The sequence below is a fragment of the Dermacentor andersoni genome, chromosome 1, assembly GCF_023375885.2.
Source record: "Dermacentor andersoni chromosome 1, qqDerAnde1_hic_scaffold, whole genome shotgun sequence".
Taxonomy (NCBI): domain Eukaryota; kingdom Metazoa; phylum Arthropoda; class Arachnida; order Ixodida; family Ixodidae; genus Dermacentor; species Dermacentor andersoni.
In genome coordinates, this window is record NC_092814.1 from 64978906 (window position 1) to 65035748 (window position 56843).

Genomic DNA, 56843 nt, shown 5'->3' on the forward strand with positions numbered 1-56843 from the left:
GTAATTTTTTTCTTTGAATCGAATTGAAGTAGACAAGTACCATTTTTTTTTTCGTCTTATAATCTAATGAAATGATCTTTTTACTACGAGTAGTTGACTACTAGTGACATAAATTATGATGAGGAGCGCCTTCGTCATCGGGCTAGTACCGGAATGTCGCTGGGGGGTCTCAAATCGTGTCATGCATTTACCTCAGTTTCTCGGTTACTAAAGCTCTGTTCGCGATTATATTGACGCCTTAGACGTTCTGGAGCATTGCTTTATCACTTTAACTTGACTTCATAGTAACCTTTAGTGTCCCTTTAAGTCCGCCAGCCGCTGTTCCTCCGCGAGGCTGCAAATAATTCGTACTTCAAACTTTTTCTGTTACCCAATTAAGGCGATAACCACAAAAATAAAATTATTAACGCGTAACTTTATACCTTTTCCCTCGCCTATTATAGGGGAATGGCGAAAGCCTAATTCTTTATTGAACTAAAATAACAGACTTGCTTCTCTGCACCCGCCGTGGTTGCTCAGTGGCTATGGTGTTGGGCTGCTGAGCACGAGGTCGCGGGATCGAATCCCGGCCACGGCGGCCGCATTTCGATGGGGGGCGAAATGCGAAAACACCCGTGTGCTTAGATTTAGGTGCACGTTAAAGAACCCCAGGTGGTCAAAATTTCCGGAGTCCTCCACTACGGCGTGCCTCATAATCAGAAAGTGGTTTTGGCACGTAAAACCCCAAATATTATTATTATTGCTTCTCTGCAACTATTTGTTGACAAGTTTAACTTCAGTTGGCGGCGAAGTTTCATGAGTAAAACGGCTTTAACAGTGAAATGAACTGCACCGCAGACTTTTGAAGAGTGAGATGCTCAGACTCCATACACTTTGTCCATGTCTGTTACACACCTCATTGCTTCCGCCGATGAAAAGACTCTTCAAGAACAGCAGGCGCTCTGGAGGTATCAAGTACGACGTCATTTTGAAAAGGCCGCATGACGACGATTTTGTTTGCTTCTGTGATTGGCTGGCGGAGTAAAACAACTCCGCGCGGTCCGTGTGCCTTGGTTGCCAACTGCTGCTTTTTTTATGTTGTATTCTACTAAAGTAATATTTATTTTACGCTTTCGGTTCATGTTCTTGGCACTGTTCTTCCTGCGCTTCATTCCTGCGCGAGTCCAGTTGACATGGTTCCTTGTTTGCCAAATAAAGGAGAGGGGTATTGCATCGGTGTAGCTGTAAAACACACCTTATTTCATTTCTCTTTTGTGGGTTTACACTTGTTTATGGCGAATGGTGGGTGTTATTCACATTTCTACTAGTAATGGTACCCCCCCCCTCATTTGCATAGAAAAGTGACCTTGGGTTGGGACCCCCCCCCCGAAAAAAAATCCTGGGTACGTGCCTGGACGGCGAATATCTTAGCAACTTTCGGTTTGCAGATGGTATCGTTCTATTCAGCAACACTGCAGACGAGTTATAGGAAATGACTGAAGACTTTAACAGAGTGTAAGAGTGGGGTTGAAGATTAATATGCAGAAGACAAAGATAATGATCAATAGCCAGACAAAGGAACAAGAGTTCAGGATCGCCAGTCAGCCTCTAGAGTCTGTGAAGGAGTACATTTACATAGGTCAATTAATCACAGGGAACCCTTATCCTGACAAGGAAATTCACAGAAGAATAAAAATAGGTTCGAGCGCAGACAGACAGACATTGTCAGCTCCTGACTCGAAGCTTACCATTATCATTGAAAAGGAAGGTGTACAATCAGTGCATTTTACCGGTGCTGACATATGGGGCAGAAACTTGGAGACTGACAAAGAAGCTTGATAACAAGTTAAGGACCGAGCAAAGAGCGATGGAACGAATAATGCTAGGCATAACGTTAAGAGACAGAAAGAGAGCGGTTTGGATCAGAGAGCAAACGGGTATAGCGGATATTCTAATTCACATTAAGAGAAAAAGAAATGGAGCTGGGCAGGTCATGCAATGCGCAGGTTAGATAACCGCTGGACCATAGGTTTACCGAATGGGTACCAAGAGAAGGGAAGCGCAGTCGAGGACAGCAGAAGACTATAGGTGGGGCGATGAAATTAGGGAATCCGCGGGCGCTAGTGGGAATCGGTTGGCGCAGGACAGGGGTATTAGAGATCGCAGGGAGAGGCCTTCGTCTTGCAGTGGACATAAGATAGGCTGATGATGATGGTGATATGGAAAATATGAGGCAAATAACTGTTGTTTTAACATGAAATGTTGAGCTACTAAGGATTGGTACGCAGGCTATCCAGCTCTTATGCACTGAGCTTTAAAGAAAGATAGATAATTATATGGGAATAAGACCAAGTACACGTTGTTTGAAGTCAATTCAATTCTCATTATTTAACAGAAAATAACCTGGCTGGACTCCTGGGCTAAAAGCTGCAAGAAAACAGCCTTGACGGGGCCCAGGAGACCATAACTAGATGGCGACATGTATGTATGTACAGTCCATTTGAGCAGCCGCCAGTATCTTTTTATTCCCTGACATCATGTTAATTAGTAAAGAGTAATTAGATACCTATTAAATGGGTGTTGTAATTGTCCCGATATCAATTAGGTACAGTAGTAGACCGTCGTAAGACAAGACAAAGTGAGATGTCTGCAGCAATGTACACATCGCGCGTTTATTTCTTTCCGGCGGAGAGACAGAGTCCACGAAGTATAAAACTATATCATATGATTAGCATCCGTGCGCACTAGTGCCCCTGCATATGCGTCCTGCAGGACATTGGCGCGCAGCGCGCACGGGATAGCAGCGCCATCAAACAGGCTCAGTGGGAAAGCAAGCTTGGACGAGCGACCAGGCTAACATCACGCGTGTTTTATCCTCGCCGCGCCAGTAGCTCCCGGAGATTATTACGTCTCACCAAGCTGTCCATAATATTGCTTCTAGATTAAGCTGTTCATAAGCCTAAGTTGAACAGCTTGCTTTGTTAATGAGACTGCTTTATGGCGCTACTAGCAGTCGCATTGTATTTCTCATGTTTCGCGAGATTTTTCCCCGAAAAAAAGAAACGAAAAAACGGAAAAAAGAAAAACGTGATGTGCATTTTGCTGGAAACATCTCATTTTGACGCTTTTACGATTCTCTACAACTCCCTAATTTACACACTCACAATTAGAACAGTAATTAAAGAGTGATCTATTTGCTTTTCATTAAATAATTGGATGTCTAAGACCAGAAAATTACTGGCTGTTTCTTAATGAGATACCGAACAACATATACTTGGTCTAATTCGCGTAGAATTTTCTGTCGTTTTTTAAAAGCTTAGTGTATGACAGCTGGGACACCGTGAATATGTTGCGGAGGATATCCGTACGCTGCCAAACTTTAGCGTGCAGTGAGGCGCGCCAACTTCATAAAGTGCAACTGCAGTGTGCATCCCCTCCTTCTTCAATCCCTCGCCTACATTTCTTGATGAACCCTACATGCTTTGATGATGCACAAGTGGTAGCAACACAGAGGTACGTAGTTCGATCCACTCACGTATAACAATTTCGTCGGCATTCTAGAAGCAACCTGCATATATGCACGCAATGCCGAATTTCCGGCCGTTGAAGCACTGACGCAAGAAAAAGGCTTCACACAGTACGCAGTCAGAAGCGTTAGAACATGCTACCTGAATAAACGCAAAACAAAACCATTGCAGCGAAAAGAAAATGTATATAACACATGCCCATTTGTGAGCGCGCAACTGGCGACGAACTGTCAAAAAGCAGCACTCTTTCCGCTTGAACGTTCAGGCGCAATATAACAAAAAGCAGCTCCAAAGCACCTGCCCACTGCATCCTGGGCCTGGGGTCGCGCGCACGCACCTGCAGGGAAGACAACATCCCTTCATTCTGGCTATAGTATTCTAGTACACTATAAATCAGGCCTCCGAAGGCGCTCGGCTCAAATTCGCGAGCGAGACATTTTTCTATGCGGAAGCAGCAGCAACAGCAGCAGCGGCAGCACCAAAGGGCGTTCAACAACAGTAAACTAACAGCAATTAAAAAGAAAAAAAAATTTACAAGGTCTAAACCTTGTTGAAAAAAAAAAAAACTTACAAGGTCCCACCGAGATTTGAACTCGGATCGCTGGATTCAAAGTCCACAGTGCTAACCATTACACCATGGGACCGAGGCGGGCCTGGGGTCGCGCGCACGCACCTGCAGGGAAGACAACATCCCTTCATTCTGGCTATAGTATTCTAGTACACTATAAATCAGGCCTCCGAAGGCGCTCGGCTCAAATTCGCGAGCGAGACATTTTTCTATGCGGAAGCAGCAGCAACAGCAGCAGCGGCAGCACCAAAGGGCGTTCAACAACAGTAAACTAACAGCAATTAAAAAAAAAAAAAAAACTTACAAGGTCTAAACCTTGTTGAAAAAAAAAAAAACTTACAAGGTCCCACCGAGATTTGAACTCGGATCGCTGGATTCAAAGTCCAGAGTGCTAACCATTACACCATGGGACCGAGGCGGGCCTGGGGTCGCGCGCACGCACCTGCAGGGAAGACAACATCCCTTCATTCTGGCTATAGTATTCTAGTACACTATAAATCAGGCCTCCGAAGGCGCTCGGCTCAAATTCGCGAGCGAGACATTTTTCTATGCGGAAGCAGCAGCAACAGCAGCAGCGGCAGCACCAAAGGGCGTTCAACAACAGTAAACTAACAGCAATTAAAAAGAAAAAAAATTTACAAGGTCTAAACCTTGTTGAAAAAAAAAAAAAACTTACAAGGTCCCACCGAGATTTGAACTCGGATCGCTGGATTCAAAGTCCAGAGTGCTAACCATTACACCATGGGACCGAGGCGAGCCTGGGGTCGCGCGCACGCACCTGCAGGGAAGACAACATCCTTTCATTCTGGCTATAGTATTCTAGTACACTATAAATCAGGCCTCCGAAGGCGCTCGGCTCAAATTCGCGAGCGAGACATTTTTCTATGCGGAAGCAGCAGCAACAGCAGCAGCGGCAGCACCAAAGGGCGTTCAACAACAGTAAACTAACAGCAATTAAAAAAAAAACTTACAAGGTCTAAACCTTGTTGAAAAAAAAACTTACAAGGTCCCACCGAGATTTGAACTCGGATCGCTGGATTCAAAGTCCAGAGTGCTAACCATTACACCATGGGACCGAGGCGGGATGCGATGTCTAAACATGCCACTACATGACTGAATTAACAACACGTTGTCCACATCTTTTTGGTTGTTTTTTTTTTATTCCTCAAACGCTCTTTTTTCTTTCTTTTATGGTTAATTACCTAGCTGTGGTAGAAAAATAAAATCCTCGTGCAAGCTTCGAATGCAGGACATTGTATACCGACCTCATAGATGGCGCCACGTCACGGGCAAGGTGCTCTATCACGGAGGGATACCGGTCGGATTCGTTACAGTTAGCCGTAGACTTGTTCTCTACTTCTGGCTCACTGAAATGTTGAGCATTGTAGAAGGCAATGTAATTACGCGCCTTATTTTGCTGTTTTTATCAATGTTGCTAACATGAGAATTTCATAAACAAAACTGACAGCTGCTGCGCAGAACGCTGGGCAGCAGAACCTGACTACGTATCGGTAGTTTCGGCCCTTTCGTCAATGTTCGGCACGAATGTCGTCCAGAGGCCAAGTGTGTGGGCGGCATCCGCTTGTTGCAAAGCTAGTCCATTAAAAATGCAACTTACACAAGTATGCTGAGCTCTAAGGAGTTCCTCGCATTCCAAGTACGCCGAGGTGTCCATCGTACTTTAGTCGAACGTCTGCTGCCACAACGCAACCAACTCGGAAAAGCAATTTTTTTGGCTACGATGTCCCCCGTGTGCTCCCTAGTTGACTTCCTTGTCCCTATTAGGCCGCTCAAAAAGGAGTTAGATAGGGCGATATGGAATAGTTTCAGCCGTTATTGAAGGCGTGCGTGGAGGAAGGAAAAGCAAAGAAAAAAAGGCGCGCTATGTTTGCGTCGACATCCTCTTCGCAATGCTTTATTTATTTGTTTATTTATTTCTTTATTTATTTTATCTGTTATTCCGTCGCCGACCAGGAAAGCCTCATTATAGCATACGTACCAGCGGTGCGATATGCGACTAATCCGTTTTCGAATATGGTTGAACTGTGATGAATCCCGTAAGGATACCATGCAAATGGCGAAACAGCAATACAAAAGGAAGTTAAATAAGACACTTGTTAGAAATACTCATACACATTCGATGGCTGCTTGACTATTCATTATGCGGGCGCGCGCAGTCATTCTTTGCTGCGCTTGATTTCATTGGAAAAGTAAATATTCAAAACGTATTGCCATATTCAAGTCAGGAATTTGTGTCCGCCGACGGCGTACATGTGTTACGAAATTTGTGCATGTCTCGGGTGCCACAAGCGTTTGCGTCAGCTCGGTGATACATGGTAATATAACAACATTCATATCCTGAATTTAACGTTTTGACAGTAAGGATTGATATCTTCTATGATACCATCAGATATAGTAACCTTTCAAATATTGTGCGAAAAGCCGCGGTAGCATGTGCACCTTAACAAGAACGTTTGTTGTTTGGTGTAAAAGCTTGTAATGTTACACGTTGTACTAATGTTTCCCGGCAAGCACGTGCTTGCCCTATCGGTGTGTATGTGTATGTACAGGGTGTCCCAGCTAACTTTAGACAGCTCTTAAAAATGTGCGAATGCCATGTAATTGGACAGAACCAAGGTAGTGTTGTTTGCCGGCGCTTGGAGATACACAGATTACTTTTTTCATTCCGCCTAATTGCATAATTAGACATAAATAATTAATCAACTTCTCAAATATTATAATTGGGTGAAAAGTGTCAATGAGAAAATTGTAGAGAAATATGAAAATACACCCGATACAGCTTTCTGTTGCTCAATACGTGCTACATAAAAGTTTTTCCGAGCGTGAGAGAAGCCCGCGAATACACGCAAAGTGCCTCGAGCGGCCAGTCGCGTGGCTATTTTCCCGCAAACCTAGAAGTGTATCAAAGGCTGAGCGTTGGAAATCAACGGAATACAGACTACTTCTTCTCTACACTGGGCCTGTAGTACTCATGCCTGTTCTGCCTCCTGAACTTTACATGAACTTTCTTTCGCTTCACTGTGCAGTCTACATTCTGGCAAGCCCTAGGCTGTGCCGGCAGCATACTGATTACTGATCAGGTTTCCTATAATGTTCACTGTGTATTACGTCTTACAAATGACGTACGCAAGCATGGACTACTGGACATGTTCAGCGCATTTCCTTTCGAAAATAATATGCAGTTCCTCAAGCGGCTTCTGAAGTGATGTGGTCAAGATTAATTCCTTCATGTGATTTCTGTTGCTTTCGCAGTTTTATAATGCTAATTCATATATTTTCTTTTTTTTTTTGCTCCCTTCTTTTTTTTTATTACATGCTGCACTCAAATGACCAAGCAGGGTGGGCAATAAGAATTTTTGTTCTGTTCTTCTCTGACTTCTGTTGTGCAATTGGAATTGCGAAATTTTTTTTGTCAGTGTATATATTTGTTCTTTGAACAGTATGCATATATGTGCTTTTTGGTCTTTATATGTATAAGGTGACAATAAATGTTTAATTGTATTTGGAAGTTGGTGTAGGGCCATCTTTTGTTTATTTAAAGCAGATTCACTACAGCAGAATGCATTCAAGCACTCGACCAATGTAAAATATGTAACGGTTGGCTGCTTGAATGTGTCCCGGCCGCTATCGTCGCTTTAATGTGTGTATACCGGGAATATCCGTTGGACGTTCCCCGGATATATATATATATAAGGTCTATTCGATTCAGCCAAGTTTCTCTGCACCTTCTGCACCTATTCACGGTGCACTGCACCTTGTCAGAGTTGTCGGACGATCCTACCGCTGTCAACCAGATGTAGGAGTCGTCGGACGATCTCGCCGCTGCCACCATTTGAAGGAGTTGACGGTCGTAGAGAGGAACTCGGTGAACAGGATTTATTTACATTATTTACATCTTAGACAAGACATACATCGACAGTCTAGCGTGACTCCCAAATGGAGCACGCAAGACGACGCATACAGCAAACAGCTTACGAGCACACAGCTCACGAGTACATTTCGAGCATGACAACGAGCACTCGGCTCACTACGACGAGCACGACAACGAGCACCCCCAGCAGCCGACAATCGCTGCTTATAAGCTCTCTGCTCGACGTCATAGTTCGACGTCATTCAAGATGACCCACCCTTTTGGAGGATGAGGGCTGTCGAACTGGAGGAGGATGAGGGCTTACATACACGTGCCGCACACACACACAGGTGTAAAGGTCCGGAGCCGACGTCAGAGGGGCTTCGTAGAACTCTCTTAACTCGCAACGGCGACGAGGCTAGAGGTTGGCGGCGGCATTCCAAGATGAGGTTACCACCGCTGGCGTAACTGGCTGGCAAACTTGCACTGCAGCTGGCCGTTCTTAACAACCTAGACCCTCGATTCCCCAAGGTGCAGCAGTGCACCCTGCACCCCCGTGCTCGATTGAACGGGGTGCAATGCAAGGTGCCGCCGCGGTGCACTGCACCCTTGAACCTTTTCAGCGGGTGGGTGCAGCCCGGCACCCCCTGCACTTTTTCGTTTGAGGTGCCGTGCACTTTTTTCTGAATCGAACAAACCTTCCTGTCGGCAATGCTATCATGCTGATAACGCGCGTGCCGTTCGTTACTGGAAAGTACCGGGCTCGCAGCGTTACAGAAAGGAAACGCATCAAGGCAGATGACGATTATCATTGTATGGCAGAAGGGGCACTCCAAAGGGTGTAAACTGTTCTTAGAGCGAACAATGCGGTCTTTTTTTTTTTAACTACTTGCTGCCTGAATAACAGTATGTATGACTTTTATCAGTCTTTTCATGCAGCTCGGAGTACCAACGAGTTTTTGTTCAAAACATATCTATGGTCATTTCTTGTAATTATCTTTAGGTTATGCGAGTGAACATAAACCGGTGTGAACCGATTTGAAACGTTATTTATTATATTTTACATTGGGGCAGAAGCGGAACTGAATCATTTTCGGTAAACCGAAACAAAAATTGGGACAAAGAAGTTCCGGTTTGGTGCTAAGATTTGAGCTCGTGCATAGTGCTAGGGTGGCTAGAAGGCTAGCCACCCTAATAGTGCGTCCCACTTGACTAAGGATGAGCAGCGACTATAAAGCATTGCCTTCGTTGCAACCATTGCTGCAACAGTACGTGGTGCCAACATTGGCACGATGGCTCCCTCAGAGTTACAAATGCACATCTCAAAGGCTGTGCTTTTGTCCATTCTTGGCGCTGAAAGCGATTGCAAGTGCTTAAATTACGTCATGGCCACCATATATTAAAGATTACTCGTCGCGGAGGCCTTAATTGTAGACCTCTTTGATTACCCGTCTCCATGCCCGTCACTGACAGTTCCGGACTGCCCGAGGCGGTGCTTTCAGCCAATGAGCGTTGTGTATGCAGCGTCTCGGGCAGTTATGGACTATACACTCTTAGGCAAAGTTACACCCTTTGGATTGCCCCTTCTGCGACACAACGACAATCGTCATCTGCCTTGAGGCGCTTCCTTTCTTGAAAACGCCGCGCCCGCTACTTTCCTGTCGGGAATGCTATCATGCTGATAACGCGCATGCCGTTCGTTACTGGAAAGTACCGGGCTCGCAGTGTTAAAGAAAGGAAACGCATCAAGGCAGATAACGATTATCGCTGTGTGGCAGAAGGGGCACTCCAAAGGGTGTAACCACGGTGATAGAAGTATTTCCCCGTTGGTGTAACTTTGGAGTGTACAATTCGAAGAGGTCCACTGTCGCAAATACAAAACTTTATCGTAATAATTATAAAATTAAACAACGCTTAATAAATATATAATGATCAAATATTTTTATAGTTTGTTCTGTTACTGTGAACTAGCCATAGCGCAATAAAACGATTGCTCCAAATTACTTGGATTACAAAAAAGCAGTTGGAAACCTGTTTCAAAATGGCAGCGCCGGCAGCGCGCATGTGTAATGTTGTTTCGATGGTTTCACATCCCATACCATTTCTATGAACAGGCCATTATGACCGTGTGACAAGCAATGATATTCGCACGTTTTGTAAGGTCGAAACTAGTGCAATCCACTCTTCAATTTAGGATCACAATGTCTTCCGCTGTCATCGCAGCGGAGAAACTAGCTTACGTTAATTATGACACCGAAAGCACCAGGCTACGTTTGTCGTTTAAGTATGCTTCAGAGGACCTCGCAGAACGACAGTATACATTAAACCGTAAATCCGCAGAGGAGCTTCGCGTGGTACTCAGTAGGATAGCGCTCAACATTGCCAACGCTGAAGAAGGAAAAAAGAAACGGAAAAAGAAGAAAGATGCTTACTGTCCTGAAGATACTTCGCAAACTGACTTGCGATCCGAGTTGTCAATTTCTTTGGAACACAATGGCTTGCCTGTGTCCGGAGATGTGGCAAACAGCGATGCCTGGAAAGATGGTTCCATACTGCAGGTAGTTAACGTTTTGCCCCATCATAGTTGGTTCCGGTCGACCGATCAATCTTAAAGCTTATTGTTATCTATTTTTTTCTTCTGGTACACTTGTAGAGTAATTGGTTGAAGTTGCTTTTAAGAAATTATCTTTGGTTTTATTTGGTAAATATACGGCGATATCTTGTGCTTCTAAACACGACGTTACACCAAAGCCCGAGTTTCCTAGCGTTCGAAATTTATATGTGGTAGATGTAGCGCTATCAGTTGAGTCAGCGCTTCCTTATTCTTTCATTTTGCAGATTGGTGAGCAACGGTACGTGATTGCGGTAAATGCACCCACTGTACGGAGCGTTCGTCTGCCTAAGTACTTCATGGTAGGCTTTCCAGCTTATGCGCGCATTGAACTGGAGAATTGCAGTCTGTGTGACTGGAAACTGACCTGGTATATGAGCGTCACGAAAGGGCAAAAGCTACCAAGCCATGAAGTGCGCAAAGTGAACAACATGCTGTTCTTGAAAACACATCATAGTGGTCCATTCCTAACGCCAGGTGCTTCGGACATTGGACGCCATGTGCTTCTGACACTGACACCTTGTGCAGGGCAGGGCATGCCAGTTGAAGTTATTTCATCCTCTGTTGTTGAGGCTGGCCCTGGTATATGTCCGTTCGAAGCGAGGCAGTCTTTTACACCTTTCTTCACTGCACCTGGAAGGTAAGTTTTTTACTGCTGCAAATAATTGCTTAATTTTGTTTGTAATCTGTATTCTTCTGTTCCTTCTATGTTTGCGTTTAGACTAGAAGAAAATGAACTTCGTATCCAAATAAACGACACGCAGACCGTCCTAATCTTGTGCTGGACAGTCTGTGACAGTTTCATTGTGCACTCTAATTCATAGAATGAAGAACTGCCAGCTTCTTGTGGCACTAGCTCTCAGTCAGGTGTATATCGTAAAACAAATATTTGTATCAGGAAAATATGCTTCACACTGTAAGAGTTGGGGTTGGGCATGTCAAAAGGGGTAGCTGCTCCATGCCTTCGTCCAACTCATCCACGCTAAGGACGTTGTTGAAGGGATGATTTGTTCTCATCAAGAATGAGGAGTACTGGGTTTATTTACAATATCTATATGAAGAGTGGAGAATGTTACATCTCATCAGTCTAGCATGACTGAATGCTTATTTATGACTGCATCATTTATCGTGAAAGATGTTACCTGCTAATGACCATTTAACACTTAGTCAGACCTAAGTAATATAAATGCATGGTGTGAGACTTGGTTAATGAAACTGTATATTAGTAAATGTAAGGCAATAAGAGTTACTCGCCATACTTCTCACGACACTCCATGTATTTATTCGCTTAATAATGTTCCCCTAACTCAGGTTTCCACTCACAAATACCTTGGTATTTATGTTCCTCAAAACCTTTCTTTGCAAACTCATGTTGATCGCATAACTAGTAATGCTAGTTGTACTCTTGGTTACATCAAACATAAATTTAGTCTAGCTCCCACCAACTTAAAACTCTTGCTTTATAAAACGCTAGTTAGGCCCATGCTTGAATATGCATCTGCTATTTGGGATCCTCTTGTCAGTTCACTTAGCCTCAACATAGAAGCCATTCAGAACCGTGCAGCACATTTTATTTTATCTAGCTACTCACGTACAGCAAGTGTCACTTCAATAAAATTCAATCTTGATTTGCCTAACCTGTCACTTCGTCACAAAATTTCACATCTCTGTCTATTTCATAAAATCCATCATTACAATCCCACTTCAAGCGACTCTCTTTTGTTACCACCATTGCACATTTCTTCCAGAAATGATCATCAGTTCAAGGTTGACATGCCATGTTGCCGCACTAACCTTCCTTTCAGTTCCTTCATTCCCACAACAAGCGGTGACTGGAACCACCTTCCCACTTCCGTTGTTTCAATCGCCAATGTCAACGAATTCAAAAAAGCCATTGTTAACAACATGTTGTAACCCTACTATGCTGCTAAAATGTATATATATATATTTTTATACCACCCACTCCTCTCTGTAATGCCTCTGCCTCCGCCTTGAGAGAAAATAAATGAAGTGAAGCACACCAAGGAGCCACAAACGTCCGCTTAAGTCCCCTCTGACCTCCCTAGATCTCTAGGTGAGGGAAATCTGCCGCCTCCTCCCCCCTTCATCCAATCGGAGCGCCCAAAGTCGTCGAAGGACCTGTGTTGAGGGCGAGCATTCACATAATCACTCCCACACCTTCTTTCACTGAACACACAGGACGGAGAAGAGCTTCGTAGACAGGAGTTGTCATGCTTGACTCAAGCTGGCACGTCTTGGTTCCTGGGATGACCCCACAGTTAGCTGGAACGTCTGTCAAACGACCGTGGCGGTTACCGAAATCCATGAGGGAATGCCTTAGAACACCCTTTTCCAGAAGTTTTCTTGCTCCCATTCATCCGTGAAGGCGACAGTGAACCAACAAATACTCGGTCTGCCAAACGTGTCTCGCCTTGCAGGGGCCTCATGTCTGTCCAAAGGTGATGCATTGTTAGCTTCACGAAGCTATTCGTTGCAGTGGGGCAGGAGAGGCTAGAAGGTTGCTACCCCGGCCAGCTGAGTGTAACAATGCTTGCAAAGGAGCAAATCACATTTAAAACTTCCTTCCTAGCTAAAGCTTCCTGTACTGTACAGCAGATATTGCATTATGATGCTGAAAGCATATTCTTAGCGTATTTCTTACAATTGTTTGTTTGCTTGCATATAGGTAACTAGCACTAGCGAGGAAGTGTTACGGCAGTTTCAGTACGCACCTAAATTATGTTGACGCCATCTGGTAGGGATGCCACGAAAATGAAAGGACATTTTGAACACTAACACGTGTCCGTTTCAACACTTGCTGTCTCTGACATGTCCACTTAAACTCTGTGTGTGTGTGTTTTGAGGAACATGTGTGTTTCTACGTTCCAGCATGCCGGTACCCAGTCTAGTCTAGCTAGACACTGGATGCATGTGCCTCATTATGAACAGTGAATGTCATATTTCTGTAAACTGTACCTGTTGATACATCTAAAGTGGTGCAAATTGATATATTATACATTGCTCCGAAACATGCCACAAATTTGTGAGTAGGAATTTTGTAAAACCCTTGTCAACATTGTAATAGTTTCATGTAAGGCTTAAACTCATTTATCAAAATTCGCCGCTTTCAATGCTCTGACAGATGCACAGAATTGTTCACACAATTGTGATATCTGTCTTTAGTACAGAGTTATTTTATTTTATTTTTTTTTAGTACAGAGTTATGTACAGTAAACTCTCAGTGGTACAAATGTCGGTTTAATGAATATTTCAGAATAACAAACTTTAGAAAATCCCCACCAGTTTTCCTAAGCATTCTATGCAAAAATCTTGTAGTTAAATGAAGTTCTGAATAGTGAATATTTCAGTTGAACGAACTTGATCAATGGACCCTGACAACACTTTGTTAGAAGACTATGTGCAGTGTGACTGAGCTCATTACCGGTGCTGAACTATCAGATCTGGAAATTCATTCCAGTGTTCATCCTGAAGAAGACGAACGCGATGAGGAGGATGCAATGGCAGAGGCAGATTCAAATAATTTAACTCTAGCCAAAGCTGTAGGATGCATTGGAAAGTTGTGAGACTTCGTGCCTCGGCAACAAGCTTTGCCAGACGAAGTGGACAAAAACATACTCTCTGGATAGCTTCGTTACTTCTTGCGCTTTAAGAGCACCAATGCAGATGAAAATTACAGATTTTCTTTTTTTTTTCAAAATTAGGTAGACAGCAACGTAACTGTTATGCACTTCGTATACCCCAGCAGCTGCGGAGCACCTGACCAAGGTGGCGGTCAGACCTGTGACGCAGCAGAGGGTGCTAAGAATCTCTGGGTCTGGACAGGCCACCAATGGAAACTAGCCCTGTCAAGCTTTAATTGCTGAACTCTGTCTAGTGAGGCTAGCTTAGCAGGACTCTTTGAGGAACTTTCAGACATTGTTTGGGATATCATCGGCCGTAGTGAGATTAGAAGAACTGGTGGGGCTTATACATTGCTGAATAACGGCCATGTCCTCTGCTATAGAGGTCTGCCAGATAAGAAGCAATATGGGGTAGGATTTCTAATCCACAAGGATATAGCGGGCAACATTGATGAATTCTACAGCATTAATGAGAGGGTAGCTGTAGTCGTAATCAAACTTAATAAGAGGTATAGATAAAAGGTAATACAAGCCTATGCTCCAACATCGAGTGACGATGATGAGGATGTAGATCAGTCTTATGAACATGTTGAATTAGCAGTGAGAAAAGTGCAAACTCAGTATACTGTAGTAATGGGCGACTTCAATGCATAAGTGGGGAAAAAGCAGGCTGGTGAACAAGCAATTGGCAACTACGGCGTCGATTCGAGGAAAGCTAGAGGAGAGACGCTGGTAGAATTCACAGAAAGGAATAAGCTTCGAATAATGAACACCTTTTTCAGGAAGCGTAGCAACAGAAAGTGGACCTGGAAAAGCCCTAATGGTGAAACAAGAAATGAAATTGACTTCATACATTCTGCTGATCCCAGCATAGTGCAGGATGTAAAAGTGATAGTTAGGGTAAAGTGCAGTGATCATAGGTTAGTGAGGGCTAGGATTCACCACAATTTGAAGAGAGAAAGAGTAAAATTGGTCAAGAAGAAACAGGTCAACCTAGAGGCAGTAAGAGTAAAAGCAGACAAATTCAGGATGGTACTTGCAAACAAATATGCAGCCTTAGAACAGAGAGATGAAGATGACATAGAGATAATAAATGCAACCGTGACTAGGCTGGCTTCAGAGGCAGCAATTTAAGTGGGAGGCAAGGCACCAAGGCAACCAGTAGGCAAGCTCTCCCAAGTAACAAAGGACCTAATAAAGAAACGACAAAGAATGAAAGTGTCCAACTCAAGAGATAAGATAGAATTCGTGGAACTGTCAAAACTTATCAAGGCGAAAATAAGTGATATACGAAACTAGAATGCGAGAAAGACTGAAGAAGCCGTAAAAAATGGACGCAGCGTGAAATGAGCGAGAAAGAAACTTGGTATATGACAAACCAGGATGTATCCAATGGAAGATAAGCAGGGTAATATCATCAGCAATCCCGAAGGTATAATAAAAGCAGCGGAAGAATTCTATACTGACCTGTATGTACCCAGAGGGCTCGGGAGTACTCTATTCGAAACAATAATGAACAGTATACAGAAACTCCTCCTATAACTAGAGATGAGGTCAGAAGGGCCTTGCAAGGCATGAAACAAAGAAAAACGGCAGGAGAGGATGGAATAACAGTCGATTTAATCAAAGATGGAGGAGACATAATGCTAGGAAAACTGGCGGCTCTCTGTACGAAGTGTCATCGACTGCAAGGGTCCCAGAAAACTGGAAGAATGCAAACATTATACTAATCCACAAAAATGGCGACGTTAAAGAACTGAAAAATTATAGGCCCATTAGCTTACTCCCAGTATTATATAAAATATTTACCAAAATAATCTCCAATAGAATAAGGGCAACACTGGACTTCATTCAACCGAGGGAACAGGCTGGCTTCAGGAAGGGATACTCTACAATGGATCACATCCATGTCATTAATCAGGTTATCGAGAAATCCACAGAGTACAGTAAGCCTCTCTATATGGCTTTCATAGATTACGAAAAGGCATTTGATTCAGTAGAGATACCAGCAGCCATAGAGGCATTGCGTAATCAAGGAGTACAGAACACTTACGTAAATACCTTGGAAAATATCTACAGAGGTTCTACAGCTACCTTGATTCTACACAAGAAAAGCAGGAAGATACCTATAAAGAAAGGGCAGACAGGGAGACACAATCTCTCCAATGCTATTCACTGCGTGCTAGGGAGAAGTATTCAAGCTATTAAACTGGGAAGGCTTACGAGTAAATATAGATGGCGAATATCTCAACAACCTTCGGTTTGCCAATGACATTGTTCTATTCAGCAACAATGCAGACGAGTTACAACAAATGATTGAGGACCTTAACCGAGAGAGTGTAAGAGTGGGGCTTAAGATCAATATGAAGAAGACAAAGATGAGGCTCAATTGCCTGGCAAGGGAACCAGAGTTCACGATTGCCAGTCAGCCTCTTGAGTCTAGGAAGGAGTACGCTTACCTAAGTCAATTACACACAGGGGACCCTGATCATGCGAAGGAAATTCACAGAATAAAAATGGGTTGGATCGCATACGGCAGACATTGCCAGCTCCTGACTGGAAGCTTACCATTATCCTTGAAAAGGAAGGTGTGCAATCAGTGCATTTTACCAGTGGTGACATATGGGGCAGAGACTTGGAGACTGACAAAGAAGCTTGAGAACAAGTTAAGGACTGCCCAAAGAGCGATGGAACGAAGATTGCTAGGCATAACGTTAAGGAGACAGAAAGAGAGCGGTTTGAATCACAGAGCAAACGGGTATAGCCAATATTCTAATTGACATCAAGAGAAAAAAATGGAGCTGGTCAGGTCATGTAATGCGCCGGTTAGATAACCGTTGGACCATTAGGGTGACGCAATGGGTACCAAGAGAAGGGAAGCGTGGTAAAGGACGGCAGAAGACTAGGTGGTGCGATGAAATTAGGAAATTTGCGGGTGCTAGTTGGAATCGGTTGGCGCAGGACAGGGGTAATTGGAGATCGCAGAGAGAGGCCTTCGTCCTGCAGTGGACATAAAACAAGCTGCTGCTGCTGCTGCTGATGATGATGATATATTGATCTACAGAACTCCATGAATTGCATTTCACACTTTTGACTCGAGTTAAGTGAATTATTTCCTTGCGTCCCTTGAAGTTCAGTCAAGTGTGAGTTCACTGTATTTGTAAACTTTATGCTTACGCTTTCTTAAGCTGACTTAAGGTAATTCTTGTAAAAAAATACGGGGCCCGAAATCAAAATTTTGCTTTCCAAAGTTGGTAAAATTCAGTTTTCTCTCTTAAATGCAACACATTTCATTGAAATTATATCACTGGTTGTTTAATCAGAGTATTTCTGTCTTTCACATGTTTCAACAGGAAAATTGAAGTTAACATTGATCTAAACTTTCTTTCAAGGTTAAGAACTATCTTTGCTGTGTTTGTTGAATTGACCAAATTGGAAATAGGAAAGTGAGCTTCAGCCTTGTAAGCATTCGCATTCCTAGAACTCTCTATGTGTGGCATACACTTTTCAAGATAGGCAGCATACAAGCAAAAAGTGTTGAGGCTGGTCCTTGGCCTGAGCCAGTGGTGACATAGACAATATAGCCAAATTTTGCTTTGTTGGAATCTCAGCGCTGACACCCGTTGTTGCAAATGGGTCGCAAGCCCCAAGGGTAGCGTTGGCCTGGCGGCCTGGGGCACAACTGGAAGCATCCGAAGGTCCCGGCGAAGCATGAGTCGACTAGTAACAGAACAACTTGTTTATTCTAGCATCGCAAAAGAGCGGGCGGTCAGGTCGACCGAAGTGGAGACGGGAGAGCACGTAACTCAACGGAAGAAATCGGAGCCTCTCCCTTGGCGTCCGGGGGCAGCTGCTCTTATACTCTCGGAGTTGAGGGCAAGAGGGAACGCCTCGATAGAGGCGCACGTGACGCAGGGCACGGACACGCTGAGAGACACGTTGAGACGAGTGTAGTGACGCATCCGCCGGGCCGGCGCCAGTCAGACCTCCTCGCTTCACACTTGGGGAGCTCCTCTCTCCGGCTGCCGCGCTTTGACAAGCGTGGGCACCAACATGCACACACACACACACACGCACACTTGAAGACACGTGGCATTGAAACATGCCTGGACGCGCTTGGCGGGGAGGCGTATCGGCGGCGCTGAACAGGCCAAAATGTCCGCCGCTTTGAACGAAGCCCCGGCGTCCGTTGCATCCGCGCCGGCTATACCGCGCGTCGTAGGCAAACGTAACAGACCGCCCCGCCGGGGGAAGGAGATCCCGATGGTCAGGGGACTGCATCCGCTGTCCGGAGGGATGTCGCTCGATGATGCTCATAACCGAAGTCGGGCGTCCTTCGGCGTTTCTTGAGCGCAGCGCACAGAGAAGGCCTCGTTCTCTCGTTCAGGTTCACGCAGGACACTGCAAAGTGACTTCGGGAGAGTTGACATTTTTGTTCTCGTTCCCGGCAAGCGTTAGAACTTCGCCGAAACTCAACCGCTCAGTCAGCAAGCACGAAACAACCCTCACCAAGTCCTGCCAGGCTCTTTCCCCTTTTATACCACTGCCTAGTTCCTTACAGTAGTATAGCAGCACTCAGAATGCGTCCACAAATTGGAAAATTGCACTAGAAAGCACATCATGACTTTGAAATACTAAACAAAAGCAATATGTTAAAAATCCTGCCTCAGGAAGAAAAACATCCGTAACAAACAACTTTGAGGCTGATTCCTACGTTAGGGGCTTCGACTTAAGCCATCGGCGTTACCGTTGAGACTCCCCTTTTTGTAACGCACCTCAAAGGAATGTTGTTGCAAAGCGAGGCTCCAGCGCAGGAGGGGGCCATTTGTGGAAGAGATGGTCTGCAGCCATTGGAGAGGGCAGTGATCCGTCTCGAAGCATGCGAAGCGGAGACCGCAGCGAGCGACCGTACACTAGCTCAGCTGGCGAAAACCCCGTAGCCGCATGCGGCGCGGTCCTTAATGCAAACATCACCCCAGGCAGACACAGCTCCCAGTCAGTTTGTTCAAACCACAATGCTCTCAACACGCGCTTCATGACGGAGTGGAGCTTCTCAACGGAATTCGACTGTGGGTGGTACACTGAGCTGTGTAACAGCTTTACCCCACACCTTTCGAGAAAAGTTGTCGTCAAAGCGCTAGTAAACACTGTGCCCTGATCTGATTGGATTTCCGCAGGAAAACCAACTCGCGCAAATATGGACAGTAGTGCATTGACTATCTCAACTGAGCTGAGTTCTTTAAGCGGCACTGCTTCAGGGAACTTTGTCGCTGGGCAGATCACAGTCAAAATGTGTCTGTACCCCGTGGTTGTTACCGGCAGAGGTCCCACTGTATCAATAACGAGCCGTCTAAAAGGCTCCGTAATGATAGGTACCAACTTCAACGGCGCCCTCGATTTGTCCCCTGGTTTGCCCACCCGCTGACAGGTGTCACATGTCCTCACAAAGTGGTCTGCGTCCCGAAAACACCCTGGCCAATAGTACTCTTGCAAGTGACGGTCCTTAGTTTTCTTAACTCCTAGGTGTCCGGACCACGAACCCCCATGCGACAAGCGCAACAGATCCTGACGGTAGCACTGAGGCACGATCAGCTGATCGAACTCCACTCCCCTGCGGTCTAGATACTTCCGGTACAGGACCCCACCTCTTTCCACAAAACGAGCATTTTTCTTGGCGATACCTTCCTTGACAATGCAGCGTATGTTTTCTAGGCTGCCATTCTTTTTTTGCTCGGCTATCAAAGCCGACCGGCTGACTTTTAGCAACCCATTAAGTCCGTCTGACGTAGGCGCGATGAGCAAATCTGCAGATAGCTCTTCTAACTTTCCCGTGTCGGGCATTTCCTCTCCAGTATCTGGTGCCTTCAACGCTACAGGCTCAATTTTATTCAGTTCGGAAGTGCTCTGAATATCAGCTTGCTGCGCCTCTGACCCTTTCTCATTGTTCGACAACGTCGGCCCCACAACTACCGCCTTTGCAGCGAGCTCCCGAACTTTCGATCTGGTTAAGGCCTGAACGCTAGCCTCACCAAACAAAAGCCCCTTCTCGCGCAGGAGGTGATCGGACCTGTTAGAAAATAGGTACGGGTAGTGGGGGGGCAGCATAGATGACACTGCCGCCTCCGTCTCAAGTGCTCCGAAAGGTCCTTCAATAAGCACTTTTGCTACGGGCAGACACACGCTATGAGCTTCCACGGCTTGCTTGATCCATGCGCACTCGCCCGTGAACATATCGGGTTCTACGTAAGAGGGGTGAACTACATCCATTGTAGCTGCGGAATCGCGAAGCACTCGGCACTCTTTCCCGTTCACGAGGTCTCGCATGTAAGGCTCGAGAAGCTTCATGTTCTCGTCAGTGCTGCATAATGACAAAAACACGACTTTTGTTTTTGTTTCTGGACACTGCGCCGAAAAGTGACCCGGCTTCTGGCACGTATAACAAACGCGCGCTTGCCTCGTCTCGAACCGCTTTCTGCGTTCGGCTTCGGTTGCCGCCGTCTCCTTACGTTCGGTCGGACTGCTTTCACTCGCATCCGAACTACGTGTGTCCCCCTTTGCTCTCATGGGCGTGAACTTCGGCCTCTCAAACTTGGAGCCAAATTCACCCTTTTGACCATCCTTAGCTCCGCGAGCCCGACGCGTCACAAACTCCTCAGCTAGCTCGGCGGCTTTAGCCACCGTACTAACGTCTGGCCTATCCAAGACCCAGTACCGCACGTTCTCAGGTAACCGACTATAAAACTGTTCCAGCCCGAAACACTGCAGAACTTTCTCGTGGTCACCAAACGCTTTCTCTTCTTTGAGCCACTCCTGCATGTTTGACATAAGCCTGTAGGCAAACTCTGTATATGACTCACTTCTGCCTTTCTCATTTTCCCGAAACTTCCGACGGAAAGCCTCCGCTGACAGCCTGTACTTTTTTAGCAGACTCGATTTCACTTTGTCGAAATCCTCTGCCTCCTCTCTCTTCAAGCGAGCGACTACGTCGGCCGCGTCGCCGGGTAACAAAGTGAGCAAGCGCTGTGGCCACGTTTCCCGAGAGAACCCCTGCTTCTCGCACGTTCGCTCAAAGTTAACCAGGAAGAAACCAATGTCCTCTCCAAGCTTAAACGGCCGCATCAGGTCAGTCATTTTGAACGATACTCGTTCTCCTGCACCGTGTGCCTGACTTCCATTACGAGCGCGTTCCATCTCTACCTCGAGACGCTTCATTTCCAAAGCGTGTTGACGGTCGCGCTCTTCTTTTTCGTTCTCTTTTTGTTCTTTTCGTTCGCTCTCATCTTTCTCTTTCTGTTCTTTAAGTTCGCGCTCCTGTTTCTCTTTTTGCTCTTGAAGTTCGCGCTCCTGTCTTTCTTTTTGCTCTTTAAGTTCGCGCTCCTGTCTTTTTGCGCGCTCCTCAATGGTCTCAAGGCATTCCGACAGCTCGTCATCCTCAGCTTCTAACTCAAGAATAGCCCTCAGCAGTTCTGGTTTTCTGAGTTTGTCTGAGACATCCAGACCCAACTCTCTTGCAAGCTCCAGCAATTTCGGTTTGCGCAACGACTTCAAATCCATGGCTGCTCTGAATGCTGCTTTCTCTACTGCCTACTATTGTCTTGCCGCAAACTAACCCGGCAGCAACGACAACCACCAATTACCAGCTCTGTTTCTGACACTAACAAAAGCCTGGCAAAACTCAGAAGAAGAAAGTCCCGCACTCACCAAACCTCGCAGCCAAGAATTCAGCGCAGTCGTTCCGCTGCAGGCAACCAGTCATCACACAGGGCTCGTTGCACTGCTCCCGGATGGTCGTTGTGCTGCTCAGCATACAGTCAACCGCATATCTTCGCTGCTGGCCTCCGTTGTCGCGATCCCACCGCTGCCACCAGTTATTGTAATCCCACCGCTGCCACCAGTTGTTGGAATCTCAGCGTTGACACCCGTTGTTGCAAATGGGTCGCAAGCCCCAAGGGTACCGTTGGCCTGGCGGCCTGGGGCACAACTGGAAGCATCCGAAGGTCCCGGCAAAGCATGAGTCGACTGGTAACAGAACAACTTGTTTATTCTAGCATCGCAAAAGAGCGGGCGGTCAGGTCGACCGAAGTGGAGACGGGAGAGCACGTAACTCAACGGAAGAAATCGGAGCCTCTCCCTTGGCGTCCGGGGGCAGCTGCTCTTATACTCTCGGAGTTGAGGGCAAGAGGGAACGCCTCGATAGAGGCGCACGTGACGCAGGGCACGGACAGGCTGAGAGACACGTTGAGACAAGTGTAGTGACGCATCCGCCGGGCCGGCGCCGGTCAGACCTCCTTGCTTCACACTTGGGGAGCTCCTCTCCCTGGCTGCCGCGCTTTGACAAGCGTGGGCACCAACATGCACACACACACACACGCACACTTGAAGACACGTGGCATTGAAACATGCCTGGACGCGCTTGGCGGGGAGGCGTGTCGGCGGCACTGAACGGGCCAAAATGTCCGCCGCTTTGAACGAAGCCCCGGCGTCCGTTGCATCCGCGCCGGCTATACCGCGCGTCGTAGGCGAAACGTAACAGCTTGTAGAGGTAGATATCTCAGTGTTTCATTATCACAAAGGACACAGTCAATGCATGACTATTAGCAAGTTTTTGGTGCTTTTAGAAAAAAATGTACAGAAATCGAAAGCAAGATTTTATGCAATACACATGGAGAGTTATACTTCACATTCCCTCTGATCAGGGGACATATTCTGCGACTATGACTTTTGGCAACAGTGTAGCCTCAGCAATAGTATCGCTGTCAGGTGCACGCTGATTGGCTGGTTGAGCAAAATTAGATGACGTAGTAGTGTTCAACCAGCCAGTCAGCTTATCCGATCTTGCTCAACCAGACAGTCAGCGCGTGCCTGATGGCCAAGTTGACAGTATTGCCGTAGTGGATCGTCGCAGAATACATCCCCTGTGCTTGCACAGTGTCAGTGTTCTACTTGCATTCACAGCACATTTGTGCTCATTTTATGCTGCTTACCAAATCAAGCCATTCATTATGAGAAATAATTATTACATCTCATTGTAAGCTGCATCATTTGTATTAAACTGGTTAGAATTAGCATGTTGTGGAAGCCCTGCTTACTGAAATAAGCCGAATTCTGAACCTGCTTGCTGCTGTCTTGTGTTATTTGCAGTAACACCTGTATAACTGTGAGAAAACACAAAGCCCAGCAATTTTTAACATGCTCATGAAGATATTTTGCATGTGCACTATCCTTTTTTCCAACAATGCCGTCACAATCCCAGGATTCACTATTCCCATGATCATACCGGTTCTTAATGGTCTCACATGCATTGCTTTAAACTGGCTGCCTCTAAATAACACATTGCAACTTTTTACTCTCGTTACTGCACACATATTTTGCTTCTGTTCATTAATTAAATTGTGCACTTTTGTACTCGACCTGCTGATTATATTCTTGCTTTATCCACAGGTTCCGATGTATTTCTTACAACCTCCTTGCTGATGTCTATGCTGACACGAAGTTCACAAGATCTCACCTATTTCCATATTGCCCATCTTATGCCCTCGACTTAAGTTACAGGAAGCAATTGCTTATAAAAGAACTATTGGGTAAGTTGCTTTTTATTTCAACGGATGCTTGTGTATTTGAACAGATATTATAATGTATTACTGAAATTGTGTATAGGTACTGTTCAAGATAAGTTAACCAGTGTGATAAATTAACTAGCATTGATGTACTGTAATCTGAATGTAGTCCACTGTTAGACTACTGCATATACATTCTTCAACCTTTGGAAAGAATGCTGCTTCATGCCTGTGCAGGCTACAAGGGCGACCTGATGTGCCTGCAAGAAGTTGATCGCAGAGTTTTTCAAGAAGACCTAGAGCCTATACTTGGAGATCATGGCTTTAACGGCTGCTACACGGAAAAATGTAGCCCGATGGCTGAAGGCGTGGCTTGTTTCTTCAGATTATCCAAATTCAGGTGCGGTAAGAATGTTTGTTCAAAATGTTGTTCGTTTCATTATATAGTGTATACTACAAGTCGAATTCTGTCTTGTGCATTTTCTCACTCATGCTGAACTTGCTAGAAAAATTGCTTATTTGTAACACTGGTTTTATGGTGATCAGACAATACATGCCTGTTGTTTCAGATATGTTAAAAATCAGTTTGGTGTTTTTATGCCATTCGAATATCATCATTGTGGAATTTAATATTAAAGTTCCAAATAATTCGTTCATTGATAATGTGCATTCTTGAAATGCAAAGCATGCAGGGCAGAACAAAAAGCTGAACATCAGATCAGAGAAAAAAGCATTTAACATACGGTGCGCAGCTGAAATATTGTTGGATGTCCTGTAGAAAACAGAATTGTGTGTGTGAAAGTGAGAGCCATGCATGGCATACATGCATGTATGTGTGTTGTTAACTCTCATGTTACCATTCCTATTCAAATCGGTCACTAGTGGCTGACAATTTCAGTAGCTGATTTCATCATGTTGAAGCCATTTCTCAAATATGCAACATTGTCCAGTAGGTAGCCCAAGAAAAGGGCTCTCGGAATCACTTTTGTTTCCGTTTTTTTGCGGCAAAACTGTTCCTTTTGTGAAACTTTTGGTAAACTAGTCAAAAGTCAAGTAGGCTTGGCAATTTTTTTTTGCTTCTTAAAAAAAAAGTGTGCAGCCTGTGATTAGGGTACATCAACATTGAATATTTGTAATTGGAGTACATGCAATAAGTCAGAGGATGGCATTACATTGTCAGATTCATCATCTCACAGTGCGGAAGAGTGATAATTGAAAGGAAGTCATTAGCTGTTTGCCAGTAAGTTTAGGTTTCAACTCTGAGCTGTTTTATCCCTCTCAAGCACACTTAAAAAGCTGTGCAACAAGTCGAACATGCAGAGCTGAGCATTTTATGATGTTTAGAACAGTTGCAGTGTCAGAGGAGCGCCAACTTCGGCCAGTTGTTCTGAATCAAGCTTGTCCAGCAGCGGCTGGGCCTTGAAATTTAAGATCACAAATACCTTCTTTCTCAAGAACCAGTACCAGATCTTCAGCACCAACTGAGAAAGATGCAGTAGAGCTGAAGCGGTTGTATCGGAGCCCAAATTTGAACCAAAGATTTGTTTACTGAAAAAATGCACTCCACCTTTGTCTCACGAAGTCAAGGAACTACTTCACTGCATGGCACGGGCATCGGAAAAGCCAACCTTCTTGTGTTTTATGCCCAAAGAACTGTTGTGTGCCAATTATAATTTTCTTAGAAAAGTACTGTTGGAAATGTTATATGAAACATATATTCTGAATTTCAAGTGGTGGCAAAAATGTCAGCCTCACAAATTTTTTTTAATTATTTAATAATGGTTTCTTCTTGCAGCTTATGTGTTTGGAAACAATGATTAGTTTTCTAGAATTTATAATGCAGCATTATATTATGCTGAATCGTTGTTTATGATGACAACATATATTTTCATTAAAACTCTGAAAAATTCCTATTTTGCCAAGGTAACGAAATAGTTAAATAAGACTAAATAGGGAAGTCTCTAACCTCTGAAGGTATGTGAAAATTTCCAGTATTTTTATTTTCTTCATGCTAGTCCTTCGAAACCATGGGTTACTGATGAATAAACTCTGCTTTTATTTCCTATGGTCGGCTTCTGGTTTGGCTATACTTTGTTTTAAAGGGGCCCTGAACCACCCTTTGGACTTGGTGAAAAAGCACAGTCAATGGATAGCATATGCTGCTGTGAACATTGGAGCCAAATTTTGCAGTCATGCGCAGCACGTGGATCTCGCAAGTGGAGCGGGAAGTCACCTTTATCTCAAATGCTCTCTTTTCAACAGAAGCCTGCTCCCTACTCTATTCTGGAAGCTTTATTTCGTAATATAGCAGATTCCCATCTGCGGCAGCTATTCTCCAATAGCTGATGTCAATCAAGAAGGATGTTTGGATCAGTGTGCTTCTTCCTACTATTACTGTGTATATTTATTAACACAGTTTAATGAACAGGCTGAAGTAAGAGAAAAACTTTCGAATTTCAATAATAACAGTAGAACCTCGTTAATTCGAAGTTATCGGGACCGAAAAAAAAAAAAATCTTCGAATTAAGCGGCTTTTCGAATTAACCGAACACACAAAAAAATGCAACCCAGGCAAAAAATTTCGCTGCAGGAATGCGCTACCTTTATTCGGCAATCTTTGGATTACTTAAAGTAATCAGAGGTGCTGGTTTGCTGCGTCCTGTAGTTCGAGGCTCCAAGGGTCATGTTTTCTAGTTGGCCAACTACGTGCAGCATTCGAGAATTTCCACCATGGCACTCAACAAAACTGCGGATAACGTTCAGCGATCCAATAACTTCCCCGAGAGTGGGTGCTCGGCAGGGCTCGTTATCATCGTCGTCGTCGCTGTCATCGCACATGGTCGCATCAGCGGTAGCTTCACTCTCCAAGTCTGAGTAGCACATTTGTTGATCGTTTTCAAAGTTTAGATACTTAGTGAAGCCGACTGCACCGGATTTGCTATCCTCTGCACAGAGTGCATTGATGCGGTTGCAATACTCTGCTCCTTCTTCATGAAGTGCACATGAATAGTCAGCATCGGTATCGACGCTGCTTTCCTTCGAGAAGCCAGTGTGTTCAAAACACCGCATGATCAAAGTGGGTTCCACTTGCTTCCATGCATACACAATAAGACATATGGCCCCGAGGAGGTCGATAGAGTACTCCTTGTTGTTGTCGTAGCAAAGGAGCATGCGCTTAGAGCAGATGGTGGCGGTAAATCTTCCTCGTGTGGTGAATGACGCCTTGGTCCATTGGCTGCGAGATTGAGATGGTGTTTGGAGGAAGAAATACCATGCTGATAGCTTTCAGGTGTGGGATGTCACCATGCGCTGCGCAATTACAAACGACTAAGGGTACATTCCTGCCTGTGGCCACGAACTTGCGGTCAAGCTGCCGAACATAATCTTCATATATTGCGCCTGTGACCCAGGCTTTCTCGTTGTGCCGGTAGATAAGCTCATCCCTTGGCGGCAGCTGTGCATTTTTAAAGCAGCAAGGCTTCCCACTCTTTCCAACTACGAGTAGCGGCACCTTGTGTTTACCGCACATGTTTGCGTCGAACAGATTGGTAATTCTTTCCTTGCCCTGCTTTTGACCCTTGACCGCGGTGTCCTTTGCTTCAAATGTTCTTGCGGGCTGCATCTTGTAAAAAAGGGCTGCCTCATCAAAGTTGTACACATCGTCTGCACTGTACTCGCTATGCAACGGAGCCAACATGCGTTTCTTCCAGTCATCGACGACGCTCTCGTTTGCGTTGCTGCTCTCGCCACAGACGGCTACGAAGGTCAAATTATTGCGCTCTTTAAGATGGCTGAACCATCCATTGCTACAGTTGAACTCTTCGTGCCTAAGTTGTAGAGCCAAGTCGTTGGCCTTCTCCCGCAGTATCATTGTATTAATGGGAAAGTGGACTGCATTTGCATTTGCAGCCAGGGAAGTAAAGTTGATTCCACATCTTGGTACGTGGGAGCTTGTACTTGTGACCGCTTCGAAGAATATGTCTTGCTGTAGGCCTCCAGTACCTTCGACTTGTTCTTCAATATTGTGGACAACGCCGAGAGGGGCACGTTGTGCCTTTTAGCCAACTCGGTCTTGGAACACGTGTTCTTACCCGCTTCTTGGATCAAGCAGAACTTCTGCTGCAGCATTAAAGTCTTATACTTTGGCATCTTCACTCACTGGCACTTCTGCACAGTTCAGAAAAAAAAAAAACATGCTAGCTGCAACACCCCTAACCACTGCACACAAAGAAACGGCGCAGACTGGTGTTGTGCTCGCACGTCGCCGCAGGTGCGGAGAGAGAATGGGTGAACAGCAGCCAGTGGCAGCCACACGGAACATGCGCTGACGCTGCGACCACTGCGACTGCGAGGAGCGTGCGGAGTTGGGGACGAGAGCACGTGACAAAAACCAGTATGCCCGCTGCATTGCAGTGAAGCACGTCTTCTCCTCTGCAGGCGCTCGTTTTGGCGGTGCGCGGGGCTTACCGTGGACTGATTTTTGTGCTAGCAGTACTACGGGTCGGGCGCTTCGTCTATAAATAATCGCCATTGCTATGTGGCGTCGCCTCACGGCTCCGAATGGCCATCATTTCGTCGGGTTTGCGGTGAAATGGGGATTGGGAATTGCCGCATAGCACCCCAAATTTTCGAATTAACCCGGTTGGCCTACGCCGCCAGGTCAAATTTACATAGGAAAATACGGGTCCGCAGAAAAACTTCGAATTATCTGTGATTTCGAATTAACCGAGTTCGAATTAACAAAGTTTTACTTCCATAAGATGCAAACTATCTTCTCATCCTTGGCCGCGGCCTGCCCACATAGGAATTAAACTTTGGCCACCTTCCTTATAGGTGTCGTAACCATCAGGTCTCGCTAATTTCAACTAGTTTTGAACACTCAACTAGCCTTGATCTATGCGAAACTTAAGGTCAGACCACACGCACGCTTGCCAGTGCACGCTCACTCCTGGCCGCTCCTGGTTAGACACCTGGGCAGACTTCGCTTCATAATGAGCTATTGATAGCGCCTCAAAATTCGCAAGTTGGATGTAGCTACTATTCGTCGGTCAAGCTGGTGCAGGACAAAGCTGGTCTGCACCACGTTGCACAGCCAGACAGGAGCATATGAGCGCGAGCAGGCTCTCTAGCCCAGTCATGCGCAAAGCAAACGCTGTCGTTTCATGTAGCTGTGGTATGCTACGTAGCGTAGCTACCGCAACTGCCATGGGGTACCGCGACGAATCCACTGGCTGAGCACACTGCAGCTCGCTGAGGACAACCACATTTGGTGCATTGTAGACGGCAAAATCAGAAATAATGGCATCTACGTGGCCATGCAAAATCATATTTGAACTGCACGCCATGGTGACTTTCATTAGGCAGAGTGTTGTGGGCATGCCTCACTCAACCATAACCTTCGCTGTGCAAATGATTGAAGAAGGAGCGGAGGCACCGCAAAGGGTGGGTTTGATCGCCAATAACTCCGCTTCTGCTTAATGCATTGAAGAACTTCTTGTGGCAGAGTATCTCTTAAGTGGCCTAATTTAACTTCAGATGCATTTCTCGACTTTGATAAAAAGTGGTTCGTGGCCCCTTTAATAGTCTGAAGTCTAATTGCATTGTTGTAACTGTTAGCACTGCTTAAGCTCAAGCTGATCCAGAGAGCTGAGAAGATGGCAAGAGCCAGCGGAGCCCTGGACAACGGTCCCTGACCATTAGCGATTATTCAAATTATTCTTTTAATAAAGTTTATCTATCCTATCCTCTGTTCAAAAGTGTGAACAGAGAAAGAAAGAAAAGGTAGGGAGGCCAACCAGATGCATCTATAATTTGCTATCCCATACTAAGGGAACAGGTTAAGGAAAGAAAAATAAAAAAAGATAGAGGAAGGAAGGAAGGGTGTGAGTGCGGGGTCGCACATGTAGAAAGGGGTAGCTGGCCCATGCCGTCATCCAACTCATCCACGCTAAGGATGTTGTTCAAGGGAGGAACATGTCCTCATCAAGAACGAGAAGTCCTGGATTTATTTACAATATCTACATGAAGAGTGGAGAATGTTAGATGTCATCAGTCTAGCATGACTCAGAACGAGGCACACCAAGGAGTCGAAAACGGCTGCTTAAAACCCCTCTTTCTTCCCTAGATCTCTATGCCAGGGAAACTGCCATCCAACCTTCGTCTATTTGGAGCGTCCAAAGTTGTCGAAGGACCCGTGTTGAGGGCGGGGGTTCACACACTCACTCCCGCACCTTTGTTTCACTGAACAGTGTTGCGACGCCTTTTTCTCGAACCTCGACCAGCGTTACTACTGGGTAGCGTGGTGTTGTCGGCAGGCTGCAGGCGTCTGGTAGACCATGGCGACCAGGCAGGGGTGAGACGATTTCTAGTGCAAAGCTTGCACTGTTTATTCCATGGTTGGTGAAGGATATGTAAGAAGAGAATGAATGAAGGATATATAAGAAGAGAATGAATGAATAAAAAATACATTGCGGGGCCGCTTAAGTAGGCCCACTAAAATCGTAGGGATTTTGCTTGCGTCCACGTCACGTGACATGTACTGAGTCCCGTCGTTGCTTGGCGGCTGCTCCCTCTCTCCTAGGCGACGTTGCACGTGCTTGCCTCTGCTGGTGGCAACCCGTGGGTCTTGTTTGGTTCACGGAAAGGGTCTCCCCTTGGGGGGGGCAGTCGCACAGTTTGCGGAAAGGGTTCTCCCCTTGGAGTCGCACATTTTGCGGAAAGGGTTCCCCCCTAGAGTCGTACAGTTTGTGGAAAGGGTCTCCCCTTGAGTTGCACATACACAAAGGGGCCAGAAATTACTGCAGAGCGCCCGCCAGACTGGCAACCTCTCGAGACAACCATAGTAAATTAGAAATCCATCCTCCGTTTCGAATAGGCAGGGTCTTTCGATCATCCTTTTTGCACTGGGTGTTACATGCCAGTCCTAACAACACACAGAAAGGAGGGGGGGCTTCGTAGATAGTGGTTGTCACTTTTGACCCAAGCTGGCATGTCTTGGTTCCTGGTATGACCTGCGGTTAGCAGGGGCATTTGTCATACTACCGTGGCGGTTACCAGAGTCCGTGAGGAAATGCTGTAGAACACCCTTTTCCAGGAGTTTTCTTGCTCCCATTGGTTCATGAAGGCGACAGCGAACCAGCTAACAATACTCGGTCTGCCAAATGTGTCTTGCCTTGCGGGTGCCGGTAGTCTGTCCGAGGGACGCATTGTTCATTTCATGAAGCGATTCATTGCAGTGTGGTAGGAGAGGTTAGAAGGTCACTACCCCCACTGGCCAATCGTAACAAGGGGCACTAGCAGTGAGAACACTTCATGCTACCCATTGTGCCTATAACTGGTCACTGAGGCCAATCAGTTTCAAAAGATGTAGCAATGCCCATGTTGCTTTGTGATACTGCAACCTGTGAGGGCCGTGGTCCAAAAATAATTGTTTCTGAACATAGGGGGAGAGTTTTCATTTTTTTCGGGGGATGCTGGGGCCTGACCAGACGATTGCCATATCCCTCTCCTTCTATTTTCCCTCTCCCTTTCATATACTATGCACACACATACACGCGCACACACACACACACACACACACACACACACACACACACACACACACACACACACACACACACACACACACACACACACACACACACACACACACACACACACACACACACACACACACACACACACACACACACACACACACACACACACACACACACACACACACACACACACACACACACACACACACACACACACACACACACACGTCTCTCTACACTGCCCACTCTGTCAACCCTTTCCTATATTTTGCCGAGATGCTTTTTTTTTTGTTTTTTGTTCATTGCTTGGCAGATGGAGGCCGCAAACCAAAAATGCAAGAGCAAATAAAACTTCACTGCAGGTAATCACTTGACGAATTAACATGGCACAAGCATAGCCCAATGAATTGAACAAAATTTATTCTTATCGACATAATAAAGAAAGAATGGACAAGTACAAACAATATCAACAGAAAACAAAACAAACATTCAAAAAAAAAAAAAAATCACCGGCCATTCGGTATTAGCCCCGAGAACGACCTAGAGGGGCGCTGCGAGCGCCGCTCGCATGACGTCAGGGCACGGACTCGCGCCTGTCGTCTGCTGCAGTTCGGGCGGTGTCCAATGCCTTCTGCAGTGTTTCTGTTTGTTCGCTCTTGTTCCCAATGCTTGTATACTTATGCTGGGCCTCTCAAATATATATTTTACGATGTCTTCGTTCGCGAAAATGTAATCAAAGAGCTTATTTCCTAGATGACAATACATTTCTCGAAGGCAACGCTATAATGCCACGTGAGGGAGCTCAGACCAGCCCATTACGGGTTTTTCATGTGCGGATCTACACTTTCCAGTGCTCGCTCACGTGAATAACAAAAGCACAGACGCAAAAGCACAGCACATAAGAAAGAATCTAGTTAGGATTCCATACCCACCATGGTGCAATATGTGTGTCACAATGAAACGCTGACTATATATAACTTCTACAACATTTATCTTGATTTTAACCCGCTAAAACATTTTTGCTCACGATGAATAGTTCACGGTATCGAATTTTTCTATTTCGTCACAGAAACCCTCGGCAGTAACACGAGGACTTAACTACCACTGCAGTTTAGATTCGGCCAGCACCACTTGCATTTTTAACTGGTTCTCAAAATTAGCCTGTTCTTCACCAGTTAAATTTAAGTGGCGGTAACTTGAAGTAATGTTGATTGAGGTTCACAGTTGTTTGCAGCACACAGAAAGGAATGTACCTGTATTTATTTCCTTTCCAGGCTACACTTGAGCAATTTACTGGTGCTTCTTGCTTGAGAAACATACATGATGAATCTGTTTGGAGAACTGACACAGGCTGCTCCGGTCAAATAATTGAGTGAAATATGCCTTTTGGGCCAGTTCGCTGCAGCCAGCAAGATGCCGAAGGCCCATTCATAGGCCCATTCATTGTTGCACATATTGAAGATATTGTTCCCCAGTGGAGGTCAAGTGTTCATGTGAGACTTGTGGTGTCTTCTTTAAGAGGCGGGTAGGCGAGGTTTTCTTTTATGCACTGACGAAGCACATAGTTCTCAGTCTGTGTTATTAAACAACGCAGGATCGAGACATGTTGAGGCAGAATGTGTTCCTGAGCTGCGCTGTAGTGCCTCGAGTATGCTATAGGCATTGTAATTGGAGCTGTAAAGAGCTACTTCATAGTTTTAATTCGAAGTTGTAGTGAACTGCTGGGTTTCGCGAACAATGCACGCCTTACCATAACGACAGTCAGTTGCTTCTGTTGTGGGAGGGGTGTGCCATATCGTCGATAAAAGCTACTGAGGGTCATTATGACACATTTCATCACTTTCATTTGATTGCTTCTCGATCTTAAACACGAAATTTTCTTTCATGTGATTGCTGTTATGATATTCGTGAAGTATATATATACTATACACGATGCGCCGTCGTGCTAACAGCCAATGTGTTTCTGGGTGCCTATTTCAGAAACGGTGAAGTAGTACCAAACCCTTTCACACAAAATGCGTGCATATTTAGGCCTTAATACAGTTGCCACATTTGATTAAAACAACTCACGAGAGTGATAAGAATTATGATGAAAGCTTCGCTGGGCAGTGTCTTTTAACACGGATTTATAATATTGACACCAAATATCAAGGTATTTTTTCCGTGTAATATGCTATGTCCCTCATACTTAAGTAATAAGGGAATGTTAAGTGTTTAGAGAAGCATCATAAATAACTTCGCGTGTTGAACTTGCAGACGTTATTTTTAAGCAAAATTTATGAACAGACCAAGGTGCATATATGTATTGCAAGACCAGTAGACCCCTTCAGTGCTACATAGCTTGCGATATCCAAGTCGCAAATTTTCATGACTCACGCGGTTTCAAAGAAGAAACTGCGGTCCACGCATGGCAACAGAAATAATCCGAAATAACCTTCTGTAAGTACGGCTCAAGTCGCCAATACCTCAAGCATGCACCAAGAAAACGAGCGCACATGGCAGCCCAGCGAGCTGGAGCGAGCGACGTCCTGGCCATGACGTCACTCGCGAGAGGGCGCCACTCCAAATTCTCGCCGCTAATAGCTGCAGAACTTGCCGTTTTTAGTAGCGGCGTTGAAGTCTGTGGTCAACCGTAACTTATCAATTGCCGTTTGGCCATCACGCATAACTTTCCCATGACAGCAGCCGTATAGGATTGCTTGGTGATGCGCTCTGACTTCACAAAGCTGCAGTGGAATGTAGCAGGTATGCTGAAGCCATTAGCAGAGTGTCTCACCCCGCTGCCCGAACATAACAGCCGGTGGGACCTTTCGGTGTGAAATCGCTGGTTAGGTTTTTTGCTTCGCCAATGTACGCTGCCTGACAGTTGCAACAGTTGATATCGTAGATGACCCCTCGAGCTCTCTGTTGGTGAACGGTCCTTGGGCTCAAGAGGTCGTCTACAAAATGAACTTTTCCTGCTGTCAAGCAGCATACATTGGCAAAGCAAAAAACCTAAACAAAAGAATCTCGCAACACAAAAACGATCTCAGAGCCTTCTGTTGACTGCACAACCAGGCCCCTTGCCAAACATTAAGAAGTTGCAGATCATAGTACATTGAAAACACCAAGAACAATTTTCTAAAGGAAAGCTCTGCTTGGTGTACATTCATGGTTTATGTACAGGGAAAAAACAGTGAGGGAAAGCTGGCTAGGAACAAACTGTCAACCGTCCCCGACCCTTCCCCAAGCCTACCCCTTTCGATTCACCTCATTAGTCGTGAACATAAGGAAATTCAAGCCTCCCTAGTGAAGTTCAACACCCCCACCACCATCATCCAGCCTTGTCTCGTTGTCTTCTTTGTCCTGTGCTCCGTGTTTTGCTGCTGGATTTCCAAACATTAAAATGTACCAACTGGCCCAACTAACCACTTTCATATTATGAAAGATGCATCCCGCCGTCTCTTTCGTCACTCCCTCATAAAGAAGGAACCGACTTGGTTGCGAAACATCGGGAACAATAAATTCATTTTCTGTTTGTAACAATTCTAAATTCCTAACCAGCCAATTCCACTCGCAAGGAGGAGGTGTAATTGGGAGAGTTCCCTGACCAGCTGTGCTCAGCGCTCGACACACATTGGGCGTAGTGTGAACGTGTCATAACATAGTGGACACCTGTGCTTCTGGGGGGAGGGGAACTCGGGCCCCCTACCTGCCCTCCTCCCCTTGTACTCTCTGCCGATGTCTCTGAATATGGTCTGAATAACAATCTGAATGACAATCTAAATGACGACACACTCGACGTCATAACAAGCACGAAAACGCAGCACAAGTTCGATTGTCCTTTTGCAGCTGCCCGAGTCGAAGAGTGCAAATAAAATAAAAAGCTTTGCACGTGGTACGTGCAAAGCTTGTCTTGTTACTGTGCTAGTACTATAAATTTCAGGCTGAATTGTGTTATTTGTGTGGTTAAAAAGTAATTTCACGGAATTAGTTGAGCGTGCCAACGTTTCAGATTTCATCATAAAATACCCGATTTCTAGAGCTTCTTTACGATTTTCGTGTTGATGCCAATAATTTGATGACTTTTCATTTGCTTCCTATCTAAAGTTGAACTGTTCTCGACACAATGCAGATATATAGTCATTAAACGATTTTTTAGAGTCTTAGTTTTTGAACCCACTAGATTATTCTGACCAACTGGCGGCAATGTCACCACTAAAATTGCAGGTGAAATTTGGCTGTCATATGGATAGTTCATGACTAAACATAATGATGCAAATAATTTTTTGATGCGACTTTCCTGATGCAAATTTTTTAGTGCATTTTTGAAAAGCCCTACAGGTATTTTTTTAAAATAAACTCTCTGAGTCTTCACTAACGAAACAACTTTTAGTATTTAGTACGTTCTGCATCAAATTGCATGCTGTGTCCGACTAATTATTATTGGAGTTGCTGTGATATGCGTTGTCTGCACTAAAGGCTTATGGGATGTAGGATTTTTAATAAAGCCATACTTCCACAAATCCTGGGATCACAGCCTCAAATTCAGAGTATGTGCAACTATCACAGTGCTCCAAACTTTAAAGCAGTGGTCATCGTAACTTCCCAGAAATTGACCTTTTTTTGATGACACTTTGTGACCTTTTTAAGTGCCTGTAGTTTATACCTACACTACAAAATAAAAATCGACATTTTAAGTATTTTGTGCTATGAATAACTGATGATTGTTAGTACGTGTCATTGTCAATAACCCTGAAGTTGATTCCATTCACATTTCCTCTTGCTCTGCAGGGCACTTCATGAGCGTAGTATTGTATTGGCAACAGAAATGACGCAAGAACCAGCGCTGTCGGACATTCTGGCGAGCATCAACAAAAATGAGCACCTCAGGGATCGAATTTTAAATCTTCCAACAGCACTACAGGTAATATTAGGCACCTTAATTGCACATATTATAGGCAAACGTTTCTGTTATCCATTATGAGGGATTGCATCTTGAAATTGTGGCTGATAATAATTATAGAACAGTTTTGTGGCACGTTAAAGGGCCCCTCACCAGGCCTCATAGCAAATTTTGGTTATATGCTGGAAGTTGTTACATGTCCTCTTGAGAGCATTCTGCCGCAAAAATTTTTCAAATTGGCTCATTAATAGCCGAGCTAGAAATATATCAGTGCCGCGAACCCATGATTTCAGGAGGCGAGCTTCACCGCAAACATAGACTCTCTTTCCACTTGCCCCATCTAGCCTCCGCAAGCGAAATTCCTTCCCTGTGTTCTCCCATACTGGACCTCGAGAATCGAAGTGACGCATACTTCACGGGCCCTGCCTTCATTTATTTTTTCTCCTCGCTTTTTTGCGGTGCGGCACACTTCCGCTGATGGCGTTGTGTGCTAGCTGTTGCAATTGTCTCGTTTCGCGCAGCACACAATTTTGCGTGCTATGCATGAGGACACCTGACTAGCGGTATAAGTCTGTGCTACACGAATACTGACAGACACAAGCGGATCACAGAGCATGATCCTGTGCTGGAACACGGTAGAAAATAACATAGTTTCGGTGTCTGCGCGTGCAACTGCACGACATGGGAACAAGCAGACGAAACCGAAGTACATCTCTCTTGGTGCAGTCCGAAGTAAAACAAAAACATACAGATATTCCGTTTGTTTGTTTTATTATTTGTCTAAGCTTTAATTCGTCTATCCTAGCAACAGAATACACAAATAACTGATATTGGCTTGAATAATTCTCGAAGTCACGCATCACCATGAGCGACGTCGCAGTGCAAACATGTGTACGTAGGCGCGCTAGCATGTGCTTGTCATCCTCTGGCTTGGAGTGTGGTGGCCACGAGGAGAAGGGAAAATGGCATTCGGTTTGAAATTTTATATCTTTCTGAAGTGCATAGCGATGTAATACTTTGCAGGCACAATCGTTATCGTGTATTGTATGCTCTGCACTTGTCAGCTCAAAATGGCCAGACCCGGTGAGGTGCCCTTTAAAGGCTTGCAGCAGGACGTGGTGAATGCCCATTTGTGAAATTATTACAAATAGTCTTGCATCATTTCTTGTGTATATTAAGATGCCTTAAAATACTTTTTGGTTACGAAGCCTACTTGTGTTCATCTTAAGGCACCCTCGGAAGTTTTTAAGGTGCAAGTACAACTTTGTTAATGCTCATATGGGCATTTTTAGGATTGGCGTTTAGCATTGTTATACCCGGCATCCCTTCTCGACTATTATTGCTGCACTGGCGAGTGTGCATCTATGAAACGCCCTTCACGCTGCATCATCGCTTTCTCAGGACGAGGGAGCTGGCCACTAAATCAGCATAACCAAAGCTGAAGGGCGAGATGAGCGCCTGGCTGGGCTAGACTGGACCTGACATAGACTGTGACACGCAAACAAAGGAGCTCACATCCAGGCAACAACAGCTGCTGCCCGTTGTGGAAGCAATGATTACCGTGAAGACCACTCTACCAGAACCCGACTCCGACAAGCAGAGTGTTACGAATGGCCCATTAATTGATAAAAGGGGGCCAACATCAAGGACTTTCATGGGAATGACTTCGACATCAAGTTCCCAGTTTGCCCCGTTGTTGCCTCGTATGCGGGGGCGAACGTGCAACATTGTAGGTGGAGCCCGGCGGAACGATGCGACGTCATGGGCGGGATTTTGTTAGTGGTTCAGCAATTGTTGTTGGCCCCGAAGTAGAACAGTGAATTTTCTCGACAAGAGAGAGGGGAAAAAGAAGTGCATAAAAAGTGAATCTTGAGTGTTGCGGGAGAGTGCTCCAGCTCGTATTGATGCTCCTACTCGTGCTCATGCTCATTCTAGTACTCGTACTTGTGCTAGTGCCATTGTAAACCACTATCAGGCAAATTTGTAAATAAACCCTTTTCCCATCTCTTGGACGTCGCCCGGACCTCTCGAGCACCCGGCACCTGGCGCATCATCAGCCACGGAACCGTAATGACCACTCAGACACCGAGTCCCAACAAATATATGAAAGCAGTGGGATACGCTACCCTGTGTCCTGATACGATCTTGACTGGGTGAGGTGGGTCTTCACCGCAAGAATCAGGAAACGACGACGAAACCGGGCATTATGATGATGAAAAAAAGTAGAAAAGATTGTATTCGCTTCATTGGTACATGGTTGTGACTCTTATCCGAGTCTTGAATGGTTCTGATTTTACACGGGGACCAGGACGGCCTTAAATAAATTACCGTTTCCCTCGTTGAGAGAATCCACTGGCCAGTCATAAACGCCGAATCGTTCACCGCCTCTGTCACCCCCCACTGGTCATCAGCTTGCTGCTCGAGGTGCTCATGTCTTCAACGAGCTCCTCCTATATGTGGTGCACCCATCTCCGATGTGTCACAATAGGAGGCAACCGCCTGTCAACACTTTCCCCCGGGAGTTCTCGACGAGGGTCCTTTCATCGATAAGTGGCCACTTCGTGACGGTCAGGAGGACCAACTTGCTGTGTTGAAGAGAAGTGAATGATGAGGCATGAACATCAACTGTGACAGCTGCGTGTTGCTAGTGGGGCATCCCTCCGTTGCCAGATATGGTAGTCGATGGCTTCTTGGAAAATTGGAAAACTTGGGTCGATCATAACAGTCCCAACAACTGGATGGCAGTGGTAAGATGCAACCTGTGGTCACCGCCAGTCTCCATCATCCGATTCACGAGCAACTAGTTGGTAACTGATGTGATCGACAACACTCCGTCCTGTCAAGAACCAACGTATCTTCACGTAAACTTCGGAAGGAAGGTGTCAGGATTCATGACTGCATATGGTGATTGCATGGCTTTTCTTCACTGGGATATCACCTGGCTTTGCATATTTTTTGGGGGAGGTACAAAGTATTAATTTTATGTAGCCTTTGATGGAAGTATTTGGACTGCATCAAGGTTGTTGTAGAGTGAAGAGTTAGCAGCACTAATGGCAGCCATAAACTTGAAGGCACTAAAGAAGCCAGAATTGTTAAACTTGGCCAGAGAGTTTGGCCTCCAAATTGCCGAATCAAAGAGAAAGCCGGAGATCATTCAGGCGATCGAAGCGATCAGGGCAGACGAGGAACTTGAGGAATGTCTAGAAAGCATTAAGCAAAAAGAAGAGGAGCGCGAGCATGTAGCATGTGAGGCCAAAGAAGCGCTCGAGAGAAAGCGTGCAGGGGAACAGGAAGAGTACCAAAGGAAACTGGAACACAACAGAATTCAGGTGGAAGAAATTAGAAGGGAAATCTAGAATCTTAGAGAGCAACAGATACGGTCTAGGCTGGGCATATTTAGTCTGTGAAAACATGGAAAGTTTTCTTGCCCTTTTTGAGAAGGTTTGTGCGCAGGTTGAGCTTAACCGTGAATGTTGGTCTTTTGAGCTGTATGGTGTTTCCCCCTAACATGTCGGAAGTCTCACCTTTCTGATGACGAGTTCCAAAATTACAATACAGCCAAGAGAGCTTTATTCCGGCATTTCAGTATTCCAGTTGAGAGCGAGGGGAAGGGTCAAGGGGATAAACAGAGAGCTCTTTCTCTTGAGGCAACTGAGCGACAAGCTGCGGTTGGGGTCGCATCAGTGAATGGAGAGCACAGGAAGTGCAACATAGCAGAACGCTCAGAGGTAGAGCACGTGGAGAGCGAGGTCGTTGCCTGTTTACAAATGGGGGCCATTTTGGAAAACATTCCTTGCTAGGACGAGGCTGGTTCCAGCAGCCATGTGAAGGTTAAGGAGTCTCTGGACACCTTTCTCGTGCCTCTGTATATGGGCAAAATGCCGGAGTCGTCTAAGGTAAACCCATATAGCGGGGCAGCCGAGCAAAGTAAGAAAACAACGATTCGGGGTTCTAGTAGTACTGCCGGGGAGAGCCTGGCTAAGCAAAAAGTTATCAGCGTTAGCACAGGTAAATTGGCTCAACAGTATAGGGAACAGGAGATTGCTGTGGACTCGAGCTTTGGAGAGAGTGCGATTTAGGCGTCTACCGAAACTGAGTTAATGGCCATCACAGAGAGCGCTCCTTGTGGGGACAAGGCTTGTTCCTGCGACCCCAGTAGGGTCAGTGTAAAGCTGGACCCTTGTGCCTCAGTACTTGAGCTACTCTTGAGCAGTGTGAAATGTAGAGAGCAAAGATTTTGCAGAAGTAGAGCCAGTGGCAATTTCGGAAGGCGTTTCTTGCAGAGATGTTCCAGAATTGTCAAAAGTAGAGCAGAATGCCGTGGTGGCCGAGCAGAACAGGAACCCAACGCTCCTGGGTTTCACATGCGCTATAGATGACTGGCTGTCAAAGAAAAACTTTTTCAGACAGTGCCGTGAGAGAAAAAGAGCCAAGTGCTTGGTGCAGTGAGAACTTGAAGAAGACGCCACACTGCAGCACGCAAGACAAGGCAACAGGCATCGCGCAGAATGGCAAAAAGTTTATTGTGGGGTTCAGAAAATGGAAGCATCGCCAAAGGCTGACTGAGTCAGAACAGGGCGCGTTTCTGCAAGAAGGGTGCGGCTGAAATGTACAACCTGGCTGAGACACACACATGTGAACCAGGCTAGTTGAACAGGCACTGAGGTGGAATGTGCCACGAGAGTGAGGGCAAAGGGAGAATGGCTATTCTTCCCACATTTACAGCCTCCTCTTCATGGACGAGAAAGCAAGATATGAAGACACACAGTGGCAGGTGTCTGCAGAGGGCAGTGTAAGTCTGGCGCCCTTTGTTGTCCTCGGCGTGGCCCAAAGGATCTCAGACTGCGACCCCTTCAAACGCACCTGAAGAGGCAATAACTGATAAATTGGGCACACCCATCAGTTTCTTGTTTGTACGTAGAACATGATGCCTTTTTTTAAGTATTAAGAACTTTTGCTTTTAAATTCAAAGGTTCGTGTTAGATTCTGAGTTTCTTTGTGTTGTTGTGCAAGCCAGTTACACGAATAAAAGTGTGAAGCAGGTTTTGCGACGGTGGTTGCTAATGGTCACGCAGATTTTTGTAGGTAAGCATTATGATTGTAGGTTCGCAGAGACATACTTTTGTTAATTTAATGCTTACAGTGTAGGGCGTGTATCGGTTACCGTTGTAGAAATTTTCTTTGCTGAAGTGCGTTTGGAGAAGCAAAATTTTTTGTTAAAGGTTTCTTTTGTGTGAGATCGAGTGTAACAGCTTTTTGGGTTTTAAATGTCACTCAGTGAATTAGTGTAAATAAGAGTTGAAGTGGTCAGCAGCGCTCAGTACATTTCGCGTTAGAGGCACTGGTACTGGCTGGTTACATTGACCAGACAAGCAACTCAATACGCAAAATTTGTCCATTTGACCATTTTCGATCGCAGTCACGAATTCCGTAGTTCCAAAATGCATTTTAGTTTTCTTTCTTTTATGGCGACTTGTGGATCACACACCACGTAGGCAAATTGTTAGTGTAGTACGGCAAAGATGCAGGACACGTTATTGGGAGAGGGTCCCGATTCTTTCAAAAAAACTTCTGCCTATATGTACTGGGTAACACCATTTATGGCGGTCTTGGAGCCATTTGCTATAAGAAGGGTAAACTTAAACAGTAATGCTGACGGTCTGAGTTGTTGTCCGTATAGTGTAGCGCTTATGCCTACTCTGGTTGCCATTTCATTTATCTGTTGGTATTTTTTTCATACGTTTTTTTATTATCACATGGATATATTTGATTGTTAGCTGATCTTAGTGATCACTTATTGGAGCTTTTAGGAATTGGCTGTTTTTAGTGTTTTAGGGGAAGGACATGCAAAAGGGGTAGAAAAGCAGTATCGAGGTCTGTTTTTTGTAAAGCCTGGTGTGTCTCCGTGGAAGGTGGCCTTGTGCTCGCTTGCTTTGTGGTTGTGGTTCTGGCACTGTTCTGGAGTGACTGTTTATCAAACTGAGGATGAAAAGATTGCAAGAGCGGTTTGCAAGTGCAGCTTCACCTTGTCCGGCCCAAGGACAAAAGGCACAAGAGCACCACTAGGCCTGCTGAACGACTGCAGGGAATCCATGTGCTAGGAACAAAGGGCTCCTCACAATGAAAGGAAATTCCGCTGCTGAAACACTGATCCCTTGCCCAGTAACTGCTGGCTCCTACGTGTTGGGATCTTCATTCCCTGCCGGAGATGCTGTTACGATTGGAATTTAGCATTGTTATACCCGGCATTCCTTCTTGACTATTATTGCTTCACCGGCGAGCATGTAGCTATGAAAGGCGCTTTACGCTGCATCATCACTTTCTCAGGACGAGGGAGCTGGCCACTAAATCAGCATAACCAAAGTTCACGGGTGTGACGAGCACCCACCTGGACTAGACTGGACCCGACATAGACTGTAACGTGCAAGCAAAGGGGCTCACAACAGCTGGCGCCCTTCATGGAAGCAATGACTACTGTGAAGACCACTCTACCAGAACCTGACTCTGACAAGTAGACAGTCACGAATGGCCCGCTAATTGATAAATGGGGTCAACGTTAAGCACTTTCATGAGAACGGCTCCGCCATCAAGTTCCCAGTTCTTCACGTCGTTGCCTCATATGTGGGGGCGAACGTGCAACGTTGGAGGTGGAACGATGCGACATCATATGTGGGATTTTGCGAACGGTTCAACGATTGTGGTTGGCTGAGAAGAAGAACAGTGAATTTCCCCGACGAGGGAAAGGGGGAAAAAGTGCACAAAAAGTGGATCTCTAATGTTGTGGGAGTATGCTCCGACTCGTACTGGTGCTCCTAGTCGTGCTCATTCTCATACTAGTACTCGTACTCATGCTAGCACCAATGTAAACTATCATCATGTAAATTTGTAAATAAATTCTTTTCCCATCTCTTGGACGTCGTCCCAGACCTCTCGGTCGCCCTGCACCTGGCACATCATTGGCCATGGAACCGCAATGGCCGTTCAGACACAGTCACAACAACTGTATCACAGCGATGGGATACGCTACCCTGGGTCCCAACAGCATGTACAACTCGGTGATGGGCAATAACATTCTGTATAATTAGCTTGCTGTGACTGAAGAAGCAAAAGTAAACTTAGCTGCTGTGCTTTGGTACAGCAGAAATGCTTTCTTCCATTCAGGTTTGTACATAAGCTAAATGAATACATTTAGGCATTATTTTCTGCCATGAAAATTTTGTGTTTGAAGTATTTGAAGTATTGAAGTTTGTATTTCCTTGCTCACCAATGAAACTTGTTATGGAACCAATTGGGAGAGGAGGTGGTATCATGGTGTGATGATTGAAGATTGCATAAGGGTGAGCGATTGTGTTTGTGACTAGCTTTGATTAAAAGTTAAACCTCGATATAACAAAGTAGATAAAATTGGCAATTTGCTTCATAATATCAAAATTTTGTTGTTCTGAAATTTAATCTTTTATGCAAGTAGAGTCGCCGATTTATTTTTCTTACGGGGAAAGGGGCCGCAGAATTTTCCGAATTATCAGGCGATGGAAAAAAAAATTTGAATGAGAAAACAATTCACTTTGATGAATTTGGGAGTCTGCAACAAATTATATGGTTTCATGCCACATCGATGATATCTTCACACTGGCGGTACGAATTAAGGAAAGCCAGCCACGCTTTCACGTGCACCCCACCCCCGCAGCTGATAGTGTCGCCCGCACTAGGACGACGCTATCATGAAAAGCGACGGTAGCGGATGCTTCATCTGCCTCTCGCACCAACGAGTCACCGAAACTCGAGATTACGCAACCTCCAGTACTAAACACGTGAGAAGACAGCTTACATGATGCCACGCCGTCTTGGCACACCCACTCTTTGCACACGCAGCAGATTACCTCTAAAGCAGGGTGTGTGGCTGCATATGCTTTCAGCTGCGCTTACAGCCATGTGCAGCCATGGCCGAGACGTGCGCCAACAAGAAATTAACGCCCTAAATTGAAATCTTTACCTCTTCCTTCGACTTTTGCGCTACTGCTGCTGCTGTTTCCTTGCACGCTGCATCGGGGAGTGGTTCAGAGCGTGTATATACATGGCAGGAGTGTGGCAGAGAGGATAGGCGACGTAAGAAACTCATTTGGACCTTTGCACCACATCGAATGTGCACAGTGCCCTCTGGAGCTCCCTGGGTGATGCCACAATACCCTCTTGACGGCTGTAATTATCCGTGACCCCCGCAGAAGCATTGCAGAAACTGCAGCATTTACCTAACGTGCAACCATCCAGAGGGGATATCATGAGAAGCCAACAAACACAGACACCAAGGACAACATAGGGGAAATTACTTGTGCTTAATAAATGGAATGAAGAAACGATAAATTAATGGAAATTAAAGTGGATGAAAAAACAACTTGCCGCAGGTGGGAACCGAACTCACAACCTTCGCATTTCGCGTGCGATGCTCTACCAATTGAGCTACCGCGGCGCTGTTTCCCCATCCACTTTCTTGGGTATTTATGTGTACTAGTAGAACCCTGGGAGTACACATAAATACCTACTAGTACACATAAATACCCAAGAAAGTGGATGGGGAAACAGCGCCGCGGTAGCTCAATTGGTAGAGCATCGCATGCGAAATGCGAAGGTTGTGGGTTCGGTTCCCACCTGCGGCAAGTTGTTTTTTTCATCCACTTTAATTTGCATGAATTTATCGTTTCTTCATTCCATTTATTAAGCACAAGTAATTTCCCCTATGTTGTCCTTGGTGTCTGTGTTTGTTGGCTTCTCATGATATGACTAATAAAAATTGGGCCCCTCGGTTAACCCCCTTTCTTCTCGTTCATCCAGAGGGGAGGTATATAGAATGATAGAGAGTAGGGGGGGAGAGGACGCGGAAAATGAATAGAACCGACGCAGCCACGAAACTCGTGGCAACCTTCACTCACAACTCTCGTACATGGGGGAGGGTGGAGAGGGAAAAGGCAACATGAGAAGGCGAGGAAATGCTACTACTTGGGTGCCTCGATGCGCACGCCCCCAAGGCACCCTAGCTATTACTTAGACGCGAGAGCAGTTGCAAACTGGATAAATTTAAGTTTAAGGTTCGGTACGGTATGTTTCTGCTATTTCTGAAAAATAAAAACCATGCAAATTTGTCAAGCGAACAATTGACACATGGGATAGACTCAAGGCACATTAAAGCACTGTAGCATCTCAGCGAAATTGTAGCACCATAGATTCTAGGCGTCGCACTTCAACACCTAGTGCCCGCCGTAGTAGCTTTGCGGCTATGGCACTGCTCAAGGTTGTGGGTTCAATCCCGACCACGGCAGCTACATTTTTATGGGGGCGAAATACAATAACACTCGTTTACTTAGGTTTAGGTGCTCATTAAAGAACCCCAGGAGATCAAAATTAATCTGTAGACTGCCACTATGGCATGCCTCATAACCCGATTGTGGTTTTGGCAGGTACAGTCTCATAATTCAAGTAAAGTTTAACACTTCTGCCCCAGCGCGATGTGCCATGTGAGTAATGACAATACTAAGCTTCTTGGAGGTTATAATGGCACACAACGCCTCAAGGAAACGCGTCTCACTGTGTGTTCTGTGAACTACAAAGACAAACAGCAGCGGTGCATGCAAAATAACATTTACTATCATCTTCACTATTTTTGTATTGCACTAAATGCTTAAGAAATGAAACATTTACCGTCAACATCACCGCTAATTATCGTCAGTTGAAGCAAACAGCTGAGAAAGCTTTGCTTTCGTTGATTCCCACAGTGCGTGGGATCTGCATAATTTTTTAGTTTTCTACTGCATAGTGTTGTCAACATGTGAAGGCCTGCAAACAAATGCAACAAGCCCTGTTTCTGACTTGCAATCATTAGAAAAAAAAAAAAATGGTTATGGCTGCAGCGGCAAATTTTACAGGGCCTTTGCTGTAATGGGTTCTGCTGTCTAATCCAAATGGCTGGGAGCAATTGCAGTAAAACAGTTTAGCATACTGCGTTACCATCCAATGCTGCCTGGAAATCGCAACAATACCCCAAAATTGAACTTCTAATGACATTCTTTATAGTAGTGGCAGAAGATAGTCAACATTTATTACCAAACTTGCACAGTACTGGTACAATAAAGTTACAACAGTTGTAGTGTTCAAGGTTATAGTTTTTGCTTTGCATGCAGATTTTACTCTTGGAGCCTCTAGAATTGCCTGGAAGACTGCTTTTGGTGGCGAACACGCACCTTTACTACCATCCAGATTCTGACCACATCAGACTGCTCCAGGCTTACTGCTGTGTACGACTAGTTGAGTGGATGCAAGGGGAATATACAGAAAAGGTAAGCATCTTCTGCAGCAGGCTTTCTCCAGTTTGACGCATTATCTTGGGCGCACCAAGTTTCCTTTGTCTGGTCATTTCACTTTGAATGTTGCAGTATGGTGTTGTGCCTGCTGTCATCTTTGCTGGCGACTTCAACAGTTGTCCTGCATTTGGAGTGTACCAGCTTATGACCTGTGGATATGTGTCACAGGACAGTAGAGACTGGTGTAGCAGTAAGTGCACAGTCATTGCATGTCACAAACCATTCCAGAGAGTGTGTTGTTCAACTTAACATCTGCAGAACTTGAATGGTGTATGGAATCTGTAGCAACTTCGCAAAGACTCCGATTAATAATTTTATCTAAAAATGTCGGGGATACGAACATAAGGCGAACACATAAGGTGAACACACAGGTGTGAGCTTGCCTCTGAAGGCTTATTCAATGCTAAATTTGGTTTCGTGTCACATGGTTTTGTTTCACACGGGATGTATGAAGCACATTTGCGTCAAAGCATGCATAAAATGGCATACTTAGCACCATAGGCATTGTTGGTCTTTGATATGCTTCATGCATTCCACACATTTCACTGTTCTCATCTGCCAGCTCTAACTTGGACGTGGCCCACGTGATGGTTGTCATGGTCATATTTTATTGTCCTCTGTCTTTGACATGCGCATAGCGACTCTCAGATATTTGCTATCTGTGCCCTAGCAGTTTAGCCTGCCTTCATAGAGCATCTTCACCAAGCATAGGTATGCGCGGGTTTAGCAAGCCCCATTGCAGCAGCCTCTTGCCCCCCCCCCCCCCCTCTTGTCTTAGTGCCGTGACTTTCGTCAAAGAAACCTGCCTAATCCCTACGCAATTGCCGCAGCACAGCCGCGGAGAGCACAGAGTTGCTGCACATTCAAAAATGAAAGACGTCGCAACAGTGACATACATACAAAAAGAGAGACAAACAACCAACTTCTCAAAGGCACATTGAAGTTGATTGAAGCTACACACTCTGGACGCTTTCTACCAGGTGCACCGCAGCTGTAGCGGAAAAGTAGGCATGTAGTTTTAGTTGGAGGAAAAATAAATACTTTGCAGGGCAACCTACTTTACGAATATTGCCAGTGGTCCATTGCAACACCCATTGACCTGGAGGGGGGAGGGGTGGCCAGTATGCCATTTTATGCCATAAGTATGCCATTTTATGCACTGTTAGGATATTATTTCCATATGCAACAAAAAGGCAGCAAGCACAGGGACTGTCGATAGTGGCTCCACAGGCAAGCCTTCTTTGCTTTGTTTCTTTCATTCCCTTCTCATTTCTTGCTTCACCATTTGTGCAACGAGTGCATATTCGAACCACTCAAGTCAAAGCTCTGAACGGAATACCGAGGCACAACCTCACACACACACATATCCTGCTTCACCTCAGACCCTGTCTTGCACTCTTCACACTTGGCCATCCGTTCCTCACATATGGCCTCCTCTTCACTGAGTGCTCCGGCTTTGCAACTCATAATAGTAGTGGAAGGCCAATGTATTTTTATCAAATCAAGCGAATCTGTTGCAGCATTGTTTCGCACTTGTAGCGACAGTTCTCGAGAGCCTCCTTCAACATGCTTACCATTCTGTCCGAGCCCATCGTTTTCAGCAATATGTTACAAAGACATCACACAAAGGAATAAAACCATTGTATTCTTTACTGAACCAAAATACATCATACCACAGTGCCCAGCTTCACTTCATCCTCCTCATTTCTCACAGTTACTTTGCTTCTTTGCCTTTAGCCGGTAACAACATACGATGGCACATGGCTTTTGTGTGGATTTTCTTGGGTGTCATGACTAATTGATGCTTTCCATGAGATGTGCTATGCAGCTGCATTGGGCCACACATTGAGTAGCAGCATAGCAGATGATTGAGTGAACCGGAGCAAGTGCCAAAATGTTGCAACCTCCCATGTGACCACCTTCTGCAACATGATATCATGACAGACACCTTTTTAGAAATGAAATCAGAACTGGTTCGTAGGAAAGCTATTATTGTAAATTATTTAGGGCACTCTGAGGCTTGCCAGTATTTTTCTAGTGTCTCGAGGTCAAGGACCTTTAAGAAGAAAGAAGGTTACCATATTTGCACGATTCTACCACGTCACCGATTGTAACGTCCAGTTATATTACTGCCGAAATATTTTTAAAAATATATAATTTGGTGCCGATTCTACCGCACACATCAAGTAACAAGACCCGATTCAATGTGTACCCTGTTAAATGATATTATGGAACATACAAAGACACACAAACAGCTGAACCTTAGCAGCTAGTGGCTGTCGGAGTCTGAAGACACCTTCTTTTCACCGTCTACTGACCACAGAAAGTCATCTTCAGTTCCACCTAATGCATTAGAAATGCCACACTTCTGGAGGCTTGCACCACCATCATCTGCGGGAGGGCATTCCACGCACCATGGATCTACCTCAAGATTTCTCAGAGCGTTGCTTTCGTCAGACGACCCGTTCTATGGCAGTGTGGCTAGCTACTTTGCATTGAGCTTTTTTTTTTTTTGAATAACAGTCAGTTTCATTTTTGAATTTGGGTAGAATTAGTTACGATTGTAGCGTGCCTTTTATTGAAAAAAAGTGCGCGTTAGAATCGTGCAAATATGATGATTGCATTTAGTGGTTTTCTCCAGTTCTGCAGTATCCGACATGTATGATTTCAGGGGGAAGACTCTAACTGCTTAGAAAGAATATTCTGATGCATGCAGATGTTGAAGAAGCTGTGGTGGGCTTGGAGGCAAGGCAGAAGATTCCCTTGGCAAGTGCATGCGGCATTCCTTTGTACACCAACTACACCAGGGGCTTCCAGGGCTGCCTGGACTACATCTTCTATGACTACATGCAGCTAGCTCGGGAGCATGTAGTACCTATGCCAACTCATCAGCAGGTCACCGAAGAGGAGGCACTGCCCAGTGCACACTTCCCATCTGACCATGTGGCACAGGTTGCCACACTCAGGTGGCTTTGAACCTGGGTGCAAGAATGAAAGAACTGGCAGCAATCTTCCAAGCACAAATTAATTACAAAAGCTGATACTTGCCGGTTGTGTGTTAAGGTCATGGGGTCCTGGACTATGGCTTCTGCACAGCCAAAGTTGTGGCGGACATGGTGTACAAAATTCCAATTAGCCATAAAAATTTGGGTTTCAAATTAAGTCAGATTCATGCTTCCAAAAGAGACACTGAAGGCAAACATTAGGTCAAGCTAAAGTAATGAAGTAGTGCTTTGAAACGATCAAAGCATCACTTTTAATGCAAACAGATTTTTTTGTAAGGCAATGAAATATCTGAAACGATTACGATACTCCCTAATGCAAAATTTGAGTGCAGCTCTACACGTTTTCATTTCGTGATATGTTGGCTGGCGCAGACAATCTGTCTCGTGTGGCACATTGCAAACAGAGCGATTGTGGTGCGACAGCCTCGCTAATCTGGAGATCGCAAGAGGCAGCACGTGAGTGACGCGTGGGTACAATTCACAGCAGCTGCTGCAGACAGAGCTCCCAGACGACGCACGCTACTCTGGCACCATCCCGTAGCCATCGTCACCGCACTATGCTTTTCTTCTCACACTTTCGCCATACCCTCCACCTAGGACGCTTTCCTCCTTACAGCTTTCATCTCCTGCTGCGCTCCGCGTTCACTCTTTCATCCTTGGCTGTTCTCATTTGCTCAGTTACGACGAGGCTCGCTACACAAACGGGTGCCTAAGAGCTGTGCTCTAAAATTGGCAGTTTCACCCAAAGGCGTAGCATTGAAAGCGATAGCAAGGTTTAGCATTGCACTCGAGCTCCTTGGATGATGTTCTAACAATATGTGGAGGTGACATGTTCGCGTGATGCATCATGCAAGACAATGATTGCTGTGCATCAGAAACAGCGCTCTGGCTGATACCAGGTGTCTCACAAGGCTGGCGCGATAAAAAACGCCAGCAGTGGTGTTATGCATTGATGGCACACGAAATGAAGCTGATAAAGAAACTGTTGGTGTTTGCAGGTGCACAATAAAAGCACTAGATAGCTTTAGCTTGTCATCTGTTCTGGTCAAATCAGTGTATGCATACAATTTTATATGCACACAGCTGCCTAGCAGTAATGCAAATGTGTGTGCACACATTAGCATCATGGCTCCGCTGAAGAACCAATTGAACTGAGCATGATGCTACATCCACTCCAATTGGCTTTGTCATTTTTGCAGCAGAACAACACTGTACAGGTACCTCTGAAAACCTTCTAACCCACCACACATGGGTTGCGCATGCATTGATCCCTTTACAACTTGGCAGTGGCAACAACGACGGCGTGAACACACCTCAGGTGTCTGTATAATTGTTATCTCAATAAATTGGCAAGCGCATACAACAGGACTGGTGCTGCCACTGTGAAAGATGTGGTACTGGCATGCATGGCATATAACATCCCATTTCAAATTTGCAAGTTGTAGTCAGCCAGTGAAAATAAAAAAAGTCAGTTGAGTTGCATTTAAATATGAAAGAAAGCACATTTTGCACAATTTTCTTGGATTTTTCTACAGAAGAACTTATGGATGCTACCTCTGCATTCCTTTGTTGGCACTGTTTACAGCAGTGTGGTGTCCTCTCCTGTGGCCCTCCGACTCTAAGCAAGCCGTTAGTGCATTACTTCCGAGATCAGTGCACTTCCTACAGAAATCACACCGCTTGTGGGTAATTTGAATTGCAGAAAGATTGTGTGGCTCATAAGTTTTGATTTTCTGTACAACTAAGTAATCTCTTGGCATAAAACAAATGTTTGAGATTTCTGGAAGGGAACTCTTAATTGTCTAGATTTATTCAATGTTTGCTTTTAGTGTCCCTCTCTGTAGAAAGAAACTAATTGTTATTTGCTGTGTTAGCATTAACTATGTTGCATTTTATATGTCACAAAAAGCCCCACAAATGTGTTGACATGAATGCAGTATGGGAAATTTGCCCAGTGAGAAATCCTTTCTCTTGGTGGGAATGTTTCATTATGTTCCATTGCCTTCTGAGAAGTGCTTCACATATGTGCACTTGGATAAGTGACAATTTGTAAAAATTTTGAATGCTCTACTTTTGTTTTTGGGGCAACTGGTTCCGCACCTGTGGTCACATTACACTCTTCAAAGAAATTACACCCTTTGGGGCTTATCTTGTCCCACAACAATAATCGTCATCTGTCTAGCCCGCATTTCCTTTCTTTAACGCTGTGAGCTCGGTACTTCCAGTACACGAACGGCTTGCACGTTATCAGTGTGACACAGCATTCTCAACAGGAAAGTAGCGAGCGCAGAGTTTTCAAGAAAGGAAATGCAACCAAGGCAGATGACAATTATTGTGGGACAAATATACAACCCAAAGGGCGCAACCGTTTTAAGAGTGTATGTGTATTGCTCAGTTCAAACCTGCTGCAAGTGATCGTTGACCATTGCTGTGCGCATTGTGTATGATACTTCGAATTTGATGTCAGCAAGCCGAGGGGCCTTCCATGAGCTTAGAGGTGCATCTGAAGAATAGAGTACAGTATGAAGCAAATCAGCTATCACTTTGTCTAGACAGCATTGCTGTAGAACATTGATGTCAACATGTCATCAGTGGAGTTCAGAAAAAGGCCCAATATCGTGCCTTTCAAGTATCTTTTGAGCATTTGTACACTTGCAAATGTTTACAGCTTCTAAACTAGGGCCATCTCCTAAAAAATTTTGAATCGGCTGGTCAAATCAGGAAATTTGTTATATTTCATGAATATTTATTTTTTGTTGTTTCTTCAGCTTGTATATTTGTGAAAGCTAATGCAAGCCTATTTTTACTCTAAAAATTTTGTGACAATTTTATTGTAGGAAAAAAAATTCAATAAAGGGATGAAATTGGAATAGTGGCATCAAACTTTACATGGAATGTCTGTGATGAAAAAGTAAAAACTGAAACACCATACTTGTTTGACTTGTGCATTTTGTTTTTACTCTTGAAATGGAGCAGATTTTGCATGGGTCACACTTATGGCTACATGATGACAAAGCTCATTGTGTTGCAACTGAGTATGCAAGCACTGATGGCATAAGAGGGAAACTTTATTCAATATTAGCCACTTCTGGCAGCCACTGCCACTCCCATTCTGTTTGTTACTTGAGCTTACCTTTTTGTCCCTTCAAAGATGCTTGCTCGTGGTGTTGGTCATGCTGTTTGGTATGCTGGTAAATGCAATGTTTGAACCCGCAGGTAATGTCTTGTATTGTAAAAAAAAAATGAATACATCTATTTGAAGCCTTTTACTACAGTGTCAACTGACAGTGGCTGCCATGCATCCAAAATTCATGAGCACACATCTGCTGAAGCGATGACCCTTTCAGGCGTCCTATGGAGGTCTGCAAATGACTATCTGAGGTCATCCACTTGGGAGTATGCATTGAAATTCCACCTTACAATGCTGCTTGACGGATTGAGTGGCTGTAGCATGGTTATCATATTACCAAGAATGGCAGCAACTCGCAGCTGAATCGTCACATGGCATGCTCTGATATACATATTGATGTGAGTACCCTTTGGCAATCTTTTTTTCTTTCAAAATTGTTTTACGCTCTAAAGTGCAAGAATGCGCACTTTCCATGAGGGCATGCTTTACAGGAAAGATTCCGTTGTTAAGCAATTACCTGTTATGGGCTTGTTTTAGGGCAACAACAATGGTAACTTTTGGTTCATCTGCAAGTAGCTGTACTATGCAAGCACACGTTCCACACTTAAGGTATGTATATATACCAAGAGTAACCAACGGGGCTTCTGTACAACAGAGCAGTTATTGTACAAAGCTTCAGCCATTGCCTTTGAAGTATTCCCCTTATGGATTAGTACAGTATATTTCAAAAAATGTTTCAAAAATGATAGGGAAAGTGTGATAACTGAGGGCTAAACGATGAAATCTTCCTTACCTCAGTAAGGAAGCCTTCATTGCGGTGAGGCTACCTTATGTCACTCTGAAAGCTTCCTTACTGAGGGGTCCTCGGTGAAGGCTTCCTTGGTGCTTTCTCAGCATAAGGTAGCTCCAAAGCTACCTTCATGTGTCCTTACGCCGCTCCTGGCCCCGAACGAGCGCTTCACCTCACTCACTGCTTAACCACGTGACGTTTGCTTGCGCATGCGCGCTGTCGCCCACCTGCGGAGAAGCGCGAGCACGGTACGTCTTGCCAGGCATGTTCGTTTCAGTCATGCGTGCGGCACGAAAGCGTTGCTAGGCATTGCACGACGCCGGCGTGCCAGCGTTGATGGAGCACATCAAGTTTTGCACTGTAATGCGCTACTTTTTTTAACTTCAGTAAACAAAACTAGAAGAAAGCGTCCACCCTTCTCTATATTATCTCTTCAATTTAAAGATTGTGCGACGATACATTTTTTTATAGAATAATGGTGTTCACGTAAAGATTTTAAGAGATAATCTCGAACCCAGGCATGCGGCAACCGCTCCTTACGCGAGGACGGGTGAAGGGAGCTATCAGAGTACGCTTGCTTCCTCCATCGGTCCTTCGCTGTAAGGAGGCCTCACGTAAGGTTAGGAAGCGCTCGAAGGAAAGGAACGTTTCATTGTTTGGGCCTGTGTGATTTCCTTGGGATTGCTTTTACCACAGAGACATGTGGCTCAAGGCAATGACTAGACAAATAATTATACAAATTACTTTTTAACTGTAAGGGTCAAACAATTGATCCCGATGCAAGATGCTGACGCTGGTCATTTCTGTACTTCACTCTGTAACAAGTTTATAGGAGTCGCAAATAATAAATGAGCATCCTACTTCTTCTGAAGTCTGCAGAAGACTCCCTTTAAGGTGAACTTGGTTTGCTAGAACATTCAGGAAATGCAACAGTTTTGGGACCTCCGTTTAGCATCCAATAGATGCACTGCATCTAACTTAAGCTAGCTTTTTATAAGCCAAACAATATTTTTAAAGTCCCTTCATGTGCAGTATTTGATGGAGGCTGCATTACTCTCCAGATGTCCAACTTTGTGATAAAAATGCAGTAAATTAATAATTGGAAGTTTCTGGGGTTCTTGTATGCACACTGTGTGGCATTTCTGAAATGGTACCTCTTACAAAATATTTTCAGTGATAGCTGTTAAAGATACTTAAACTTTCGTAGTGTCTGGTCACAGATGTCGTGTTTCCCTGGCACAAGATGTCGCCAGAAAAGAAAACTGTTGTCTTCATCCAGGATTTGATCCCAGGTGCCATCGCCGTGCCACTGTCACTTTTGTCATGCTGGCTACTGCTGTGCGGGGCAGCACTTAAGAGGAAGCTTTAGCTCTGGCCCAACTCTGATACCGCCTATTAAAAAAATTGGGTGTCAGAAATTCAGTTGGGTGTCTGATGGGAAGATCTTCATGCGCAAAACAGAAAATTCGCGTGTACTGCATGTGACGTGCGCAGAGCACCTTGCTCAGGTGCAGTAAGCGTAAAAGAAAAAAAAAAAAAAAGGACAGAAGAATGAAGACTTTAACAGATATTGAAGAAACATGGAAAGGACAGGATTTCTTGTCCTTAGTCCACTGCAACATCCGTAGTATTAACAGAAATCTAGATGTATTTTTAACCTACGTATCGCAACACTCGTTTTCTTACGACATCATCGCAATAACAGAAATATGGCTCAGAAAGGATGAAAAAATAAAAATACCTGGATACACGATGCTATCGCAACCTAGAGAAAGTACTGCATGTGGTGGTGGCATCGTGCTTTTTATAAGCCACAGGCTCGGGTTTCAATGCCTAGTTAACAGTTCGTACAGCAACCAAAGTGCCAAAACCCTTTTTGTGAAACTTGAATGTGGTGTTGTTGTAGGCGTAGTTTACCGTGCTCCTAGCTCATGTATTAATCATTTCATCTCTGTGATGGAAACTGTTATTGACCCTCTAATACATGTCCGCAATCCAATTATAATTTGTGGTGACATGAACATCGACTTGTCTAGAGATGACTGCTATGATTACATATTTTTGCTACAGTCCTTTAATCTTAAAAATGTGATTTCATCCCCTACTCGTGTTTGCAACATGTCTTCAACTCTCATCGATCATATTTTATGCAATATTGATATCGATGTACAGGCAGGTGTTTATGACACCACAATTGCTGATCATTGTCCAACATTTTTGTTTCTGCCTCGGGATTGTTTGCATTCTTTTCACCAAACGCACCACAAATATTTGACAAGGCTTAACTATCCACGTGTACGCAGCATCTTACTCACTATAGATTTTGATAACCTCTACAATGACAATGTTCACACGGAATGTCAAAACGTTATTGACTGCATTACAAATGCGATAGAAGAATCGCGGTACGCTTCACGACACAGCTATGATTACGCCATATGTCCGCGGATGAATGAGTCCATACTTGCTCTACTAAAAAGGTAAGACTACTATTATAATAAATTAAAACAAAGCAAAAGTAACAACAACTACAAAAGCTAGCTAAAATTTTTTCGAAAATCAGTTATGCTAATTCGCAAATCAAAGAAGGTCTATTACACGAACTTGATTAAACGACTAAATGGCAATGGAAGGCAAATATGGAAAATAGTAAGAGATGTAGTAGGATTACAGGATAAACAGTATGTTACTCCCGAAAATCCGTCCCCTCAGATTGCTAATGACTTCAATGATTATTTCTCAAAAATTGGTGACAATATATCTAAGCAGTCTGTACTTTCAATTCCCACAACCAGGATCCAGAGAAGTGTCGACAGTGATTTTTCGTTTGGTGAAATAACTCTTGAGGAAATAAAAAGTATTGTAGGCAAATTATCGGTTAATAAGGCATCCGGACTTGACGGCATTCAAGTTAAGATATTGAAAAACAATATTGATGTCTTATGTGTGCCCCTTTGTCACGTGTTTAACCATGCGATAAGTAGTAATGTTTACCCAAATATACTGAAAGTGTCAAAGGTTACCCCTGTGTACAAAACTGGTGATCCGAACCATCCGAATAGTTATAGACCTATTTCAATTCTTAGTGTAGTTAACACACTATTCGAAAAGCTCATTGTGCTGCAGTTAAATGCATTTCTTTTAAGCAATAATGTTATCTGCCCCGCAGCAGCATGGCTTTGTTGCAGGTAGATCTACATCAACCGCAGTTTTAACACTTTCGCAATCGCTTAACTCTGCTCTTAACAAGAATAACATTGCTGTGTCAATCTTTCTTGATATAAGAAAGGCGTTCGATACGATCTGTCACTCCATACTGTTAGTAAAACTGGAATCTTATGGTATCGTTGGAAACGCGCTTCAATTCATCCACAGCTACTTTAAGGCAC

General features: G+C 44.8%; 1 protein-coding gene and 4 non-coding genes across 5 annotated transcripts; 1 reads left to right on the forward strand and 4 right to left on the reverse strand.

The window, feature by feature from the left end:
• Positions 1-4078: 4078 nt before the first annotated feature.
• TRNAQ-UUG (transfer RNA glutamine (anticodon UUG)) lies at positions 4079-4150 on the reverse strand. The gene has a single exon. It is a non-coding gene; the product is annotated as a tRNA-Gln (tRNA).
• A 265-nt stretch (positions 4151-4415) lies between these two features.
• Positions 4416-4487, reverse strand: TRNAQ-UUG (transfer RNA glutamine (anticodon UUG)). Its single transcript has one exon. It is a non-coding gene; the product is annotated as a tRNA-Gln (tRNA).
• Positions 4488-4751: 264 nt separating this feature from the next.
• On the reverse strand, positions 4752-4823 carry TRNAQ-UUG (transfer RNA glutamine (anticodon UUG)). The gene has a single exon. It is a non-coding gene; the product is annotated as a tRNA-Gln (tRNA).
• A 255-nt stretch (positions 4824-5078) lies between these two features.
• TRNAQ-UUG (transfer RNA glutamine (anticodon UUG)) lies at positions 5079-5150 on the reverse strand. Its single transcript has one exon. It is a non-coding gene; the product is annotated as a tRNA-Gln (tRNA).
• A 4849-nt stretch (positions 5151-9999) lies between these two features.
• LOC126543762 (2',5'-phosphodiesterase 12) lies at positions 10000-52465 on the forward strand. Its single transcript, XM_050190867.2, has 8 exons — positions 10000-10503; positions 10784-11196; positions 23639-23778; positions 23992-24154; positions 36066-36198; positions 46350-46505; positions 46602-46719; positions 49246-52465. Exons 1-8 carry the CDS (start codon positions 10084-10086, stop codon positions 49503-49505), a joined length of 1803 nt encoding a protein of 600 aa, XP_050046824.1. The 5' UTR covers positions 10000-10083; the 3' UTR covers positions 49506-52465.
• The last annotated feature ends 4378 nt before the right edge of the window (positions 52466-56843 follow it).

Bases quoted from the DNA above. Each gene is read 5' to 3' on its own strand.
- LOC126543762 (XM_050190867.2), top strand. From the start codon at position 10,084: ATGATATTCGCACGTTTTGTAAGGTCGAAACTAGTGCAATCCACTCTT. The intron at 10,504-10,783 runs GTAGTTAACGTT...TTCATTTTGCAG, and splicing joins AAGATGGTTCCATACTGCAG to ATTGGTGAGCAACGGTACGT. The intron at 46,506-46,601 runs GTAAGCATCTTC...TGAATGTTGCAG, and splicing joins AAGGGGAATATACAGAAAAG to TATGGTGTTGTGCCTGCTGT.